The sequence below is a fragment of the Aplysia californica genome, unplaced genomic scaffold (genome assembly GCF_000002075.1).
Source record: "Aplysia californica isolate F4 #8 unplaced genomic scaffold, AplCal3.0 scaffold00220, whole genome shotgun sequence".
In the NCBI taxonomy this organism is placed as follows: Eukaryota; Metazoa; Mollusca; class Gastropoda; order Aplysiida; family Aplysiidae; genus Aplysia; species Aplysia californica.
Window position 1 is genome coordinate 1,063,495 of NW_004797490.1, and position 65,778 is coordinate 1,129,272.

The following is a 65,778-nucleotide window of genomic DNA, read 5'->3' on the forward strand; positions in this document are numbered from 1 at the left end:
CCATTTAACCAGGTTTTATAGTAGAAACATTTTAAAAAATTTGACAACTTAATTTTAAATTACTCTACACATTACTTGAACTGCTGCAAAATAAAAAGAGATGACACAGTTCCGTACTTGAGAGATCCAGTAATCCGTGCTCAGCTGTACAATCCAAGTTCATAATCAATAATAGACTCCACAGAACCAGACTTCCATGTTTACTTTCGGCAGGAATAATTATATATTCCCAAACCAACAGAACTAAGATTCAAGCCACACACTCTACAGCAAGTTTTTCTTTCATTAGAAAGAAAGCAGAATTTAAGTAGACAACATACAATAAGCAGAAAACGGCAACACTGTTTGACTAAAGAGCCAGAACTGCCTGGTAAAGACAAAGTATTTCTACCCCTACTACAATATATTCTGCCAGGAGGTATTAACAAATTTTTAAAATTTTGGTCAATGAAGAAGGAAAATCCTGAATTCCGGAAAAGTCCTGAAAATCCTACTCCATGCTTGGCAAATGCCAGAGGCATTAATCATTTCTTGAGTTCATGACAAGAGACAAAAATGGGTATTCACGGTAAAGCAGTGACTAAAAACCTCATCATCACCGGTATATAATACAGAGAATCGAACGTACAATTCACATGTTCTATTTTGAAGACATAAAATCGTCAGTTGTGCACCTACATGCATCAATCTGAACAGTACATTTAGTTTTACTAATTTACATTCATTCAACACTAATGCCCTCACTGTTTAACTGGTATCGATTCCCATCACTTTCAAAAGTAAAAATTTATTCAAGCCTGCATTTAACTGAGTTTTACATATTCTTATACAGCAGTCTCTGTCTAAATACATACTGTGTAAAAGCATCCCCTATTCTCCTTAACCCTCCAAATGTCGCAAACAAACAGTGTCATTTCATCATATTATTATTGTGTTGGAAAATGCTGGGGAACAGGCAAACCAAGCTAGTCAAGGACAAGAACCTACATATTTTCAGAAAGTACAATTTAAAGAGGAAGTGGGGCCCATTTCTGAAGGAGCTGAAATGTTTGGTGCTATAAAATGAGGGATAAATGAACGGAAATAGCTACCCAAATTGTAGGCAGCACTGGGAGGGTTAATGCAAGCTTCAATTGTCAAAATCTATCAACAATTCAGAAAAATAAAAACCTTGAAGAAGTTTAAATAGGCCTACTTATTTCTGTGAAACAGCAAGAAATAGTCTAAAGTTTAAAAAATGTGAGCTTTAAATCTGCTCACAGCTTAATGTTGCCATCACAGTCAACACTGCCCCTTTCCTCATCACATTCTTAATTTGTTATAATGACATTTTCACACCGTAAGTGACCATCCACATTTCCCCACACGTGAATCTAATTCATGTCTTTTTTCTGCAAGGCAAAGAGTCTAACCAATTATACCAGACACAAGTACTGTTGTCACAAGGTTTTAAAAAAAAACAAGACAAGAAAAGTCAAGTAAAAAATATAAATCCAGATGAGGCCTTTACAATTACATTTGAAATAACCAAGGAAAGTAATGACAATAAATTTTCTCCTAGTGTAAACAGGGTTCTGAAAATGTGTGACCTTGGGGCCTCCCAAGCACTATGTATTCATGCAATGACAACTGTATACAAACAATAAGAAAAGTGCATTAAAGCTAAAATACTTTTTTCCATATATATCATACCATTGTATGGTCACAAACGCTTTTTCTACTGATGTACACATAAATACTTTCAAGAAATTTGTCACACACATTGCCTGCCAACCATCCAACGTTTCAACTTTCACAACCACTGGTGCACATTTTATTCATCTTCCTTTTAATCTTTTTTGAGAATACGTAATTTATACTGTTATCATAGACTTACTATTTGTATTTATAGAATCTAGACCCAGTTTTCCTGTGCTGTGAGAGCAACAAAAAAACTGAAGAACCTTACGCGTCTCTTCTGTCCTAGGCCTAGAATCTAGACAGGGGGCTCTCGTGGCCTAGAGGTTAAGGTGTTGGCCTCTCATGCAAAGATTCCGGGTTCGAATCCAGGTAGCGACCAAAAAATTTTCTTCTCTAAAATTTCTCCTTTCACCTCCTTTCCTGCCCTCTAGTCTAGCAATGTTCTGTCGTCTGCTTTCGTCTCCTCTTTCTGCCCCCTCCCCCTCACCTCCTTTTGCCCCCTCTTCTGGACTCCTGACTCTTTATGGAGCCTTTCTACTGCTACTCCTTGGCTCATTCTTACTGCTGTCTTTCAGCCGAATCCCTGATCTTCTGGTAGGAAAGATCTACACCTAGCCTTCTCGGACAAGGGCGAAGAATCTAGGAGGTCCTGTGTGCAAGTTGCACACGTTAAAGATCCTTTGGTGGTCTAAAATCGATAAGAGTAAGCTTCAGCTGCCACCCGGGCAAAATTCAAAATTTCCTACCAACTGAAAAAGTTTAATGTGTCCCGCGCGCTCATTTGACCTTATGCAGTTGCGAGCGCCGTAACACACGTATGGAATTTTTAACCAAAAAATCTAGACTAGTTCTCTCTCGCCTTACACACGCCTTATTTGTTTTGTGAAGAAGACTTCGACTAGATCTAGATTTCTACTACTACATAATAGGGTAAGTTTAATTAATAGTAAGCAATCTAATTTTGTTGTTTTCTTGTTTGTTTGACGTGTTTGAATTCATTGATTGATACAAGCGATTTTGATTTCTAATCTAGTTCTAGATCTCTTCTTTGTTTACAGTCACACAGATTCACGAGTGAAGATTAACATAACAATGATCTAGATCTGGCAAAATTGAGGGCAAGCGAGGCAGGGGTAGGCCGAGAACAACATACTTAAGGAACCTAAACAAATGGGTAACAGGGAAAGATCAGGGAAACATAGTTTTTCTGAGAGCATCCGAGCAAAGGAATGAATGGAAAATCATGATCGCCGATGTCTGTCGCAGATCTGGCACTGGATGATGATGATATAGATCTATGTTACTTCTATCGTGGACTTGGACTCTCTTTCTTGCTAGGAGAAGTTAAAATTTAGATGTAGAATAGCTGGTAAAGTGTAGAATCGTGGCTTGCTTCTATTCGATCCAAGCATTTTGCTGCCTTTTGAACATAAATAGATCTATTGGAAGCAGTGTTGATTAAAATAGAAGCAAGGGGGCGCGCAGTGCCTTCCATAATCAGTCTTAGAAATCTAGCAAACTACAATATTCTAGATGGAAGAGGCTAGCTGTACTAAATGACGTCTAGACCACCAGGCTAGCCGTACTTATGCATGCAATAAGATTGTGAATTTTATAACTAGATCTATAATTTTTTTACTGAATAGCTTGTAGATGTAGAATTATTTTGATATCTATAACTTTAAACGGAAGTCATTAGACGCAGGAGTAGAAAAAGGGAGATGAAATGAAGGGCAAATTTTAATAGTCACTTGTAAATTTATGTAAGGAATCATAATATTTCTTTGAAATTTATACTTTGACATTATGCATTCAAAGATTCTTCAGTATTGTGAAGGTGTGCTCTGCTTGGGGGTCCTCAAACAGGTACCAGAAAAGAAGCTTGGAATCAGCAAACAGAAAAAATTACGTGACATTTCATGCTTTTCCCAAATATGAAGTCATATCAAAGCGGTGGACAGCTGCTTTAAGAAGGGAGAACTTTACCCCATTACGCACAACATACATTTGCAGCTCCCACTTCTTGCCCAGTGACTACAACAACAATGGATTTCGGCGTAAATCAAAATGACATAATGTACCATCTGTTTTTGCCTTTCCTCCTCATCTACAGAAAGTAGCAACCCAACATCGACTAATTAAACGACAAATGCTGAAAATCACTCCAAAACCAATGCCTGTAAATCCCTTAATAAATGATCAATCCTATTCCATCAGCCCTTCGAAAGAAGAACAACGAGTGAGCATGAAGAAAAAAATGTGAGTCAAGATTTTACCGTCTGAGAAAACAACCAGAAAATCTATCGCCTTCAATCAAAATAGCAGAAATTAACAAATCTTTTGAAGGCGGCGAAAGACAGAAATTTGATAGAAGAGAGTGCGTTTGAGTTAATTGAAAATACATTTGGTGGCATGTCTTTGGTGCTGTTTCAACATCTTCTGCAACAAAAAGACGTCAACAAACATTGTCGAACGTACAGCCAGGATAAGAAAGTTTGGAGCCACCCTCAATTTTCTGTCTCCAGCTGCTTATGAGTATGTTCACCAGACTCTAGGCCGGCCACACTGTGAAACATTGCTAAGATGGCAGGGTTCTGTTGATTGCAATCCACGTTTTTTAAGTCAAGTGCTTCACAGTGCTAGCAAGCAAGCAGAACAAAGAGGGGAGCGAATGTATTCCTTGGTGGTGGATGAGATGAGTCTAAGGACTGAAGTCATGTGGGACCGGTCTCTCCATCAATATACTGGCCATGTGGATTTCGGGGGTGGACCTATTGATAATACGGTTGCCTCTCATGCTCTCGTCTTCATGACCGTTTCATTAAATAGTCGATGGAAGACACCAATCGCATACTTTTTTACAGACCACATCAACAGCTCCCAGCTGTCCCTTTCCATCAAAGAAACCCAGATGAAAACAGCTGAGAAGAGCCTGATAGTCACAGCCATTGTGGCCGACAGGTTAAAAGCCAACATGAAAGCTGCAAGCTGTCTTGGTTTCAACCTTTCAGCAACCAAACCAACATGCCATACCAACCATTCCCATGAAGACTTCAATGAAGAAAAAATATGGTTCATATGTGATCCTCCCCATATGTCAAAGTTAACAAGGAATCTTCTGGTTGAAAGGGGGACAATCTATGTGTGGCAACACGATGGAATCTGCCCGCCAATTTCTTGGAAATACATACATCATCTCCATGCACGATCTACAGTCAAAAGACAGCCTATATCTGGCAAACAAGCTCGGATCTAAGCATGTGAACTACAACAATTTGAAGATAAGGGTAAATGTAGCAACCCAGAAGCTATCCTCGTCAGTAGCCACCGCCATCGGGATGATCTTCACCTTCCTGCATTTCAAGGCTCTGCACCAACGTGTGAGCTCATCCGGAACATTGATAGGCTCTTTGACCACCTCAATACAAAAAATCCATTTGCAAACGGACAGAAAGCACCATTGTCACTAGTAAACCAAGATCAATGGCACGGATTTTTTGCCAATGTGAAGAAGTACATTCTGACCTTGCTGGACTATAATGGGACACCACTGTATTCATCTCAGCGAGGCCAAGCCATCCTTGGCTTCATCATCAGCACCACTTCAACTATGGAACTGCTTGGCAGTGGAAAGCTTAATTAAGTACTTGCTGCCGCACAAACACTCCCAAGATCGCCTTGAAATGTTCTTCAATAAAATTTGTCGTCAAGGTGGCTGGAATAATAATCCTATCTATGGAAGAAAGATTCCGCTACTCGATGCAAATCCTCCTTCACCAAAATGAGGTGAAGGCACCATCATCAAGCAACACAATCCAGTTGCATGATACTCAAGAGCTCACAGTGGAAGCCCAACAGTGCCTCATCAACTCTTCTCAAGGAGCAGACACTAAGTTCATCATACAGGCAGAAAATCTGAATGCAGCGATGTTCACAGATAGCCAGTGGCAGATGTCATGTCTTGTGTATACAGCTAGTTTTATTTTATCTGTAGGAGACTTATGAGGCGACTCAAGTGTGTCAGTTGCCAAGCTGCACTCAAGGATGACATGGAGTTTGGACCCCCGACTTCGGTTTCTGCAAAGAAAAAATGGCAAACTGGTGACACCATCAAATAGAGTCGTGGAGGTATTGAAGTGCACAGAACATGCCTTTCGCACAGTCATGCCTGAACCATGCACTATGGAGAAGCTTCCTCACCAGAAGAAAGTGGACATTCATATCCAGCTACTTGTTGTAAATGCCCTTCAAGATAAAATAAACACTCTCTTTTCTTCAGATCATTTTGCCACTCATGAATTTGGAGTTGAAGACCACACTCTATGCAGCTGGTGAAAATAACTGCAAAGTCATACATCAACATGTGTTTGTGGAAAGCAGGAAGACAACACCATCAGCGAGTGATCTTGAAAGGAAGAGGCAGCAAGGGGATGAAACTGAATAAATACATCCTCTTCAGCGGCCTGTAATGAGTCTCTTGCAAGTGTCAGGTCAGGGAGGGCGGTCCTGCTACTGGGACAAGTCATCCTGGGTAATCCGGTACAACCTGTTGATTAGTGGATTATCAATGGATATAGCAGTACCTTAACCCTTAAAACCCTGAATTCTTTTTTTTCATACCTCCCTAGAATCCTGAATTAAAATTGAGATACTAGAAAAAATTAGGTTGGTTCATTATTTTGTTTACTGTGTTTTTAATTGTTGTTAGATTTTACTGAAGTTTGAAAATGTTATTTATATATGAATGCACAGTCTGAACAAAAGGGGAAAAGGTTAAAACACTGGTTTTTAGGACCAACTCTATGAGTTAAGTCTTGTGTGTGATCCCCGACACAATTTCAGTCAAAGTATCATTAGACCCAGCCGTAGATCTAGCCTCTGGTAGCTTTAGTGGTGATCTCCTGCCAATTCCACTATCGTCAAAATCATCATCGATGTTATGCGGAACATTGCAATCGTCTTCAACGGTCATATTTATCAATATATCCGACTGGGAGATCATTATTGGGGTCTGGTTTGGATCAAAAATGTCAAAAATTTTGCGGCCTGGAGGGCTAAGCAGCGAAAAGTGACTAATTTTTCTTAAAAACTCGCAAAATTTCCAAACTTTCGGTGTAGAACTGCTCTCATGACATTATCGGTACTTTCTGCTCGCGACAGAGTCATCTGGAGTTACATCCCCTGTTTCTAGCACTGGGAATTAAACGATAAAGTCGACCAGCGGTTACCAGCGGTATAGGAAAATAGGGCGTCAGCGGTTATCAGCGGTTACCAGCGGTATAGGGTTTTAAGGGTTAATGGTGAGTACAAAAAGGCTGTCTCTTTATTGCTGAATTTCCCTCTGACTGCCTTCCTTTTCTCCCCCCCACCCCCTTTGTCCTGCCCCTTTTTCAATCTCAGATTTTACCCCAGTTCGTACAGGTGGCATCTGTATTCTCTCTCTCTCTTTCTATTTCTCCTTATTACATTCTATAACCTTGACCAATCGAGAGAAAGAGAGAGAGAGAGTGAGAGAGAGAGATTCATATTCAAAGTGTTTATGCTCTACACCCGCTAGCGCAACCTGCTGGACCAATGGCTGCAATGTCCGTTAGGCGCCCACTGCATTCTTGTTTAGAACTGGGTCTAGATTCTATAATAGTAAGTCAGTAGCTGTTATAAACACTATCGCATACATATGTCAAGCAATAGCATTTAAATTAAAACTCTACTGATAGCAACGGATGTAAGCTATTTTACAATAGGAAACATGATGACCCACATCAAAAGTACAACCCAGTGTATTTTGCCTCTTCATTAAATCTGTTATAATACTTGTTGATACATAAAATGCATTGACATGTCTCTGATGTATTTCTGGTTGAAATGAAATTGTCCTAGTATCGAAAAAAATGACAGAAGCAAAATAAAACGACTTGCAAATGTCACGATGATTTAAATTCTTTGTGAAATGCCTCTGCAAGAACTTTTAGAGATTTGAACTCCTCTTGTATCTTGTCAGTTATGTGCTTCCTGATTTCTTTCTGGAAAAAAAAAAAGAAACAAAAAACTGATCAGTAGAGAAGTAATAGATGGTGGACAGTGTGGGAAAGAGAGAAGAGAAACAAAATATATCATTAAGAATGCAGGAAGAGAGAAAATACGAGCAATATGAGCAATCCTCCAACATAATTTCCATATTGTACATGAGAATATGGAGTGAGCAAGGCAAGCAAGGCAATTGAAGGGTATCCTTCACATACACTGGTCTCAACCAATTCAATCCCATAAGTTCTGGAGCATTGTCAAACTTAATCTATATTATAATTATAATTGTATCAATAATTCCCAAATACACAAAAATTTAACTTAAGGGTTATTCCATTCGTCATAGTGTAACTTTTCAACGATGACAGTTCAAAGTCAAAGCCATTTGTTCTGAACTTAAACCTGTAATTTAGAGAATTATTATCACTCCTTCCTTTAAAGTAACTCAGACACCTTTTCACCTATTTCAAAAAAATTGAACGAATAAAATTCAACCAAAGGGACATCAGATTTGTTAATAAAGAGAAAAGCAGTCTGTGTGTGCGAGGAATATTAATTTTTGAGGGAGTAATCGTGGTGATCCGCCCATTCTGATTTCAGGACATGGGCTGCAATGCCCCGACCATCACATTAAGTATCTCACCATGCTGAGACTGAGAATGTTGCGGGGGGCGAGGAGAGAAAAGGGTAAATGCTGTTGAGGAGGCCTGGTTCTAGCAGTGTGGGGCCACACCCCACACATTAAGAGTGGCCCTTGCACAGTTACAAGAAAGGTTTGGAGAATGCCTTATAAGCTGAAAGCTCACAAATAAATGACCATTGCATTCCCCCAACTTGCACCCCTTTGATTATTTCCTTTGGGGTTTTTTTGAGAGATCTATGGAAACAACGTACTTACTAAAACTCAAACAGTTAGAAACTCAATCCTGAACAGGAGGTCCAAATAATTAACCCAGAAATACGCTACAGGGTTATTTCAGATAAGCATATTCAACTTGTCTGAAGAGAAATGGTCAACACTTGGAGCATACAATTTAAACGATCACCAGCTTCCCTGAGTTTATTTGGCAATGTCAATTCAAACACGCAAATTGATTTTGTTCGTACTGTAAACAAATTTGACACCCCCTTCATTGACTTTTATTTGCTCAAAGTTTTGTTGAAACTGGTCCAAAGATGACTTAGTTATAGTCTGGTATTAATAGTGCATTCCTTTTCTCTTGAACTCGTTTTGCTTTTACTGTCGAAACAAACAGAATCAGTAACACATTGATAAAGATGGTAAATGGCTTGAAATAGTCTACTGGGTATTGGCTACTTTCTGATAGCTAAAATTCAGTTCCATTTATAGAAAATTGTGTTAAATCTTTGAAACTGAACAGTGAATCTTTTAGTTTTAGTGAGAGTTTTACGGTACTTGCACCACAGTAAGGTCATATAAGTGCCGAAGATTAGAAGTGTTACAAGAAGAGTAACAAACACAAAAAAGGAGGAGAGATAAGGATGACAGATGTTTGATAGGAAAGAAGAAGCAAAGCACACCAGAGAACCTGCCAACCACCTGCACACTGAATCTTTGAAACATGACACAATAAATCTTCACGATGAATTGCTCTCCTCACATAAAAAAAAATATACACATGAAAAAGAAAGGTCAAATATGACCCACAAAAATACTAATACTCATTGTCAAACAAAAGGTTATGTTTTACTTTAAAAAATGGTTACAAAAAAAAATGCATTAGAAAATAATGCAACCTATGCATTAAAGGTAAACCAAACAAGAAAAAAACTATACTATAAACAAAAGTTTCCCTTTTTGGATTAGTAATCATGGTAGACAAACGGTGTACAACATGACAAATGACTCACGGGCGTTTTCTTCATCGACCTGAGTCGTTCCAGATCTGATGAAAAGTCAAGAGGCTCTCCGATGAGAATGGTCACATGCTGAGGAAAACATCAGAAGTCTGATGGATGTCACATTATTAATGCACATGTTAATTCAGCAAAAGAGAATCTATTTAAAAGGAAGAAAGAAAAAAATTAGGGATATACTGAAAGAAGTCTGCATGGGGTGCTCACGAATAAAAACAATTAGGAAGATATAAATGCAATTTCTAGGATGCTTGAATCTATATTATAAAGACCTGGAACATCTTGCTGAAAAAAATAAAAAACAAAAGCAGCAGTAGTCGACCAAGAATAACATTCTAAGAGAATTTGGAAGAAATTGGGCGACAAGTGGAGACCAGGGTAACGTTTTTTTTAAAGAGCATCTAAGCAGAGAAACAAAAGGCAAACTATGACCATGGTTGTCTTTGCCTGAATCAGAACCGACACTTGATGATGATAAATTCTCAAACCACTAGCTGTCATTTTCTGCTAATCGACTCGCAAGACTGAATTTAAATTTGGTCTAAAAACACATTATTTAAATCAAATTTTACTGACTGTATTTTTCTTCTTCCAACAGCAGGTGTGATCAGAAGCCACAGTGGTTGCCTTTTTGTGTATGTGTTCTTCGTCAGATTACGAGTGTATATGTAGCCTATTTGAAAAAAATGTACGTTCAATATGGGCCAGTTTGCATGAAACATTGATTCAATTCCTATTTTATTGTGAAGCGCCAAGAGCCATCAGGTTGTATAGAAGTGATCTTTATTATCATTTATTATTAATATTATGAAAGACAGTTTCAATGAGAAGAACCAAACAAAAGACTTTTGGGGGCCCTTGACAGTAAAAATGCAACAGCACAAGCATGTATAATTACCTTCCTGATCTGAGGAATATATGGCCTGGAGTTGGGTAAAACTGAATCCATTCCTGAAAAAACAAGGAACATCTTTCTTACACCATGCACAAATGGTAAAACATTTGTAAATTCAACCAAAGTTACTTGTTGGGTACTGAATAAATTTTCTCCAAAGCAAATCAAATTTAGTGTGTACTGTAGGTAGCGTGACAATTATATCCATTGAATTTTTAAAGTATCTCATCACTTTGGTATCACTGGCGTCCATGTTGTAGTGATCCGGCGCTTCGCTGTTGAAAAACAGGAGACTGGAGTTCAACTCAAAAATGGTGAGAATTTTTATCAAGTATCTCGGCCTTTCTCCAGGGATGTTGTATCCCTCTCAGCCCGAAATGGCCCTGACAAGCATAGTCGGAAGCCCACCTCCTAAATGAACTAAATAGTGTCGATGGGGGCGTAAAAACAGCACACTAAATTCTTAAAACTTTGGTTTTGGTATATAATTCATCAGTAGCAGCATGTCAGTTCAAAACATTTGTAAAGCTATTGATTAAAATTTATACTACAACCAGATTATCTTTCGAGTGAATACATCTTACGAGAGAGCAAGAGAGCAAAAAAATACAGACACCTTAAGCTATCTTAAGCTTGCTATCAATACCATCATATAAATACAGCAGACTGTATCTTTCAACATCAGTAAGTATCAAACCATAGTAAATGTGCTTACCAACATGCCAAATAGGGAGTACGATTGGTGTTCTTTGGCAATCAGCTACTGCACGTCCCACCCCTGAAAAATACAGAACAAATGTAATCTTTTTTTAAAAGGAGGAGACATTTGGATAGCCTACCAGTTCAGTTGTCTTGAAATATAATGCTGTTCGGGAATCTGCATGCCCAACAGATCCTCTAACATCTTAAAATCAACAGTGCCCAAACTGTCAGCACAATCTTTTCTTAAATCATTGCTGAAAAATAGTAGGCTACAGCAAAAACCTGAATTCAGTGCTGGACAAAACATCACAGGAAAAGGAAAAGAACCCTTCCTGCCAAGGATTTCATCTGGATAGAAAACAAAACCCAAAGAAACCAACAAAGAATCTCCAAAACAAAGCAACAAAAAGAAATAACCTTACTAAAAATCTTGGAAGCACACCCTGAGGTTCAGACAAGAACACTTTTGCGAAACCACAACCAAGGCTACACAAGAGCTGCCCTAGACTACAACACAAGAGCTGTACTACACCACAATATCTCCATACAAAATGGACATGGTGACACTTATATGCCCACATTTAGACTTATTAACACAAACATGGACGAGACCTACTTGAGATTCCTTAAAACTATCTCAAAGAATACCCTAGAACAGCAATCACTCATCATAATAAACAGAATATTTTTAATGGTTATACTCACCCCATTTTAGCCGCAGGAACTCATTTGTCATGTTGATCTTCCCTGTACAATAGCAAAAATGGGAAATGCGTTGTGAGACTACAAATGAAACCATTCCACAGACACCAAAACAAAACATTCAAGAGCTCTGTAAAGTAATGCAAAAGCCCAAAGGTCATAAGCTTTATATCTCTAAACCTTCATCATTCTAAAAAAAAAAAAGTACCCACAAAAAATCGTTCCCCTCCTTCCTCCCTTTTCATCTTCTCTCTCTCTTCCTCCACCTCCCTCTCTCTCTCAAGTTATGTATATAACAAGAATGGCTGGAATGTAAAAAACTGAAATGTATATTTTTGGTGGTGCGCATGTGTTAATGTGTGCATGGGCGTATATCTGTGTGTGTTTTGTGCACATGTGTGTGTAATTTGTGCATTTGTGTGTGTGTGGGGGGAGTATGTGATTGCATTGAGCTCCATTTACCACAGACAGGAAAAAAATTAAAAGACAAAGCAAACAAAAAATGGTAAGCACTGCTTTGGGTTTTGTCAAAAAAATATTTTTATTATTAACACTTTCCCTACCACAAGCCGCATTTTGCGGCTCACGGATGCGGCTTGCGGACACGGCCTCGCTGGACCGAGAGCCGCAAAATACGGCTCGAGTGGCTCGCTATCTATTCCAATCCAGTAATGAAAAGATACAAAATTCTCGGCCGATCCACGTTTTCAAAATAATAGAATAGACTTCCTGTTAGCAGATACGAAAGACAATATTACACTGACAGACGATTTTTAGTGATTTCAGCGCTTTTTTTGTCCCCTTCGAAGCGTAAATATCAGGAAAAAAAGCACTCCCTTGACTTCAGTATATTTCTCATACTTTCACTTCTATATTAGGTACACATACATAACTTTCAGCATTTCTTCGCATTACTAGAGGCAACCTACCTGGGAAGTTTGAGTGATGCTGTTGTTGTACGTTTTTAGTTATGACCTTTCAAAGCTGGAAAATTGTTGATTTCATATGACACCTTCGATATTGCATTATAATCACTTTTAGAAACCCCAAAGTAATACAATTGGAATAAATCTTCAATATTGTATCGCCATCTAATAGATTATTTTTTAACCTTCAGTTTGATGGACCATAAGATATGGTTGGTGTGTGTTTAGTTGGATGTTTTCACATTTTCCTTTGGCGGGGTAGGGACGTAAAAATAGGTAAGAAAAAAGCCCTGGGCCAGTGGTGGATTTTGGCCTGGTAGGAAAAACATTCCTCCTGCCCAACTTTTTTACTCAGAGCCCTACTTTGCCTTCAACCCACTTTTTTTAAAAAGGCAACTGCATGAATACCCATAACCTTTATCTAATCTAGCATGAATACTGAGCTCTGTGAAGATGCCATACCAACATGGCTGTCGCGAACATATTGGGAAATCCTGTATGACTTCTATTGAATTGATACAGCCAACCAAGAGTTGCTTTATTACAAAGAAAGTTTTGTTAAAACAATTTTATGAACAGTTCAAGATATTAAGGAAAAAGAGGTGCAAATTAGCAATAAAAGAAAATGTTCTTAGATTAGTAAATAAAACATTTTCAGCTTACCTTCAGGGAATATATGACACCAATTCCCTAAGTCAAGTTGGTCAACCATGTAATCCATGCCTTTCTGATAGACACCGTCTCCCCTAACAATAGGGAAAACTTTTCCAAGAGAAAAGAAGGTGGAGAGCAGGTTGCTCCCTTTGAAACAAACATCTTCAGCTGCTGATGAATACCTCATCCTCTTAGTATTTGCTATTTGCCTGGCTTTAAGTGCGCCTGTGTAGAGGACAATGAAAAGTGTGAAGGGGAAAGTCACATATACAGCTGCCTATAACAGAAAAAAAAAAGGCTTAAAAGGATACTCAAGCTGGTACGGTTGTCTCTCATAACTTCAAACCCATTTACAAAAACTGAATTTGGAATTCAATCCCAAATGAAGGAGACACTAATTTTATCTGCAAGATTTTTTGCTTCACAGTGATGAGTGAAAGAGTCTTTATAAATGGTGTTTTTCAGCTGAATAAACTTTCAAAACTAAATAATTGTAGTCTATATTTAAATGCTGTTTGAAAGCGCACTCTGCTCAAAAGGAAACTTTCCCTCGACAACAGATTTGTGCCTTTGCAATTTATATTACAAATATTGGTCTGCCTGGTCTAAATGCATACTTTATTCCTAAAACCAGCAAAAACTGCCATAGAAAGGAGCAAAATAATTTAACAAAGGCGAAACCTACTAAAAACAGTTGAATGTTTGGTTTCACAGGCCTCCTAAGAAGACATTTTCTATTACTCCTTACTCGCAAACCCAAGCATAAGCACCCCTGAAATGCCAACTTATTAATATTTTTTCTATGCTTTCTGTTTGAGAAATAGTTCAGGCGGAGGTGACGGCCTTTTTGTTTCTCCACCCACTGGATTCACAACCCCACATTTGGGACTTTTCAGGGGTTACAGTTTGCTTTTATAGCTTATATCCATAACAATATTATTTGGTGCACTACCCTTGAAAGGCATAATGTATAAGCCCCCTGAGAAAGAAATGTTATCTAAAGTTTTGATATTGCTTCAAGGAACATTGATAAAATCTGGACAACCGCCCCACCTCCGCCCAGACTATTTCTCAAGCAGAAAGCATAGGATAAATAATAAGCTGGCATTTGAAAAAGAACACAGCCATGCATTCTATGCTTGGACTACTTTAAATTCAGAAAGCATTAAAACCAGTCAAACCTGCCAAGACAGAAAGATATATTTTCTTCCTTGTTATGTTTTAAAAAAAAATCAAATTTATGAAAAAACAAACACATTACATTTTTCACTACATAAACTTAGAAAAAAAAAATCTCAGCTGTTCACATTATATTTTCCAGTCTAGTTTCATGATTTCCACAATTAAATTTCCCCTCATATTTTATCATGTACATATTTATGACAAATTAACATAAAAATTCTCTCAAAAAAAGAGAAATGTGGTAAACAAAACAAAAAACACTTTAAAAAAAAAAAGACATACCCCACATGAGTGGATCATCAATGCAACTGCTATGATTGGAGACAGTCAAAAGTCCCCGGTTGTCTGGTGTTTTATCAAACATATCATGTAGAATTTCTCTGTTGTGAAATCTTGCTTTATTTAGCCATTCTGTAGAATAAGGAAGAGGACAAACAAAAATTAAAGTAGCCTACACACTGAAGGACTTTAATTATTTTGCATGCCAGCATTTCATCAGAAGAGAAGAAGTGCATGTACAATATTGCTGAACAAAAAATATAGAGTACAGAGGAATAAGATATGAAATAAACTTGATTTAACAAAAGCTTGTAATACAAGAGAAAGCCAAAAAATAAAACACCTGACAAAAATATAAAGACAATGTATTTTGTAGTCACATTCCACTACAACAAATAATCGTTTGTGATGTAGTGGTCTGCACATTATTTCAGTTGATGTAGGAATAAGTCATTCGTTGAGTCAAAACATGTAAAAAATTCTTATTACAGTCAGTGCAAGGAAAAGATCAGGTTCTGCACTTATGGTCTTGACTTGACTTTCCACTTCCGCTGGCTGCAATTTTCTACGGTGGAATCCTGTTATAACGAGAGAGAGGGGACCGGTGCGAAACATCCGTTATAGCAGGATTCTCGTTATAAGGGATCCAGTAATAAATTAGAGGGAAATAGTGCAGTAGGCCAAATCTATGAGTTTGGCTGTCTGTTCGTTTCTTTTTGTAATCTCCCCTGATGATGATTTGGTTCAACATGATCTCTAGGTCTTATTTGATCAAAAATCGAATAAGGTTTCTTTCTCTAGTGCTAGCAATGTGGATAGCTCGGCGTTCGCGATCAGAAATAAAGTTCTCTAGGCTAACTTATCCGCTGTGTTGTCCCCCACCCCACCACACCCTGTGGTGCGTTCCATCTGCTTGCGCACGCCACACATTCGCTCCATCCATCACAGTCACATCGTTGTGACCTCTTCATCCCCGCATCGGAGAAGTGAGAGGCGTGGTAGGCCTAGATAATCTGGACTAGGCTGGCCTATCACGCAATGCGTTCTGTTTGTCTGTGCATACCACATCCTCCCCACTCATTCGCTCCGCCTTCATTGTTGACACACGTGGGCTCTCCCATTCGAAAGATAACCAACAACTGGCGAAGTTTTGCAAGAATAAATGGCCTATGCGCTGTGCACAGCAACAGCAATATTCCGCTATAACCGACTCGCATGTTTGTCTGACTGCGCTATAGCAATATTTTATTTACAAAGATAAAGAAGGGGGGAAAAAAACAGGGTTTTAGAATAGTGTCTTTATAACAGACTTCTAGTTATTTCAGGACCCGTTATAAGTGGATTCCACTGTACTATCTTTTCCCAGTTTCTAAATTTGATGTCGGTTGAATTCAAGTAGGCTTAGCTCCTGCATGCATCTTTGCATGATTCATAGCATGTCTTCTTGATTGCATCACACTTGAACTGAACTTGTAAACTGGTATCTATCATATACTGGGTCGTACTTCTTAATTCTCCTGCTGGCCCACACAGTTTTTCCTGTAATGTTAATGGGACTGGCCACATTTCATGTCTTAGGGCTTATTTGGGCTGTGTGTCGTGCACTGTTGCAGGATGTGTGAAACTCAAAGTTTGGTCTGCGCGATCTTTGTAGATGCTGACCCTATTTCCTCCACATCTAGTTCTCCACAGAAGAAATCTTTTAGTACTCTTGTATCTTCTATAATTATGTGAATCTGTCCTAATTGTTTCTGATTCTGTGTAGCATGAGCAGTGTAATGTTGTGGGAACTCCTGACTTTCCAGTATCTCTGTGTTGGATATTTCGCCTTGCCATGTTGCTGCAAGATTCTCTCTAATCTTTCAAAGGCTTCTCATTTAAAAGCTGTTAATTTCTTTGTTCTGGTGTGTATATAGCATTTAGGTCTCGTATGTGTACAGCAATGTGCTCAGAAGGTATGCTTGGTACTCTTTCTTCATTGTAGTCTCAATATAGAATTTCCTGTTACTCACTTTATTTGAAAATTGCTCATGACTGGCAATTATTGAGCAGAAATATGCCAAGAGAAGAAATCTACAACTTCTAGGTCTCATTTCCAACTGTATTTATTGGTCCCCGGCAGATAAAAGACACAGATCAAACAGTGTCTCCCACAATCAGCAGTCTCACTTTCATCAATCATTGAGACCTCTCTCTCTTGCCCTTTTTAACTCCCAGTGGAGCACAGGCCATCAACAACATTTCTCCAGCAAGCCTGTCCTGTGCATCCTTTTCTTGCTGTTTTCATGATGTCCCCGCCTTTTCCATTTCCGCTTGTACCGCTCGCCTCCATGTCATCTTTGGTCTTTCTTTCTTACGTTTTCCTTGTGGATTCCACGTCAAAGCCTGTCTCATGATGCTTGTCGGGGGTCTCCTCAGGGTGTGCCCAATCCATTTCCATTTCTTCCCCTGTATGTCTTCCTTTACTGGCTTTGGCTTGTTCTTTCCCACAGTTGAGCATTTGTGACTCGATTGTACCACTTGATCCCCACTATCCTTCTTAGACATCCATTTATGAAGCTCTGCACTTTCCTTGCTGCTGATGCTGTGAGCCTCCATGTCTCTGAACCATACAGTAGAACAGTCTTCACGTCTTTAGTTTTAGTAGAAGTTTTACAGCACTCGCAACTGCATAAGGTCATATGAGCGCCAGAAGATTAGACGAGTTACAAGACAGTAACAAACACAAAAAAGGAGGAGGGGAGATGAGGACGATAGATGTTTGATAGAAAAGAAGGAGCAAACCACACCAGAGCACCCGTCAACCACCCGCTTCTTCACGTCTGAAGATCCTCAGCTTGGTGTTCAATCCCAGTTCCTTAGACATCTATATATATTCCTGAAGATGATGAATGCTCATAGAGACCTCATTAACCATAAATGGCCGCCCTTTGACTTCCGTTGAAGGCAGTTGAACCAATGATGAAAGGTTCATTGCCATTGCAAAAATGCCAATGCTCTGATTATATGGAAGCCTTGTGTCACCTACAGACTCCAAAGGAAAGGTGAGGTCAATATGTCATGAAGACAGTAACTTTCAGTAAGCTCAAGGAACTGCTAGAAATGGCCATTCATCACCACTCTCCACTGGGGCTTCACTCCTTGATTAGTTCCAAATCAAAGTTAAGGATTTTATCCACCCTTTCATGACAAAGAGTAGTGTTATTATAGTATTTTCCTGACAAAACAATTAGTTGTAAAGCAGTAGTAGAGTCCAAAAGCATGTAAATATATATATATATAGTTTTTCTAGTTATCAAAAGTAATTATGCTTTCAAATATGGGACCATCATCAATTTGCATTTACATTTCTGCTCTCTGAATCCCTGCAAAACATGATCCTTTCTCCAACATGTGAATTTCTCAAACTTTATATCTTCACAAAATAAAATTTGTAACACACATGATTCTGAACTCGGTTTACTAACGATAAAAGCACACTCAACAGATTCATTTGTTTAGTGCTAGAATTGAAGAAGGAAAAAAAAAAACAGAGGTTGTGATCAAATTGTCTCTCAATTTCTTCACATTTCATCGAAAAAGACTCTCAACCACTTACCAAGCCAAAATTTGCAAGTGAATCCAACGGTAGTAACAGCAAATCGAGTCGACAGTTTCCACAACCAAGGAACTCTGTAGCCTTTTTTCATAGGTGGCATTTGCCACGAGCCTTCTTTAAGCGGCATTTTACTTCCTCACAACCCCAGATGGTACCAAGCATTCATCACCTATAACAAAAAAGTACATTTTGCAATTAAAAATTTATGATTAAATCAGATATATCTGGTAGGTGGCAGAATCAAGAGTAAAAGTTTGTCACTGATGAATTATATGAACATAGTCTGTAGAACAGTAAAGTATCACAATGAGGACACATCCCTTTTCATTACAGTGTAACCGATAAAATCTGTTCTTTGTGATCATGCTAAAAATTGCTTGCGAAATATAACACAGCCATTTACCTGACAAAAGTTTTTACAAAACCTTCATTTGCTTTTGAAAAAAATAAAATTTGAGGCAAAAATAAGCAAGACATGTCACATTCTTTTGTTTTTAGTAAAAGAGTTTTACGGGACTAGCAACACAATATGGTCATATAAATGCCGAAGATAGGAGGTGTTACAAGAGAGTAACAAACAAAAAAGCACACTGCTTTAATATGAAATCTGCTCAACAAGAAGAAATTCTATGAGATTTATGTTATCTGTTATCAGAGTTTTACTAGATTCATGGCTGTTACTGTCATCTTCATAGGCTGGTTCTGATTTCACAAAAACAAGTGCCGCGACTGAAGGTGTGAGTGGAACATAATTAAGACTTTAGGGTTCTTGTTGACTTTAAGCTAGGAAAAGCTGTGGTAGGCCCTTAATAGTTTGTGCCAGCAGTCAGTCACTACATTGCTGTACGTTGACATAAAGCTTTTTTTCATTTAGGCGCCAATATTTTTTGTTTGCTAAATCGAAAGCCTGAATCTGATCAATTACCCTACTAGTGTGAAAAAAAATCAAAATGAAACTGACTAGTTTTTTAATTAATTAGAATTCAAATTTTAGAAGTGCACTATTTTTAAATGGCTACGCTGACAAAAAAACTCTTTTTCTCGAAACTGCTGTGAATTAAAAAAGGCGTGCTGTCAGCTAACGGCAGTACACAAGTTTAGTCCTACACAGGATGTTCGTCTTGTCCAGAGAATTTACAAAGTATGTTCCTTTGAAAGTGGCCAACAATCCCTGGTAAAAGAAAAGGCTCCTTTTAATAAAAGAAAGAATCCCAAGAAAAAACACAACACAACAAGGGCTGCCATGACATAAAAGGGGGAAAATCCCAAACCATCCACCCCATATTGGTGGAGCTGCAGTACCAATACTGTAAAGCAGAATCAGGAAATAACTTTTTAGTAGACTAATTAAAAACATGCTTTATTTAAGACTGTGATTATAAATTTGGTGTGGGCTGAAAGCCTCCCATACCCAAAATGTTGTTCCACCCTCTTTCTTCGTTCTGTCGGTCAAAAAGGAAATAAGTTTACTAACTCACTAACAGTCAAAAGTAATTGGACTCACATGGAATACTTTAGACAAAAACTCACACAAGTACAGTTCCTCAAAATAAGGCGCCTGTAGGATGAAAACAGCCATAGAATCATAGGATTTTTTCCCTTTAGAAATAATATTACGGGGTTGGGGGGGGGGGGGGGGATAATTGAGAAAAAAAAACCCATTGAGAGAGTCACATTTTGACATAGGCTAAAAGTGCTCCTGACAGGTTGGTGGACATACCCCCTTTCCTATCAGTTCAGCTCTTCATCTTCATTCTTCACAATACACTGTAATACATGACTGTCTCTGTTACAGACCTGCCACTCTATGAAAACTCAAAATCAGGATCTCAGGGGGAAAAAAATCGGGATCAACAGCAAATCATCAAGGTGACTGTCAAATTGACTTTTTCAAGGGATGTCTATAAATATATATAGGCCTATATGCCCTCTGTGTGTCTTTATGGTTTGTTTGCGTGAGTGTGTGTTTTATCAATATTCTTTTTTTAAATCCTGAAGCATCACATCCAAGACTACTTCTCTCTCTCTCTCTCCCCATATCTTTTTCTCCTCCCCCCCCCCCCCCCACCCCCTCTCTCTTCCTCTCACTGCCCACAAACAATATTGCACGCTTTCAACACAAGAGCGCCGGAGCGTTTGTTTACACTGGTATCACGGTGAACGCATACCGGGTGAGAATAGCCAAAAGGCCCGCCCTCTCAACCCGGGTGAGAGACCTACAAACTGCGCTATTCTAACCCCAGGTGAGAATCAAGCGGATAGCAGAGAACAACAACTAAACGCCATCGGCCAATATTTACAGTAACAGCCATCTTGTTTGACCTAGGAAGGGGGATGCCCGCCGCGTCATCTGATCATGATTCTAAAAATAGTGATGATTTTGCGTAGCGAATGATTTACACTGACAGTTTCCAAGCTTCCCTCTTTGGGTCTTTCCGAGCGGTTCCCCCTAGTATAGATCTATTGCTTTTGCATATCGCAGTATCCATTTGCAAACCTTGCAGTCTCGAATTAGATCTACTCTATTTGCAGCCAGCTCAGCGTCCTATTGAGTCCAATCCCTTGTAAGTGCTTAATCTCTTGTGCTTACAAAACTTAAAAAGAAACGAGGCTATTTAGGCTGGATTGAACTTTGGTGGACCCACCGTATTTACATCATGTATTAAATGCGCACTAGTCATAACAACAGTGGGGGCTTTCCCCCTTGCAACAATAATACAATAACAATTTTTAAAAACACACATAAATGCAAAACGATAACATAAGAGCGGACCATTGCACAGCGAGGCTCAAAAGTAGTTCCAGCTTCGTTCAGTGTTGGGCCCACCAAAGTTCAATCTTACCAGAAACGATCCGGATCTTTCATTTGCATTGAGTCGTTGAACTTTGTTTGAACTTGCTTTCGTACGTAGGCCTACTCTTAGTCCTCTTCTTTTTCTCAGTTTACGTAGTGTACAGCATCAGAATCAACCTGGGCAGAAGAAAGGTGCTCCACAATCATAGACAACCGAACCGAACAGTTCTGCAAGTTGCAAAGAAAATAATCCGAGTTGGAAGGCTGCTGTCATGCGGTCATGTTGCCACTATGACTGACAAAGTGGGAATCCCTTCTCAACGATGTCAAACAAGAAGGCTGTTACTATAAATATCAGCCAATGGCATTTAGTTGTCCTTCTCTAGCAATTTTTTTTTGGGGGGGGGGGGGTAATTTTTTTTTTATAGTAGAGGGTTTTACGGCGCTCACAACTGCATACGGTCATATGAGCCCCAAAGGGTGGGTGTCAACAGAGAAGTCCTTACAGGGAATCAGACATACTCTTCTCACCTTTCCAGCTTCAAAAGCAAAAGCTTCGACCATCAAGGCACCCCAGAAATAGCAGGTCACAAGAGTGACAAACATACAAAAGAAGTAGAGGAAAATGACAATAGATAGTAAGGCTTAGGAAAGAAAAAGCAGCAGTTCCATGTTCCAGATCAGGCACAGTTATGAGTGTGACATGATGCATCAGCCCATTTACAATTCTACTGTGCTTGAACGAGAAATGTCCCCCCTTTGGGAATGGCCTAAAGACACTACAGTCAGTGGCACTGCCCGGGGGGGTGTGGGGGGGTACGTTTTTTATGACGCTCGCAACTGCATATTAGGTCATATGAGCGTGCGGGGCACATTCAACATCTTTTCAATTGGTAGGAAATTTTGAATTTTGCCCGGGTGGCATTAACGGGGCAACTTGCATACAGGACCTCAAAGATTTTTCGCCTTTGTCCGAGAAGGCTAGGTGTAGATCTTTCCTACCAGAAGATCAAGGGTGTGGCTGAAAGACAGCATTAAGAAAGAGCCAAGGAGTAGCACTAGAAAGGCTGCAGAAAGAGTCAGGAGCCCAGAGGAGGGAGCAAAGGGGGTGAGGGGGTGGGAGGCAGAAAGTGGAAACGAAAGCAGACGACAGAACCTTGCAAGAGAGCACGAAAGGAGGTGATTTTAGAGAAGAAAATTTGGTACTACTTTTTATGAATGTGGGTCCCGTTTGGGAATACTAGTTTTGACCCCACCGACGATTACATCTGGTTCTAAATTATTACTTTTTGATTCGCATGCAGATATGGGGAGATGGCCTATATCAAACCTAATTGCAAAACATTAAATTGTGTCAAATTCAGGGGGGGGCATGCCCCCCCCCCCCCTGAAGCCCCCGCAGGTTTATATGCTAAGTCAGGGGGGCAAATTAAAACCCCCCTTGCCTTGTTTCAAAACAAGTGAAATTTTACTGCTCATTTTGTAGTCTAGATCTACTGATGTAACATCACGAATATTGAAATCAGTACCGATATCCAGTACTATGTGTGGACGGAACCCACATTCTTAAGTTGTACAGAAAATTTTCGGATGCTACCCGGATTCGAACCCGGGACCTTTGAATGAGAAGGGAACCCCTTAACATGCCGTACGCATAGCCACTTTGTTGGTGATCTTGTAGTTCCGTTCGTAAAAGTCCATGATCCATTTGTTTACATCCAGAGAAGAAATTCAGAAGTCTTGATGACCAAATAAATATAGGCAACACAAAGAACAGGGATGCAACTAACTGCAAAACATCAAATTGTCGTAAAATTCCCCCTGAACCCCCCCTCCCCCACTTCCATATATTTTTATTTTAGGTCAGGGGGGCAAACCCTGAAACCCCCTTACTACTCTTACTTAACGAACCAAACTACAAAATCGCCACTTCGTTTTTTTCTTTGTTTTTGTCTATCTGATCATCCAGACCGAAAGACAGTATTCCGTAATTAGGAAAAACAGGTCTTGTTTCACTCCGGGTGAATGCAGTTGCGAGCGCCGTAAAACTCTTACAAAAGAAAAACCGGGTGAGAATAGCCAACGCTGGCAAGTCTCACCGGGGGTGAGAGGTCGATCGTATTTTTATTCTCACCCCGGGTGCCCCGGGTGAGGATAGCCACCTAGAATCTAAGTGTAAGTAAAACTAAAAATGTGAGTTACGGGTGGGTAATAACGAGGCATCTCCAGTTTGATTTACCTTTAATGAACAGTAAAGCGAGGGGAGCGAGCAGCCAAATCCAGAGCCTTAATTAAAAGGCGTTAAATGTGTGTCATTGAACAATCAGAACATTTTATCACTTGTGACTTGTGAGTGTGTAGTCTCTGGAAGGCCTCCGACCGTTAAACGGAAGTTCAATGTCAAAACCGAAAGTGAATTTCTTTTGTTTCTTCTTTAGAGAAGAGCGTTAAAGTAAAAATAAACCATAGATGTAGAATTCTGTTAAATAAACTCATGTTTGTTCGCACTATAGGCTAACCAACAGCTGTAGAAGTGTAGGACAAGTATTTCATAAATCCTTGCTGAATGTCTGTCCTTATTCTCTTAAATAACTTTAACCAAATTCATTGTTTGAAGCAATGACGTCTAGCATGGATCATAATATATGGTACGGAATGGGGTTCGTGTATCAGGCATGGACCTACAGAATTCTACACTAAAAATTCTGTGGGACTATCAAGGAGGTTGGGCCAAACTCTCTTTTATCAATTATTATTTCTGGAGTAGGCATAAAGGACCTTTATAATGTCCTTAGGAGAAGGCTACTTTGAGTATACAAACCATCTAGATGAATAAAAGATGCTGCATATGTGCATAAATCATAAATTTGCTCTATAAGAGGTAGCTCTATGGTATAGAGTCTTCTAATACTGTACACAATTACAAGAGAAAAAGAACAAATATTATTAGCGATGGCGAGCAGCATTCAGAACGACAAAATGCCAACATACCCAAGCTCTGTCTATTCTCTCTAAAGTAGATTATCTACTAATTTCCCCATTATAAAAAGACGATTGAGCAAAATCAGCTGTTGTTATGTTGTTGTTGTTGTTGTTTGTTTGTTGTTATTATTGTTCTTTTTTGTGTTCTTTTCTTCCAATTGGTTTCAGTATGTGTTCAGAAGATTATTGTATTTTGTTTATTTCACTTTCAAAAGTGAAGAGGACATAATATCAGCAAAAGCAATGTAATTGAATTATACACTGTTATATAGATCTATTCATTAAAACATCTGATTTTGTTAATTTCAGTTTGAACTGTATATTTCATTGGCTGGCTGTCTTGAATTAGATTATTGGTTTGCGATTCCCGCCCGTCTGAATACGCAGTTAGAAGCTTGGTTCGTTGTTTATGTGTTATTATGTAGCAAGATCACGGAGGTAACAATAAGCCAATAAGCTCCTTGAGCAAGATCGAACATTTTTGCTGTACGGATCATTTTCATGGGGTATAAAATGTCCTTCTACACAGAAGAGCACTTCCTTAACGCATGCGCATTGGCCTGGGCCACGTAAAAGTATTGCAGTCAACAGATCCACCGTGAAAACGTTGAACCAGAAGTCGTTGGAACTTTTGAACTCATTTGTCCATTGGAGTTAATTTTCACAGTCACGATGGTGAGCGAGAATACTGCATGCTTCTGGTTTTGGATGTGGATTCCATTTATTACACATGAATCATAGAATAGCGGTGGAAATAGACTCTTGCCTTGGCGCCGGCTTGGCGAAATCGGAAATGTCACCAAATAATGGCAACTCCCATCCATCGTTTCATACATGATACACAACTCTATAATACAATGTTAGATCGCCGCCAAATTTTAATACTACGGTTGCACTGGAGACTGGTTTCGTTTTAGTTTTTGTCATTTAATTTTTAATAGATAAAAGATGGGGTGAGAAACAAAGTCTTCACTACCTAACAGTAAGTGCTACTCCATCCATGCTTACCTAAATCGTGTTGGCTGTGTTTTGTTGACAATCGTCACCTCGTCAGAAGTAAAAGCAGAAACGTCGGAGCCCCATGTCACCACCGTGCCAGTGTCCATAAAATACTTAGTTCTTAGTTTAGATTATTAGTCAATCACCCTCAAAGAAATAGCCATTTCATGACTGTGATGATAGGCCAAGCCCATGGCCCACTAGTCTTTGTCTTAGTAGAGTGGGTAAATCTAGATCTAGATCTAGATCTAGATTCTAGATTCTAGGTGACTGATCGTAGTTGTAGTATTCTCTCTCTTGTCTTTGTGACACTTTGTCTTCTAGCTCTTAGCAGTAAGTTACTGTCTTAGAACTCGTTTTCTTTTGTTTATATTGATTCTCATTCTTGCACCAGTCCCTGAAGCCTGGGGTGAGGATAAACAGGATATTATTCTCACCCGGGGTGAGAATAAAATTGATACTATTCTCACCCTGGGTGAGAATAACAGCCGCCTACAATTCTCACCTGTTTTTTTTTTCGTTTCTGCCCTTTTTATTTTGTTTCGGGCATCAAAGCAAAGATAGGGCCTAGTATAATAGTATCTTTGATCATACTCATAGGACCCCTGTCACTAAACTAAGCGCTCCAGGCGACGAAACTTGCCTCCCTCTCTCACTCCGCTGAGCACGTGAGGCGACTAAAATCGCCAACGGGCGGGCCAGCTCTCGAGCGCGGGAGGCGACTGTTGTCAATTTGGGGGAAAACCTTATCTTTTGAGCAAATAGTGTCACCTTTTGTTGCTATTTATTGGTTCTGTAATGGAAAATTTTTACTCTTGAATGGTTTAACCATTCAAAATTAAGAAAAAAATAAGCCTAGGGTTAAGGCACTGCGTGCCTTAAAAATAATTGTGGGTTCTGTTAGGGATAAAATGTTTTTTTTGTTGTAAACAAACTATTACTAACATTATTTCATTAAATAGCTTTCAGTTAAGGCTATTATTTTTAAGAACATACTACTGTGGCTAGTGAATTCCTTTCTGAATTTAGAATATACACTTGTCTAGGGTTTTGGTGAAGATATGCGTGCATGCTCTCAAGATTTTTAAAAATGAAACAATAACAATCCCCATGGGAGCCTAGAAAAATCGGCCAGCGTTGTGGGGCCGATCACGAACAGTCACTCTTACATTTCACAAATTATTTTTTCTATCATCCTATTTGCATACATGTAGGCCTACCTTTTCTCAACACCCAGGTAGGCCTAAGAATAAAAATCCATTGCATTCTCAGACCGGGTGAGAATAATATTCATTTTATTCTCTTCTCATCCGGGGTGAGAATAACAATATAATATTATTCTCACCCCTTTTCCTATCATTAGCTCATTCAAATAATGACAGTGCTGTCTTATTAGGCGGGGACTTCTGTGGTATGGGCTTGGGAGAAATTCCGTAATGAGCGACCATTATGAAATAGAGTATAGAATAGAGGGTTTGGTTTGGGAATAGGGTCAGGGTTAGGTCTCTTCTTTATTGTGTTTGTTGGGGTGGTCGCTCGTTATGGAAGTCCTTCTGTGGACTTGGCTAATCTAGATCTATGTTGTGTGTGTGTCTGATGTTAAATAGTCTAGCCTGTGGTCATTGAACATTCACTGTTAATTCCATTACTCCATTAGGTATTATTTTACTTTCACTGGGGTCTAATGCTCAGGTAATTCAAGTAATGCTCAAGTAATATAAGCCCTTTTCTTGATCATTTTTATCTGTTTTACATGAATATTGACTTTACATTCGTCACAAATTAAATTTTTGAAATATTTGATGGTTTTCATCTGAACTATATCAAACGAAAACAACCTAATTTAAGGTGATAACTTAATATGGATAGTATATATAATTTAAATGGAGTCAGTGAGTAATGGTTATAATGCTTACAAATTTTTACAAGACATTGGGGTAATGTTTTTTTTATCTTAGCAACTGTAGTAGTATCAATATCATGCTGTTTCAATTTCAGCCTCTGAGACTTGACATCAAACGCAAGTTGTCTGCCAGGTCTGACAGGGTGAAGAGTGTTGATTTGCATCCTTCAGAGCCATGGATGCTGGCAAGTTTGTACAATGGCAACATACACATTTGGAATTTTGAGTCTCAGGTAATTTTTGCTTTTATAATACAGTATAATCCACTTATGTCGACATGCTTTTGAAAGTGGATTTGATGTCGATATATAAAAATGATGATAATGAAAATATAAAGCCAAAGAGGAAGAAATATATGGAGGTCAGCTGTAAAAAGACAACACAACTTTTTTATGCTGGTTGCTTCTCTTGATTCTTACACAACACACGTGTTGGAGTTACGGTACCGAATACCGAGCAACGCGAGGCTCACACTACACACCAGCGCAAACTTTGTTGTAATAGCAGCCTTGTAAGGCTTGTTTATATCAGCTTGCTGGGGGAAATGGAAAGGCGAGGCACTGACTAACTGACCGTGGCACTTGCCAGCGACAGACTGAGAATGGGATGGGGAAGGGAACTGTGCGATCGGGAGTGGGGGTAGAGAGGTGATGCCCAGTGCGCGAGACGCTCACCTCTGGGGGAACTGTACTGTTTTGGAGACTACACTGTGTAGGCCCTACATAACCTACTAAGGCCTGGTGTGCCGAATAGGTTACTTGGCGGGTATGCGGACTTGATGAAGAACTAATGCATTGACTGTTAGCATGGCTTTTCCCCCCATTTATGTTCGTGGGCTTCGCCAGGTACCCAGGAAGCAGGTCGATAGAGCAGAGTGGGCCCAAAAAAAAGTTGATATAAGAGAAATTGTTTAGTGAAGGTATTGAAGGAAAAATTTCCTAATTGGAAAATATGTCGATATGTCAAAATGTTGATACATCGGCTGTCGATATAAGTGGAATATATTGTAATTTATTCTTATTTATGTGCTTTTATTTTTACTCTTGGAATTTCAGGAAAAAAAGAATATTATCTCTCTTCAACTTCATTTTATCTATTTTATAAACCTTATCATTTAAAACTGTCCCTTTACTGTTAGATTCTCCTTTAATTTCTGTTGTTCTTATGTAATGATTGATGTATCATTATTCTTTGCTTTTTTAGCATGAAAAGTATTTTTCGCATCATGTATAGATATGATTTCCGTGACGTTGATGCAATTTGTACCTGATGTATTTTTTAAAATAACATGCAGTGTGTGGTTTTCTGTCATCTGCATATATAATGCCCTCGGCCAAAAGCTAGTGATTGAGGGCAAACTTTTCTTCATCACGTGAATTTTGTGTTTTGATATTCAGCATTGTTTCTATTTCAGCAACTGATCAAGTCATTTGAAGTTTGTGACCTGCCTGTCAGAGCAGCAAAATTTGTTGCGAGAAAGAACTGGGTCTTATCGGGCTCTGTAAGTGTTGATTCACATATCTGATATTGTTTTGTGGACATTCATTGGATTTTATCATGTTGTTTTTCAAACTTCTATGTTCTGTAAAAAAATGGAGAAGAGGGGTGAAAGTCTCATTCATGATTCATTTCATGTAGGTATAAGTGAATTTCATGTTACTTTTATTTCTTAATGTGTGATTAAACTGAAGTTGCATATTTAACCCCCCCCCCAAAAAAAGTACGACTGTTTAATATAGTGTTTGGCTCAAATAATAATAACAGCCCAGAAGTACAACAAAAAAATGTATGTGAAAAGAAAACCTTTGTTTAATCTTTCTGCATTGTGAGGAAGTCATCGGTTCCTCTTTTGTCTGTGGTGAAGGGGTTGGAAAGGCAAGCTATATGAAGTTACGGAGGAAGAAAGTCACCTCAGGAGGTGTGGTTTTATAGACTTTGGCTTACGTTCATTTTTTTATTCTCAAAAGGTTTTTAATTTTTTTAATCGATTTATTTTGTATTTTGTTTTGCGCTATGGTATAACATTTTTTCCTCTTATTTTGTTTATTCTACAGGATGACATGCATGTCCGTGTGTTTAATTACAACACACTGGAGAGAGTCCACCAGTTTGAGGCACATTCTGATTATTTGCGCTCTATTGCTGTTCACCCCACTCAACCATTTATCCTCACCAGCAGTGGTGAGTATTTACAATTCATTTTTTTATGCTCATGATCATTGTTTACCTTTTATGCAAAAGAGAATTTAAAAAATCAAATAGATTTTTGTGCGTGTTAATGTCAGAAGGAAATTTTATTTTTTAAGTTGCTTTTTTGTTCCAGTGGCTTTTAATTTGATTCCTTTATGATCAAAATTTTAAAGAGTACTTTAAAATGAAATAATGACATGCTGCTGTTTGGTGGGGGGTGTCTGGGTCCACTCAATATATTTCCTTTGTTTTAATGCTTAAGTTTTATTTATAAACTTACTGCTGTGGAAGTTGGCACAGATATTTGAGATGTATCTACTTTGAAGAAAAGAAATCAGTAAATCAAAATATATTCTGGACAGCTTTTTACAATAAGTAACAATAAGATGGACATGAAGCGTTTGCACGTAGAAAGTTAAGCTGATGGCAGTACTATTAGATCATGAATTAAGAAGATATGATGCCCACTACTTTTGCTCATGCTGGCTTCCACCCATGCAATTTTAGACCATTATTTTCCCTGCACATACACCTAACTATAATATTAATTATCCCATGTTTTCATTAGCAGGGAAAGGAATATTTTCAAAGTGCAAGTTGTCAATGTTTAAGCTTCTCTCCATTTGGATAGAATGGTGGACCTTAGAATCTCCTTCATATGAATTTGGAATCGGGTTGGGTTGTTTTTTTCTGTAACCCTATCTCTTTTGAGTTGGCTTTATGTTGGATTATTTTGTTTTTCTTGTCACTGATCATTGAACAGTGTGTTGTGACTTAGTTCCCTGAACTGTTGCTTTGTCTCCCAATGTGGGTGGTTGGTGTGAGTGCTGTGGGTATCAAACATCTACTATCCTCCTCTCCTCCTTTTTTTGTGTTTGTTACCCTCTTATAACACCTGTGATCTTCAGCACTAATATGACCTAATGCAAGTGTTGCATGTGCCGTAAAACTCCTACTGAAACAAATGTCTCCCCAGATGACATGCTGATCAAGCTGTGGGACTGGGACAAAAAGTGGACCTGCACCCAAGTGTTTGAGGGACACACACACTACGTCATGCAGATCGTTATCAACCCAAAGGACAATAACCAGTTTGCCAGTGCCTCTCTTGACAGAACCATCAAGGTGAGAAGGAAACATGTCATTACACAACTTACTGCTGCTCACTGGCAAAATGTCACATAATATTTTCAATATATGTGTTAGGACATGACGGAATCAGGCGATCGTCAATTTTTTGGCGTATGGAGTTATTGGTATCACCTTAAAGGCTGTCTATTTGGGCTGCTTTCAATTACAGAAATATCCATATCTTGGATACCAGTTGAGATATTGGAAATTGAAGGAGGTGGGGATCGCATGGTTTCAGAGGTAAGATTAACGAGAAAATGGCTGCCAAAGTTTAGTTATTTCCATAGCTCGAGAGTCCATGAAAACTTAAAATTTACATCTTTTATGCCTTTATTCAACGTTTTTCAGTAAAAATACACACAGAAATGTGTTCTTTAATGGGCATAAAAGGTTTTCAGACAAAAAACAAAAATTCGATAAAATTCAGAAACCTGCGGAAAAATGCCAGTTTCTTCACTTTCATTATTTTGACGAGTGCCTGATTTCACCACGCTGCCTCACATTATATGTATTTTAATTTGTGTTCTGTTGTTGAAAGCGTCAATGGCAGCACGGTACCCCTCTCTCTTCTTTTTTTTTTTTTTGTGTTGTTTTTTTGTTTAAGGGAAGTAATAAATTCTGATTTTATTGATATTCCTCAAATGTTCATGTTGTGTGTGTGTGGTGGTGGTTGGAGGGCTGACAGATTACACTGACATTCCTGAAATTACGTATTGTCTTTGCTTATGTGTCTGTGTTTGTGTATGGTGGGTAAGAGGAGAGAGGTGTTAATATAATCAACCATGCTTATTTGACTGATGTACGAATCTTTCTATGTACTTCATGTGAAGTGAACCTTTTTATTTAGTTCGCTTCTATTCTGTAGTCTTTAGTGGGTGGTTGGCGGGTGCTCTGGTGTGGTTTGCTTTTTCTTTCCTATCAAACATCTGTCGTCCTTATCTCCCCTTCTTTTTTTTTAATGTTTGTTACTCTCTTGTAACACCTCTAATCTTCTGGCGCTCACAAACCGAATTCTTTAGTCTGTCTTAGTAAAGCATGAACGAGTGATGAGACAGAACAATAATTCTAAATAGGTGTTTCTATTTACATTTTACTTGGCTATGGCAAATTTTTACCAACGAGAGATAGTTTATTAACCCTCTAGTGCCCAGTATCACATATATGTCAAGCCTCTAGTGCCCAGTATCACATTTATGTCATATCACCTTTAATCTGATCTATGGGAGTCAAACATAAAATGACTAATTTGATAAAATGATCACTATATAAATCTTGACATGCTAGGTGTGGCAACTAGGGTCTCCAACCCCAAACTTCACACTGGAAGGTCATGAGAAAGGAGCCAACTGTGTAGACTACTACTGCTGGGGAGACAAGCCGTACCTCATCTCTGGAGCTGACGACAGACTTGTCAAGATCTGGGACTATCAGGTAAATCAAATTACTTACTGACAACGAAAAAGCATAAGTGAGTCTCTTTGTGGTGGCTTCATGTATTGTTCAGTATGAGGGTGAATAAGTCTTATGTAAGTTAACTCACTTCAGACGGGTCACACAAGCCCTGCGTGACCAACTTTGGAATTTTTTTTTCGCTCTACAAATCACGCACGGATCGCGAGACCCGCCTCGTACCCTTGTTTGGCCAAGCCTGAGCTACTTAGACTTCGTTTCGTATCTCTGGGGCCAGTAGTTTTTAAGTTATTGAAGGTGAAGGACAGTGACCCCAACTGGGGTTGAACAGACCGGAACTCGCGCTTTGTTTTTTTCTATACAGCTCATAGTAATCCAACAGTCGCGTCGTAGTAACGGTCGAAGAAGTCGCATGAACCAGAATCACATAATTTCGCCGTTTTCTATACTTCTGTACGTTTTACTAGTTTTAGTGTCTCAGAATATGATGTGTCTAATAGTTAGGATCCTGGATATGTACCTGAACACGGCCCGAGTCGTAGTTCTAGGGCTAGATCTAGCACTAGTACCGGTGTTGTTTTTCGCGCAACGAAATCACAACGCCGTGCCGTACATCTGTCTATGTATTTTCAGTGTATGGGTCTGAATCAATGCACAGACCAGCTTTTATATATTCACCAAACACTCGCACATGTATACAAATCAAACCAGAACACTTTGAACTTTTATTTTTGTTGTTGTAGTGAATTTCATTCCCCTTGTCACGTCTCTGGAAACTTTTTGGAAAATCAAATTCATGCCAATTTTTAAAAAATCATACAAATTAAAGTATTAAACTTAGACAACTGTGGTTTTTTGTATTAGATTAAGGTTGAATGTTACTTACTGTGTCAAAAAATAATTACAATAGGGTAATTCTGAGAGTTGTGGTGATTTATTGAAATACCCCAAAAACGCCAGTCTTCAACGCTTGTGACTGGTGAAAGGGCCCAGTCGCAAGTGAGTTAAAACATCAGGCTGTGGAGGTTAAGGAGAAGTCTCAAGCCTACAGTCGAGTTACATTAGACTTGGGAACTCAGAAAAGGGAGCCTTTTTTTTTTTTCTTTACTGGAACAAATAAACATGTGTGAAATCACATAAAGTTCAGTTATTGCAGTGGTCTCTGCATACTGTTCTAAGTGCTTAAAGTCTTGTTGGTTTTAGTCTCCAGAGAGCCAGGATGTTACATGGAGGGTTTGTACTGGTTTGTTGAATGTAATTGCAAATTTCCTAGAACTTTGCTAAGTAATGAAACATAAAAAATATCCTCTTCCAAAGTTTTTGCAATGTTTTTGTACTCGTAATAACCTCGTTTATGGGAGAAATTTTGGCTCTGTAAACACTTTTTAAAAATCATGATAGGCAACCATGTTTCTAAATAATTAATTTTAAAATTGTCTTTTCACTTCAGAACAAGATGTGTGTGCAGACATTGGAGGGACATGCCCAGAATGTTGCTACAGTGGCATTTCACCCCACTCTCCCCATTATCCTGACAGGATCAGAAGATGGTGAGTGGGTACCAACCAGTAGAGGAAAAAGGAGTAGAAGGTTCAGTGAGATTTTTTATGTGTTTGTATGCTGCATTATTGTTTGATGGACATGCAAGAAAGTAGACGTTAGGGACATTTTATGTAGACATGAAAAACATCTTTTGTTATTTCAGAAAAAAACAACTGTACTGCATAAAATTATTACCTCTAACTTAATTGAATTTTTAAGTTATTTTTGCTTAATACAGTAACCAAATAGCTACTTTTGGTGGAGAACTATTTTCATAACTGTATAATATACCTGGATACCTGTGTCATCTCTCACTCAGAGGTTGGCGTGTAATGACCTTTCATCTTTCACGGTCGTGAGCTGCCGTTGCACTTTCTGCCATATCCAGGCCAGTCCATGTCCTTATGTTGTCCATCCATGTTTTTCTTTGTCTTCCTCTGGCTCGCCTGCCCCACATCTTTCCCTCAAGCACCTCTTTCACAATGGTCTCGTGTTGTTTTAAGTGGCCATGGTATTGTATTTTTCTACATTTTATTTTGTTCAGCAGGGTTTGTTTTGTTTCTTCGGGCATTACATTTTGTTAGGTAGTACTCAGTAAGTTCCCCACCTTTTCCACGGTGGCTGGCCACAATCGTCTTTTGGGTTTTGACATGCCCTAGTGAGCCACACACCTTGCTATCGTACCTCGAGACCATTCAAATTTCTTGAGATACCTATCTCTACTCTCTGCCCCACTATAGACTTTGCTGCTAAGGAAGACCACCCCGATCTCCTGCAGCTGGTGAATACATTTTGTCAGGCCGCTCCCCCGGCGACCAGGCCAGCTTGGTAGAACCTGCCAGGGACAGAAGTCCCCGCTGGTGTAGCTCTCAGGATCCTGCTGTGTAACATAAGTCTTCCTTATTATTCTGTTTCTACAACGTCAATTTGGTCTTGATAGTAAAACATAACATTGAACATAATATGTTGCAAATTTTAATGTTTCAGGCACTGTGCGCATTTGGCATGCAAATACGTACAGGCTGGAGAGTACTCTCAACTATGGTCTGGAGCGTGTATGGACTGTGGCTTGTCAGAAGGGTTCCAATAATGTGGCTTTGGGATACGACGAGGGCAGCATCATTATCAAGGTGATCCCTCACCCCATCACCTTTTAACTCTTTGTGGTCACTTGCCGCAATAATGGGACGGTGAAAATTATCTGTCTCGGTCACTTGACGCAGTTCTGCGACAGGCCCGAGAAGCCAGTTGCAGTCACTCTCCTGGCTGGGTGACCAGATGGCGTAATTTGTACTGCTGGCTGTGTGACTGCGAAGTATTAAATTTACGGACTAGTCATTTTCTTTGCTTGTAAACAAAACCTTTTCTGTTGTGTGAAGAAGAGAACTACCTTTAGTTACCACTTAAGTAGTTACCACTTAAGTGTCTGCTTTGACCTAGTAGTTAAAAATTTTTAACTCCACAGGCTGGAACCCCTACCCCATGGGTTTATGTGTTTTGGGTACTTTCCAAAACTTGAAAAATCTAGAGAATTTCAGTTTTCATAGGTGTAAAAGCAGTTAAGATTGATCATAGATATTGCTCTGAATTGTTTTTGAGTCCCTAAAAATGAAAGTCCCTCTTTTCACCTGCATGTTCGAATGTTTCCTTATCTTTCTTTGTTTTATTTTGCTCTGCAGCTTGGTCGAGAGGAGCCTGCCATGTCTATGGACTCTTCTGGCAAAATCATTTGGGCCAAACACTCAGAGATTCAGCAAGCCAACATCAAGACCATGGGAGACCAAGAAATCAAGGACGGGGAACGCCTGTCCCTGGCTGTGAAGGACATGGGTAGTTGTGAGATTTACCCTCAGACAATTTCTCACAATCCCAATGGCAGGTGTGTGGCTGAAGCCCCTTGACAAGGATATTTGTGATCTGAGACAGCTTTATTACAATTTTTTTTTAAAGAGGAAAATCAATTGCTTGGGCTTCAGGTATCAACAGTATCCAATATTTTGAAAGCACAGACAAATAAATATTGCAATGAAAAAGTCTTGTTATAGCGGGGTGATGTGTAAGATGGTTTTTAAAGTTAATGGAATATAGTATATGGACCATTTTTCAAGTCATTGAAAGTAAGAGCTGCCTTCTGATTTCTGATGTTCGATAATCAATGGGTGCAAATTTTCTCATAACCTTTTTTCCTATATTTTTATAAGTATCAATTTTCATGTCAGGTGTCAATGTTTTAAACCCAACTTTCTGAAGTAGCAATTTTTTGGTGATTTACATTCATAATTAATTAGAAAAAGATAACGGTGATAGACATACTTTTGAAATTTTTTAAGTGTTCACGTTACGAAAACGTTCCTGCGGCTTTAATTTTTTATTTTTTATTTCAGATTTGTTGTGGTTTGTGGAGATGGTGAATACACTATTTACACTGCCATGGCCCTGAGGAACAAAGCCTTTGGTTCTGCACAAGAGTTTGTGTGGAGCAATGACTCCTCTGTCTATGCCATCAGGGAAGGCAGTACATCCGTCAAAATATTCAAGAACTTCAAAGAGCAAAAGTCTTTTAAGCCTGACTTTGGTGCCGAGGGTAAATTGTTTTTCATTCTGTCTTCTGTTCATTATTTATTTTCTTGAGGGAAAAAAAGATAGTTTCTTTTGTTTGAAAGAATTTAAGTAAAAGTAACTTTTAAAGGTCGAGTTGCTTGTGGAAATACATGAGTAGATTAAAGAGATGATTAGTATAACAGAGTTTATTGTGTGTAGTTGTTTCTGTCGTTATGATACAGAGCTTGTCGGTGGGTGGTTAGTGGGAGCTCTGGGGTGGTTTGCTCCTTCTTTCCTTTCAAACATATATCATCCTTATCTCTCCTCCTTCTTTTTTATGTACGTTACTCTCTTGTAACACATCTATTCTTCGGCACTTATATGACCATATTGTGTTGCAAGTGCTGCAAACTCTTACTAAAACTAAAAAAGAGCTTGTCAAACAATGGGCACGTGATTTCTTTATCATGAGTTTTTTTTAAACCCTAGTTTAGCAGCCTATTTTGTTTTGATTCATGGTCATACCACTGTGTTTTGCATATGATTAGAGCCAAGAATATCTTAAAAAAGGATTTTACCCACCCATGATGATACAAATTTGTTAGGTTTCGTTATCGTAACGAAAAGTTTACCCTCTCAAATAATCCTCTTTTCAGCTCTTTGAATCTGATATTCTGTGTTAATCAATTTCAGGAATCTATGGTGGAAATATGCTGGGTGTTAGGTCTGTTAGTGGCCTGGCCCTCTATGACTGGGAAACCACTGAGCTCGTGCGACGCATTGAGATCACTCCAAAACATGTGAGTTCTCCAGCTGTTATTATTACTTGAAATCACTGGTTTTCACTTTTAAACAGATTGTATCTAATATGAAGGTTTCTGGGAAGAGAATGTGTGTTACTATAATGCAGATTTGTTAGTCACCGTAAACATTCAGTTTTGCAGTCAAGTAATGTTGGAAGGAAGGATTGAAAGAATAAGCTGTTGGGCAAGGATAATGTATTTATTTTACATTTCAGAGACGCGTTTATTTCTTCTTCATGTTTGTTTGTTTCTCACTTTTAAGCATTGTTAGCGGTATAATATACTTTGGATTTTTAAATTTTATCCCAGTAATTGCTGGCCATCCTGTAAGAATTGTAAAGAACCTTACATTTGTATGCAGTTTTCTATTTAAGTCATATAGTTATGACAATCCACAGATTGTTGTGAGAATTTCATGTTTGTACCTGAGCAAACCTGGAGCATGTAGGGGAAAAAACTTTGTCTTTCCTTTGTCTAGATCTACTGGAGCGAGACAGGAGAACTTGTGTGTATAGCCACAGAGGATTCATTCTTTATCTTGAAGTACAACGCAGAGGCTGTGGAGAATGCCAAGGAATCCAAAGATGCTGTTACAGAAGATGGTGTTGAGGATGCCTTTGAGGTATGTAAAACAGAGAGAGAGATATTTTATTTTATTGCTGGGGGATTGTTTGTCATATGGAATAAGAGCTTGGTGTTTCTTCCAAGTACGTTGTTTTGTTTTTAATGTGGAATTTCCCATTGACATTTTTTGGAGGGAGTAAGTAGTTTCCCGTACTGTCAGTAAGCAGTCATGTGCTTGATGGGTCACATAAATCTATTATGATAATGCTAACACGTGGAAGTTAAAGGAACTGCTGCTTTTTTTTTCCTCATCCTTACTATAGTAATTTTTCCTCTACTTTTTTTGTATGTTTGTCACTCTCTTGTGAACTGCTATTTCAGGGGTGCCTTGATAAACGAACCAGACTTTTGTGCAGTTGAAGCTAGAGAGATGAGCAGAGTAAGCCTGAATGCCTGTTTTGACTTCTCTGTTGACATCCACCCCTTGGCGCTCATATGACCTTATGCAGTTGCAAGTGCCATGAAAACCTTAATAAAACATAATTGTGGTAGAAAATTTCAGGATACTGAGGTTTCTTGCTCTCTCCCTCTCCAGGTACTGACAGAAATTGAAGAGTCAGTGTCTACTGGTCTGTGGGTGGGTGACTGCTTCATCTACACCAACAATGTCAACCGTCTCAACTATTATGTGGGAGGAGAAATCGTCACCATTGCTCATCTGGACAGGTAAGTTTCCATGAGTGTGTTTCTATGTTGATTTTTTTCAGAAAAGGAACCGCATTTTGCTGGTTATGATTATGATGAGGGGAATTTTTTTTTTTTTTAGTATGACCTTCCAGCAAACCTGAAGACTTTTAGTGGCTGGATCAAGCTGAAACTAGACCATAAAATATACACTCTCTTGAACCTGCATAAGTAGTAGGACATTTGTGGATAAAAAGAATATACACAAAGAGTAAAGGGCCAGTACTTGATAGTCTTGAAATTTGGTTGGAAATTCTTTTGTCAAGGAAACTTTTCATTTTGAGTCTGTACTGTGTAGTTAATAGTTTCCGGAGTGAAATTTACTCTCTGTAATTTCTGTTCAATCTTACCATAGATTTAATTTGTTTTGTATCATAAAACCGAATAAGAATTGGTGGGGTTTTTTTAGTTTAAGATTTTCCTGTCGAATTAACATGGTCAAGCTCATTTAGGGTTTGATGACAATCTGCTTTCTTATCAACAAAATGTTGACGCTACTTCATCCATTTGGATCTTCTTTTGTATGTTTAACTCCTGGAGAGGAAACCATTACAGGTTTAGTAAATAAACCATTGTTGAAATGCAGGTTACCTGTTCATAAAGTTTTTCCCAATTCACTTTTAAGGAGAGAAAGCAGTTACCTGAATGGCCTTTCAGTTCAGGTTATACTCAATAAGTGTGAAGTCTTGGTTTTTTGTACTTGTTACATAAAATACTCTTTTCACTTCTAGTCTTGATTGTGCATTTTATTTCAGGGTTATGTACCTACTGGGCTACATCCCCAAGGACAACCGCCTGTACTTGGGTGACAAAGAGCTCAACATCATCAGTTTCTCACTGCTGGTCTCCGTGCTAGAGTACCAGACAGCTGTCATGAGGCGTGACTTTGACACAGCAGACAAGGTGTTGCCGACAGTCCCACGTGAACAGAGGACACGTGTTGCCCACTTCTTAGAAAAACAGGTACTGTGTTGTCTTGACTTTGAAAGGAAAAATGGTAACGTGCTTGTTCTCTTGTTCAAAAGACTAGTGATATGTACGGTCACCTCTGATAGGAAAGGGTAATGTGTTTAAAAAGCCAACACCTGCCTTAATTGTGCAGACTGATATTTTATACTGTTTAAATATGTCCTCAGTAAAAAAACTCTTGAAAAGTTAACCCAAAGAGTAAATAAAGTAAAGCACTGAAATTCAGTAAAGTGCCATAGTCATATTCAAATGCAACAAAGCTGCCTTATGCCATCTTTGGTCGACATTCTCTATTTGTAAGTCATTCTCCTTCTCCCATCTTCAGGGCTTCAAGTCCCAAGCCATGGCAGTCACCTGTGACCCGGAGCACAAGTTTGAGCTGTCCATCCAGCTGTGCGACTTGCGGTCAGCGTATGATCTGGCCAAAGAAAGCCAGTCTGAACAAAAGTGGAAGCAGCTGGCTGAGCTGGCCGTACGCCGCTGTGAGTTTGGCCTAGCCCAGGAGTGTCTACACCAGGCCCAGGACTATGGTGGTCTCTTGCTGCTGGCAAGTTCTGCGGGCAACAAAGACATGGTGGGCCGTCTTGGCGAGGCAGCTGGAAAGTCAGGACAGAACAATGTGGCTTTCCTGTCTAATTTTGTCCTCGGAAGGTAATGTTTTCAGAAACTTTTACAGAACCTGTTTTCTGAAATTTCTGAGTAACAAGTAGAGGAGCTTTGTGGATGTTTTTTCGACACAAGAAATTATGGCAGATTGAAGAACAAAATTTGATCAGGAAATCAAAACTGGCTGACAGTGGCACTTAGGATAGGATATTCTCAATAAATATATTGTTGGCTGGATTAAAACATTTTCAAAGACCAATAGCAGACTTTTAAAAAGGGTGAAAAACTGGAAGCAAGTTTGAATTTCTTTAACACATTACACCCTAACTCGCCCGGGATCGCCCGGGAATTCCCTTACGCGCTCCACCCTGACTCGCCCGGAACCGCCCGCGCCGACCCAGCGTCTTTAGAAACGAAAGTCTCGCCTTGACGAGACTCTGGGGCCGGGATTTTGATTTGCATAGTATAGCAAAAAGTTTCTTCTTTCGTTTGATACCGAAACGAAATTTTTCGGGCCAGTAGTGTTAGTATTAGAGCTGATCGAAGTGCGATCGCGTTACCGACACTTCGAAGGTGCCTCGACTTGTTGAAAAGCGACACAATTGAGTTCGAAAACAGAAATAACGATGGATTTGAGCAAAAACGAGCATGTGACAAATCAGATGGCTCAGATTTTGATGAAAACGTTGTAGGAAGAGTTTGGGGCGATTCCGATTGATCAGACGGAGAAATTATAGAATTTAGATCTAGGTCTAGGGCCCGACCGCGAGGCTGAGAGTGAGAGTGACGGGTCGGACACCCCAATTGAACTAAAGTTAGAACATTTCCAACAGTTTGCGCATACATAAAGTTATATTTTTCTGAAACTACATTCAGTTTTCTTTTTAACTTTTATTTTTTCAGGATTTTTGGAATTTGTTTAGTATTTTTAAAATGTGTTTTTTAAAGGCTAGTATTCATGGGAGGTGGGTTCTTTCCCCTTACTTAGGATCTAACAATGGACTTCCCGTCCAGGCCCTTAGGGTGTAATGTGTTAAGAACTTCTTTATGAATTGTAATCTAGAGGATATGGTATGGGAGAATATGAAAGATTTGCCTTACAATGCTTTTGTGATTTTTACTTTGAAGCTCAGGAAGTGATTTTTGCACTTACTTGTACAGCTAACAACGGCTTTTGACTTTAAGGTTGAATTCAAATACATAATCCATTTGAATAAGGTTTGCTAAAGGCAAAAATGTTGATACATTTTAGGTGTGAGGAATGTTTGGAGATTCTCATCAACACTGGCAGACTTCCAGAGGCAGCATTTTTTGCTAGAACCTACCTGCCATCGCAGATCTCAAGGTGAGTGACTCATCAAAATTGTCTTTTTTACATTTTAGCTTCAGTGATTTTCCCAGACAGTAGGTCTTGATTTTTAAAAATAACAACATATCCTTCATGACTTGTTATACACAGCCTGCGATACACCCAGACAAATTGGACAGTTTTTTGTTTTTTTTGATAAATCGAAATTAGTCTTCTTTTTTTTTCTTTCTTCTTTTCTATTTGCTCACAATTGAAACTAAGACCATACGTTCTGTTCTCATGTAAAAGAGCTGTATGTTCAATGGAAAGAGGAAAATGTTTATTTTCTCTTTCTTCAATGATGGTCTGTCAGTCATTCTCCATGTTTGAAAAGTGACGAGAATCTGAATAGAGGCTGTGCATTTGTATATGACCTTGTATATGGTTGCAAGTGCCGTAAAACTTTTACCCAACAAACACTAAAGGTGTTTTTAGAAAGATGTAAAATAATGTAGAGATTGCATGTCAGTACATGTAGTTCTCACTTGGATGCTGTGTTTTGTTTTTTCCCCCTCCATTAGAGTGGTTTCACTGTGGAAGGAGAATGTGGCAGCTGTTAGCCAAAAGTCTGCTGATTCCTTGGCCGACCCAACAGATTATGAGAACTTGTTTCCTGGCCTGAGGGATGGCTTCAAGACAGAGCAGTTCCTCAAACCTCAAAGGGAGAAGGTCTTGCCTGCTGCAGCGTACTCCAAGATTACTGTGAGTTGCTTTCTCCTTTTCATATTTCTTGATATTCTTTTGATGATTCTCCAATTTATGAGAGGGATGGGTTGTTCATTGAGGGATGAATGAGAAGAAGAAGAAGAGGATTTTGATCCGAGTGGTAGTGGTGTCTTGCGAATGGACGAAATTGTCCATAGTAAGGGAAGTGTCTGCCTTATGGAAAACAACCCGTGGCAGTCGTTGAGTTAAAAAATTACTGGACCTCTGCAATTATTGATAATATTGAATTGGGCGCAATGTACAAAGCTATGCTGCAATGTATTTTTTTTTTGCATGATTAAATAGTTTAGGTAGAAGTCATGTTAGACTGAACCTCCCACAGGTTATAAATAAGGTGGTCTTTTGAAAGAATTTTCTCCACATCGATCATGAAAGGCTGCCTTCATTTGTTTGGGTTTTTTTTATCGGTACTTTTATCTTACAAAAAGATCCTGTATCCCCTATCTCATGTGCTATACAGAGTAATGCAGAGCGCAACCCAGTTGAAGAAATGAAGCAAGCTGAGGAGAGTGGCAGCTTTGTCTATGCAGCTCCAATTGGGGATGACGAAGATGGGGAAGAGGAAGAGGACTTTGAGGATGTGGCTGAGAAGGTAAAGTGAAAGGCTCACGTTGAGTGTTTTCAGCTGTTCAATTTTTTTCTTTATAAAACTGTCCATGCTGAGCTTATCAAATTACAAGTCACTTCACATACAGAAGATTTGTTGGGTTTCATAATTTAAACAATCATAAAGCAGGTGGTTTATGTTGTTTATAATCATTTTGCCTGTGTTTGTTATCTTCCCTACGAGAATGGTTGATAGGTGTTCTGGTGTGGACTGCTGCTTCTTTCCTATCAAACATCATATCGTCCTTATCTCTCCTCCCTCTTTTTTGTGTTTGTTACTCTCTTGTAACGCATCTAATCTTCGGCACATATATGGCATAATTGTGTTGCAAGCGCTTACCAAAACCAATTAACAATCTTGCTTTAAGCTCCTGAACTGTGAGCGCTTACTATGTGAGAATGGGCTCTCAGTGCTGAACCCTCTCCTTGGTTTTTATGGGGACCAGAGTGCAAATTTGTTCTTGATTATAGAACCAGCATACAACTCATATGAACAGGGTTGGCTGTTTTTAAAAAAAATTAATGCATATTTCTAATGTGGTTTACAAGTTTTGGTGATGGTACCTGTAACTTAAAGTCATAACAATTCAGGGCTTTTCAGGAACAGGAAAACAACAAAGTGGGTGGTTGGCGGGTACTCTGGTGTGGTTTGCTCTTTCTTTCCTATCAAACATCTATCGTCCTTATCTCTCCGCCTCCTTTTTTTGTGTATGTTACTCTCTTGTAACACATCTATTCTTTCGGCACTTATATGACCTTATTGTGTTGCAAGTGCCGAAAAACTCCTACGAATACAAATACAACAAAGAATTTTTTAATGCAGCAAAAAATACTCAGGACATAGCAATGTAAAGTTGGGTTTATTCTAAAGATGTTGAACCGGTTTAAAACTCTGCTCCATATCTAGGTTGGTTCCTTCATTGCAAATGTTTGAAATTGTCAGAAAGTTTCAAGGCAAGAGTGCATGGTTTGATTACACCAGTGTAGGCTGGTGAGCTGAGGAAATTTTGTATTTTGCTAATAAAATTGGACATGTCATTCTTTTTGTGTCAGTACTATTGTAGTTGAGGCCATGCTGTGTTTGAAAAAATTTAGAATACACAGCATTTTGTTGGAATTCAAAAGTATTTTCCTGCTTCATGTAATAAAGAAAGAAAAGTTACATTCCTGACTTTTGTTTCTGTCTCTTTCCCTTTGTCAAGCCTGTTGTTAAGTCAGAAGAACCAGTTCAGTCGCCGGCTGCCCCCGCCCCTACCCCTGCTGCTCTGGCTCCTACCCCTGCTGCTCCAGCTCCTACCCCTGCTGCGCCAGTCAAACCTGCTGAGCCAGCACCAACACCAGCACAAGAGACTCCAGCAGCTGCCAAGCAGTCTGTGGAAGACTTGGAGAAGGAGCTTGAACTGGATCTTGAAAATGTCAATATTGAGGACCTTGAGGGTGCTGTAAGTGAAAGCTTTAATTTTTTTCTATAGATGTCTGTCCTTCTAGATAAATTTCTTTCCACTTTACTGATGTTTACGAAAATTAGAGATGTAAATATTAAAAGGAAGAAAAAAATTGGTAAGAGTTTCGAACACCGATATAACTATGGGGACAAGTCAGCTTGTGATGTGAAAAAGTGCTACGTCCATGAATAAATTTGTAAATATCGAACTTACAGAATAAGTTCAGCCTCCTCAAAATGACAAGTGTCATTCTGAAATACTTTACTACTGATGTGCAGCAATGCGCTACCAGAATACAATCATTAGGCTCCATCAATTTGAGTGTCAGTGCACAAAAATCTCAAAGGGCTCTGGAATATTGTTTGAAAGAATCACTGTGTTGACCTTACAGGCCCATACTGGAAGTTTTTTTTGTTGGTTGACTTACAAGTAAGCAAATTTTCTTTGAAGTAGTGTACTGGTACTTGGGGGGGAGGGTGTCTTTGTCCGCTTCAGTTTGAATACAAAGAGACTGTTGTCATGATTGTAATGACTTCTTTTTGTGCATGTATTTTAATGTTGGATCAAATCAAGGGGCTCAAAATCAGGGTTTCACCCAACCTTTTCTTTCCCTTTTCTTTTAGATCTATGTAAGGGCTGAACTAAGCATGAAAAGCTGGTACACTGACGTCAATGAAAAACAAATTAATTTGAGTACTAATTAAGGATGTTTTTTTTACTATTGATTAACAAATAAGTTGAGAGGAGTCTTGGAGCATAAGTTTTCCACCTTTTTGTGCCTTTTGTAGATGCTGTTCTTGATTAACTTGCTGTCGGCCAGTTTAAATGTATTAAGCTCAGCAAGCAAAATTACTTATGAGAGAGAAAAAAGTTATTTCATTTAACAATTGTACCTTTGTTATGCTTTTTTTTTTTTACTTTCTTCTACATTTAGAATTTCAATTTTAATAAGTTCTTTTTTTAGTACATGGCAACCGATACCACAGAGTAAGAACAATTTCAAAATTTTGGGCCCAGCACATCTGAAAAGCTGGCCAATGTCATTTACTGCTAGCTCTTTTCTGAAAACCATATCTGAGTTGATGGTAGGCGATTTCCATTGTAGATACGATTTCAAAATGCTACCTCTGTGATTAATTATTCTTTTGACTTTGTTCACCAGGACATGAACCTTGATGAAGATGACTTATTACAAGACTAGTATTCACCTGGGGCCACAGTGATTTATCTCTCACTGCATTGATCTTTGTCTCCTGCCATTCATCAATTACTGATTTTACAACTTGGTATCCTATCCTACATATGTATTAAATGGCTGACTTGTTTGAATGTAGCGATTGTGAGTTACTTCTTAGTTTTGTTTGTCATGGCAATGATTTGTTTCTATTTGTGATCACCACTGACCAATTCAGTTGAATGGGCAAGCAAGTCGTTGATGCGAAAGTGTCTTATATGTTGGTACGAATGCAATTTATAATCTGTTCATTTTCTTTGAATTCTATGTTAGGAGGTTGTTTTTTTTTAAGATGGTAGAATATTATCTTACCAACAGAGCAATACACTTCTGCGGCCTTGATGTTCCTATTGTATGGTGAGAACAGGGTAAAGTGTACGATTCCATAAAATTCTATGATGTTCTTGTCTATTGTCGGACAATGCATTATTTTATCATCTAAGATAATTTTTTAAGTTATTTGGCTCAAACAAGTGACATAATATTATTTATGTGAGGAAGAGAGAAATGCACTCTTTTAATTTATAAGAAAAGTCTTGCAAAATAAAAAGGTGCCGTTATTGAACAGAGGGTGAGTGGGATAAAATAAGTGTGAATGTGCTTTTTGTTGTTGCATTAAAAAAATGACAATTGTGATATATTGCTCTGGTGGTGTATTTGTTGTTAAAGTTTTTTTAGTAGGGCCTGCTGGTTCATTCTGCATGTTGGGGTCAACTGAAAAGTCCCATGCTCATGATGTAGTCTGTGACATTTCTTGGAGTGTGACACATTCATGCTTGTGTCTGGATGACTTTTTTTTTTTTTTTTTTTTGGTTGTACGTCATTGTCTGAAGTTGGTGAAAGTCTTCGTTTGAGTTTGAGTGTGTCCATGATTTCATCAAATTGATATAATCTGGACCTACTGTAAATATTAATGTACAGTTCATGATCTTAGTGATGTTCCCATCTTACCGTGTATTGGATTCATTCCAAGGGTTCGTTATTATTCTCAAACTATTCTCAAAAGTTAATAATATAATACATGTATGTTTGCGAAGAGATTTGGGAAAATGTGGGCAACTCTTTGTAAATGGATTCAAGCACTGTGAAAAATGTTCAGGATATTGTGGACCTCAGTCACTGCCATGTTGGTATCATTGGTTGGTATCCATTTAAGTTCAGGTGCTTCTGATTTTTTTTTCCTTTTTTTCGTCTGTAGACTCCCATACATAGGCCTACATGTAGAAGAAAAAGAACAAGTAAACATGTTACAGCAGTGAATAATGTCTGGACTTTTCAAAATATTATGTTTAATATCACTTACAAAGGTTTATTTTTAAATGAGATTTATTTTGTCACAAAAAGATCAGAAGTGCTTGTATTATATTGTCTACTGCTAAGGTGCAGCCGAATTGCCTAACAATATTGTTCATGGTGGACTCAGTATGCCAGGAGCTGGTTCTTACAACTCAGCATAGTGGAATACTGATAAAGGTACTTTACTTTCAATAAATATGAGGAAAGTATCCCTGGTTTATCTGTTTTTTTTTCTTTTACATGCTTGTTTGTTGTTGTTTCTTTGTTTGCCTGGAGCCGAGGGGAAGCTAAAAAAGTGGTTGATTTGACAAGTGCTGGTGACAGTTCTCTTTCTCTGTTTCTCTCTATTAACAAAGGTGTCTGTAGTGTGGTGGATAGACACTTTGCTTTTGCATGTAGGAGACCTGAGTTCAATTCTGTAGTGAGGAGAATTTTTATCGCGTACCTGTATTTGTCTTACTGCCGTGGTATTGTATCTCCCTCAGTAAAAACATAGACTACATTTTTTAAATATTTTCATTCTGTCTCAAGTAAAACTCAGTGATGGGCATTACCAGCTGGATAATAATATATGTAATTGTCATGATAGGGAGACATGATATTTGACCTAGCTTTGAGCTCTACCTTGACTTCCCATCTTCCTGCTATTGTATAAATCTTTACAGTTTACAGTTCTGTACGAGTCGTTTGTTGATTGATGGGTGCTGTGGTGTTGTTTGCTTCTTCTTTCCCTATCAAATGTCTACCATCCTTATCTCTCCTGTGGGTGGTTGGCGGGTGCTCTGGTGTGGTTTGCTCCTTCTTTCCTATCAAACATCTATCGTCCTTATCTCCCCCTTCTTTTTTATGTTTGTTACTCTCTTGTAACGCCTCTAAACTTCTGGCGCTCATATGACCGTATGCAGTTGCGAGCGCCGTAAAACCTCTACTAAAACTAAACTTATCTCTCCCCCTTCTTTTTCTTGTAATTTGTATGTAACTCTTCAGTATCACCTCGTGGGTGGTTGGTGGGTGCTCTGGTGTGGCTTGCTTCTTCTTTCCTATCAAACATATATCGTCCTTATCTCCCCTTCTTCTTTTTTATGTTTGTTACTCTCTTGTAACACCTCTAATCTTCTGGCGCTCATATGACCTTATTCAGTTGCGAGCTCCGTAAAACCTCTACTAAAACTTAACTACAGTAATACCTCAAACTTGGGCACTTGTACTTGTAAGAAATTGTGTTGCAGTTAAAGTGCCATAAAACTAGTACTAAAACTAAAGCCTGTTCTGTATGAATCACATTTTAAAAAATGGGCCAAGATTTGCTGATGGATAGGCATTTTGAAAATCAAAGGGTTTTTGTTTTTTTTTAGTTAATACCCCGTATTTATTCTTTACCTTTAATTTCTAAAGACATGTTGCTTCTAAACGTTTCCTTTTTTTATAAAGTATAAAGCTGCCTATTGCCTAGGCGGGACAAAGAAGAAACCTTGTAATTTGTAACTTAGTCTTCACATACTTGAGTAACACTGCTAGGGCCTGGGCTAGAAATCAAGATATTTGGTGCCACAGATACGCCCTCAACATGTCTATTCAACACATGCAACTCCTCCCTCCCCCAATAGAATATTGACAATCTCATAATTTTTGCACCTTGGTTTACCTCCCAGGTACTACACCTTTATCGTTCGAGCCCCAAAAAAATGAGTTTGTAAACAGCCTTGGTACACCTATAACAATGTACTGTACTTCTGAAGGTTTTGTGACCTGAAGTTGTGTAGTGTAAACAGCTTTGGTACAGAAATGATAAATGCATGGGACATGCACTTCCAAAGGGAAATGACCAACGTCTCCCCTCAAGCGCCTTGTGTGAGTGAGGTGAATAAATTGAACGCCGATGGCTAGAGGGCATGGCACGACTGGTAAGTCCTACTTCAGGCTCTCGGACTCGCAACCGTAAGGTCATGGGTTCGAATCCCGTCAAGGGTCCGACGTTGTGTCCTTGGGAAAGGCACTTTACACGAATTTTCCTCACTTCACCCAGGTGGGAATGGGTACCCGGCTACAGACAGCGAAAGATCTTGTCAGTTTGTTAGTGTTTGAGCGCTTAATCGGCTGCTCGCACTGTATGCTTCCCGGGAAGCTGAGAATGTTTCGGAGTGTTCTATGGTCTGCTGGGGTAATAATATAGTGTAAAGCGCATAGAGCCTGCTGCTGAGCGGGGATATGCGCTATACAAATGCTATATATTATTATTATTATTACTTCTTAACTTTCTCTCTCTAATGTTTATGTCTGTCTGTCTTACTTTTTCCCAACACCAAATGACCGTGTTGCCGGGCGGTCTGGTGTTGTCTTCTTCTTCTTTCCTTTCAAACATATATCATCCTTATAATCTCTCCTCCTTCTTTTTTAATGTTTGTTACTCTCTTGTAACACCTCTAATCTTCGGCACTTACATGACCTAATCGTGTTGCAAGTGCAAACCAAATGACCATTATTTGTCAATGTGCTTCTCTGTATTCAAAGAAACAGACAAACAAACTGAACCACCTCAACTCCCCAACCGGGTCTGAACCATCACCGTTTACACTTAAAATGCTGAAGCTGAAGAATACTTGCTCATCTGTCATCATTTTCATAATTTCAAAACACTTCAACGGCGTCTATGGTGTAATAGTTATGCATTTTGCTATCTCACGCAAGAGACCCGAGTTCGATTACTGAATGGGGAGACTTTTTATTGAGTAGGCCTATATTCGTCTTTTTGTTGAGATCAGCCTCGGTTGGCCCTGATATGGGGGGGGGGGGGGGGTTCAATAAGCCTTTGGTCTGGGTATGAACGAATCATGCTAGAGTAATGAAATTTCAATGAAACCATGCTCAAAAACGTTTGTTTTTCATTGCTGAAGCTGTGCCATGGAGCCAGTTGGATATCTCTCAGTTATCAAGTTTTTACTCTTGCAAGGAAAATCCCATGCGGACATTTTTCAGGAAATGGTTCAGGTTTATGGTTATAAATGTCCTCGTTATAATACTGTGACATATTGGGTAAGAAAATTCAAATCTAGATTCATGTTGGTGATGGATGAAGATCGTGAAGGGCGCCTATCCTTTGTGGTAACTGAAGAGAATATATCCATAGTGAAAAAACTGGTTCTACAAGACTGACGTATACACTATAACTGTTAATAATAGTGTTAAACAGCTCACAATTGAAACAATAATCAGTGTAGGGTTAATTGAAAAGATTCTCCATGACCTTCTTAACATCAACATGCATAAGTTGTTTGTGCGGTTGGTACCCTGACTTTTGACAAAAGTGAGCAAAAGAAGCAGAGGGCCGAGTCCTGCGAAACTCTCCTTCAAATTGAGTTCAATGACACAAATTTCTTAAAAAACATGGTGACTATGGGATGAAACAGGGATTTATCATTCTGATCCAGAACAAAAAATGTCCTCCATGCAAAGGAAAACCCCTTCTTCTCCCTCACCAAAGAAGGCAAAGGTAACACCGTCAAGTGAAAGGTCATACCGTCCTGTTTCTGGAATTGTGAAGGTATCAGTATTATCATGACTGACTACCTGGAAAATGGAAAAACATTCACAGGAAACTACTACTGGGGTTTGCTGATACAATTGGTCGATTGGTCGCTTTTAAGGACAAGCGGGCTAACCCATATTTTCGGGGTTTTCCAGAAATCTTGACCAACACCAAAAGTGGGCATTTCCCTACCTATAGGAGAACTGTGGTTTCACTGGTGAGTATATTTTGGTTATACAGAAAACTCTCCTTGTATTTTCAGAATCCAAAAACTTTAACTTTTATTTTCTTAAAACAACATTTCTCGGGAAAGCCCGTTGTGCTTAAAAGCGACCAATTGCAATCCGAATTGGTGAGAAAAAAGCGTGGAAAACTTCGTAATGGGATCCTCCTACTGCATGACAACACCCCTGCGTACAAGGCACAACAAGCAGTCCAGACAGCAGAGTAGTGCGGCTTTGAAATCCTGCCACACCCAGCTTATTCACCAGACCTAGCCCCCTCAGACTTTTTTTCTGTTTCCAAATCTTAAAAAATCACTCTAAGGACGTCGTTTCCATGACAACGAGGGCGCAATTTAAGCTGTGGAAGACTGGTTAGGGACCCATTCTGGGTCATTGTTTTCTCAAGGACTTTTGAAGGTCAAATAGAGGTGGCAAAAATGTGTTACTCTTCATGGTGGTTATGAGGAGAAATAAAAGTATACTCTTCAAAAAAAGAAGCCTGACACCCACTTTTAAAACTGAATTTTAAAAATAAAACGAACCTAATAAATAGAACAAAATAAGGCAAAGTTCTGGTAGATAACTATACACACGTGCAAAACTTTAATCCCGGTAAACAAACCGAATGTCCTGCACAAGCTTGTAAACAGAATGGCGTACATGAAAAGTCAGTACCTGGTATTGCGTTGATCACTGCTCGGCATCCGAATTGTGACTACCGTGACAGGAACTACGACTAACAGATGCAATTAAGTTTGCAATATCATGTGGCGGGATAGTTTGCCGCTCATGCTGGAGTGTCACAAGGAGCTCTGGAAGTGTCTGAGGTGGCGGATTCATCTGCCACACACGTCGATCCGACTCGTCCCAGAAGTTTGATTGGAGACAAATCCGGCCATGGTAGAGTCGGAAGGTTTTTGGCATGCAGGAAGTCTTCACATACCCGTGCAACATGCGGACGAGCGTTGTCCTGCTGCAAAATGCCAGCATTCGCGTTCAGGTATGCAACAATATGAGGCTGCAGGATCTCATCTCTGTACCTGTCACATGTCACTCTGTGCCGGCACCACTGGAGACGTTCTGCCACGTGGTGAGCGGTCAACACGTTACGTCGATAATCAAGCAAAGAGTCCTGCCTCCCTGAGACGACTGCGGAATGTCTTGTCAGAAATTCTCCCATGTCCAGGGATTTGAGCAACAGTAGACATTGCTATTGTGGTTTGATTTCGAAGGTGGCGCACACGGATATCGATCCTGGGCCGCAGTAGTGACCCTGTGTCGACCTGACCTAAGCCTGTCATTACCACTTTGGGTGTTGTTGTATCGTGTCCATAACGCAGCAATGATCTGTCTAGACACGCCAGAATACCTTGCCACGGCTTGCTGAGTCATCCCTATTTCCAATCGTCCGATTGCATTATTGCGTTCAGCATCAGTCAGCCTTGGCATTTTTCAGTTGTCTACTGTTGTGTTACATGGACTGTGTGAACCGTGGTTGTTGTGGCTTTTTGTACGCCAGTGGGAGATGTTACAGAATACTGAATTGATTGCAGTCCACCACTGAGCACGAGAAAGTGGTCAAGGCCGCCATTATGGATTCAGTAAAAACTCTTCTATGCGGGCGTTTTGATGTGCACTGCACGTGACTATTGGTGTTTGGGCGACAACACTTGATCCTTTATAAAACTCTGTCCCTAATATTTACAATTTTGTTTCCTAATCTAATATTCAAAATTTATCAAGTGTCAAGTTTCTTTTTTGAAGAGTATATGTGTGCCAAGATACAAAGCTCTATCTTGATTCCTTCATATTTAGTATTTAGACCAAAGATTTCTTGAACCCCCCTCGTAGTCTCGTAATACAAGGTCAAAGCCCACTTCCTACACGAGTTGTGTTGATGGGGGCATTAAAACACTAACATTTAATTTAATTTGAGGCATTTTGGTGAAATCAGTTGCTTTTACTTCTGAAACCAGGCAACTGAGATCCCACCTCCTTCAGTCACAAATATCTCGACTTCTATTAAAGATAGATGGATCAAGAGAAAGACAATAAATGAGCAAACTGTGATATAATACTGGTACCAATTTGAATAAATCCCCATGCCCAGATATTGATAAGTGCCTGATTCCACCGTGTCATGACACATAAACCTCCCCCCCCCCCCGAACCCCCCCCCCCCCCCAAAAAAAAAAACAACAACTTGCACTACTTCATGTCTAGATCTATCTTGGTTTTTTATAATGTTGGAATATTCAGTTCAAGACCTTTGCCATACACTTTTTAAAAAAATTCATAAACGATACAAGAAGACATATATAAGAGAGAGAGATATCATCACTGCAGTTTGCTATGCGCGTAGGGAACAAAATTTGAAAACTCCAGTCGGCAGTCATTTGACCTTGGCAAAATCTTAAAAACCAGCTCTCAAATTTTACTTGGCATCAATAATTATTCATGACAACTTAAATAAATTGTAAAAAATCAAGAGTCTAAAACGTGCACAAGACTAATAAAAAAAGTTTTTTTTCACAATTTCTCGAAAGTATCTGAATGCTCCATACACAGATTGCGAAATGCACTGACCATAAGTCTCCCAACCACTTCTTGACGTTTATATCTCTGTTGCCGGGACAAGCTAACCTGTATGGAGTAGATCTACTTGTACGGAATTGAAAGTTGTACGGGAGATTACAGTGGAATCCTGTAATAACGAGAGGGAGGGGACCGGTGCGAAATGTCCGTTATAGCAGGATTTTCGTTGTAAGGGATCCAGTAATAAATTCGAGGGAAATAGTAAAGTAGTAAAGTAGGCCTAATCTATGAGTTTGGTGTTCTGCTTATTCCTTTTTGTATTTCCCCTGATGATGATTTTGTTCAACACGATCTCTGGGTCAAACTTGATCAAAAATCGAATCAGGTTTCTTTCTCTAGCACTAGCAATGTTGACAGCTCTGCGTTGGCGATCAGAAAGAAGGGGCTCTGGCTCTAGGCTAACTCGCCCACTGTGTTGTCCCCCGCCCCACCCCACCCTGTGGTGCGTTGCGTCTGCTTGCGCACGTGACACATTCACTCCACCTATTAGAGCATTGTGACCTCTCCATCCCGCACCAGAGAAGTGAGAGGCATTCTAGTGGTAGGCCTAGGTAATCTAGACTAGGTTGGCCTATCCGATGCGTTCTGCTCGTCTGCCCATGCCACACCCTCCCCACTCATTCGCCCCGGCCTTCATTGTTGGTTCGCGTGGGCTCTCCCATTCTTTTTTTTCGCTGGATCACCAACAACTTTCTCAACTGGCGAGGTTTTATATGTTTAATTGGTCTGTGCGCTGTGCACAGCAGCAGCAATATCCCGTTATAACCGACCCGCGTGACTCTCTGATTGCGCAATAGCAGTATTTTATTCACAAAGATAAAGAAGGGAAAAAACGAGGTTTTAGAATAGTGTCTTTATAACAGACTTTTCATTATTTCAGGACTCGTTATAAGTGGACTCCACTCCACTGTAATTAATAAACTGACAAAAAGACACATGTACATACAAAACTGACACGTTCTTGTTACTCAAAGTTACTGTGAACTTTTTGAAATTATTCAGGTCAGCTGAAAGAAGACCCTTGCTTGGTCACACGCAATGACTGCGATTCTTATGGGTGTTTTCAATTCAAGTATCAGTAGTCTCCGCCTAAACGCACGCCATACAAAAGCACGCTCCGCTCAAACGCACGCTTTCGTCATCTGACGGGTTTTTTTACTATATAATTCAGACGTACAAACGCACGGTCACTCCCTATAAACGCACGCTCCGATCGGCGAAACACGCCGACAAGTTAAGCTTGGCAAGGGGTAATTTTCACTCCAACCTGCACAGTCTGCATAAGACAAGCCTAGAATTTACTAGAAAACCGGATATTTGGTGAGAGTGCCCCTCACGCTGTACAAAGAGAGTGATGGACAGCGTTTACACACCCTACTACTTTCCACTGACGCATAGGTCTCGCGGTCTAGGGCTGGTCGGATAAATGTTAATGTTGGGGCGTAAATGCTGTCATAAAACACTAGACAGGCATCTATAGGATTAAAGATTGGGGGGACTAAAATGTTTTTTTATTGGTCACTGGAAATGTATCTTTGAGAGAAGGTTTCTGCCTGGTGTTTGAGTTTGAGTGACTGCGTGTAATGTTTAGTTAGATCTAGGCCTGATGCGCGACATGCATAAATGCCGTAAAACACTAGACAGGCCTCTATAGGATTAAAGATTAGCCAAATAAGCCTAATAAGCTGCGCTCGAAGACCTTATAACGTACAGTAGTGTCCGCCTAAACGCACGCCATACAAAAGCACGCTCCGCTCAAACGCACGCTTTCATCATCTGACGGGGTTTTTACTATATAATTTAGACTTACAAACGCACGGTCACTCTCTCTAAACGCACGCTCCGTCAGCGAAACACGCCGACATGTTAAGTTTGACAAGGGGAATGATAAATAAGTATTAGATCTATTTTATTTGTACGTGTTATGTGTGATGATCCAGGTGTAGTTATCGATTGTTTAGACCAGGATAGAATTCGTTGTGGGAGAAAAAGGTTCACAGATTAAGGTTAAAGACTCATTGTCTAGGGTCGTGCTTTTTCGTTGGGTTCGAGGCTGCTTGTTTTATGGTTCGAACAGTATTGGTACAAAGTGATTTATTGATTTCAATGAAGGAAAGAATGGGATTACTTTCGCTTTCCACGAGTCCTCACTCAGTGAAGAAAGTTGTAAAAGTAAAAAGTTAACAAGACCAAAAACACCCAAACAACTGGGGGTAATTAAAATTTGTTTTAGTAAGAGTTTTATGGCACCGCAACACAATAAGGTCATATTGGTGCCAAAGATTTGATTAGAAGCATTACAAGAGAGTAGCAAACACAACAAAAAAAGGATGACAGATGTTTATTAAGAAAGAAGGAGCAAACCACACCAGAACATCCGCCAACTATCCACTCAATTGGGGAAAAAAGTAGATCTTTTAGGGTTTTTAAAGTTGTAGTAGAGATTTTACGGCGCTCGCAACACCATAAGGTCATATGAGCGCCAGAAGATGAGAGCTGTTACAACAGAGTAACAAACATAAAAAAGAAGAAGGGGAGATAAGTTCGATAGGAAAGAAGAAGCAAACTACATCAGAGCACCCGCCAACCACCCAAAGTAGATCTGCTAGAGCGATGTCCAAGTTTTAGTAAGGTTTAACAACGCTCCCAACTGCATGTTAGTCTAGTTTTAGTAGAGGTTTTACGGCGCTCGCAACTGCATAAGGTCATATGAGCGCCAGAGGATTAGAGGTGTTACAAGAGAGTAACAAACGTAAAAAAGAAGAAGGGGGGATAAGGACAATAGATGCTTGATAGGAAAGAAGGAGCAAACCACACTAGAGCGCCCGCCAACCACCCACTCCCAACTGCATGAGGTCATATGAGTGCCAAGGGGTGGATGTCAACAGAGAAGTCTACACAGGGAATCAGGCTTACACTGCTCACCTCTCTAGCCTCAACAGCACAAAGTCTGCTTCGACTATCAAGGCACCCCGGAAATAGCAGTTCACAAGAGAGTGACAAACATACAAAAGAAGTAGAGGGAAAATGACGATAGTAAGGATTAGGAAAGAAAAAGCAGCAGATGTTGAAGTGGAAGCACCCCCACAAAATAACTAACACAAATGAACCAAAATACACTGCTACATTCAACATTTATTGAACTGGTCAAAACTAAATAATACAGTAAGAGGACGTACAAGCCTTAAACACTCATATAAAGCGATGAACCAACATTTTCAACCCATTTTATGGGAACAAGCTAAACGACTAGTATTCACCAAAATAATTCCAGAGACGAACATGCCAATCTGTAGTAATCGCTATCAGTTACATGAACATTTGTAGCTATTTTTCGGCTTAAAAAGAAGAAGGGGAGGGGGGAGCAAGACCCACAAATCACAGCTCTATACTCCTTGAGCCCTATGCAGACATACGAGACCATGATTCTACTGACCCAATTGATCCAATACCCGTACTAGAAAGTCTGGGTCTTCCTACGATTCCCCCCTTTTCTATTATGTCAGAAGTTCAAAAATATTCTGGGCCTTTCAGACAACAAAAATGTCCACATAATTTTGGGATAAGAAAACTCCAAAGATGCGTTTTCTCAGATCTTAAAATTGATATTGTTTACACACTAGCTATGTACTTCAACACTCCGGTTTTCTTCTGAAACCACCCACTGGCCTCCCCAACACAAATATTCACTTCTGTATTTATGAAAGCTACTCTTAGAACAGAACCAAAGAATACTCTGGGTAAATGCTCTGGTTATGTCTCACAATCACATTTCACACGGAACATTTTCATGCCAATACCTAAACTTTGCACATAAATGACAGTAATGATAAGATCATCTGTTGCAGAAGAGGGCAGAACAAAATTTTTTGGAAACTGGTAATATAATGAGCATTTGGTCTGCAGATCACAAGAGAACAGACACAAGACAAACACCTTTATTGTCTTTTGTCTGAGGAGAAAAAAACTGAGTCAGATACCACTACCAATTTGCTGTAACTTTCTCATACAAGGTGTTTAGGAGACTTTTCAAATCATGACATTCATACATCCCGTTTCTCAGGCCATCAGGAAAACAGACCTAAAATTTAGCCCGCCCTATCCTTTTACAAGTGCACTTCTTAACTCATTCGCTACGCCGAGCCGTGGGGGGCGGCGCGGCTAAAGTGCCGTCAGTACGCTAAGCCGCCCCCGGCGGCTCGAGAACCGACGTCCAATTTTAGCTTGGTTTCTATTCGAATCCACATATCCATGTTAAAATAAAGGTCATAATATAAAGTTGACTTCCGGGTCAAGCGTTTCCACCGAAAATCGGAAGGTTTGATTCAGTTTTGAAACACGATTTCGAAGTTAATGCGACATTGTTTTATCACGAAGCCCAAATTATAGCCCAGACACCAGTTTTTAGTACTTTTACACAACAAATGTAAAATTATTTTTCTCTCTAAAGAAGTGTAGGACTCTTCTTTATAATATTGATACTACTGGACTCAAATTGCCAGTGCACTGTAATTGAGAAATCAATATTTTTGAGTGTTAGATCTAGATCTAGGCCTAGATCTAGATCTAAATAGTCAAAATATTTTTTTTCTCCCCAAAATCACTACTTTTTGGTGAATTTACTCAAAAAGTACCACCCAATACATGTATAGGTTTATTCCAAATGCAATTCTGAATAATTCCATATATAAGATACGAGTATTTCTTTCAATTAGGGTCCTTTTTTCAAAATTATTCTTTTTCGATATCGGAGGTTATGATCGAAATGTACAAATATTATGGAATGTATGTAAATAACTGCTCATTTTTCAATATTTTCCTGTTCTATATACATTTATGGTTATTTTGATGTATAATTTAACTTGGTGCAAACATATTTTTTGAGTTTCATCTGAGATTATACATTTTTTGTTTTCAAATTTTATCCGCAGCCAATCACAATTGTGTTGCATAATCGCCTCTGACAGGAACCAAAGTTGAAAAATACTCAAATAAACAATACAGATGTATTCTACAAACCATACTGAAAATGTTGGTATATAATATGTTGATATTTATTTGAATTTATGGCCCCCCAAGACCTGTGAACTGCGCACTAGTCATCATCTCATTTCGCCCTCCCGAAAAAAATTCGCCCACAAGCCGAAAATAATACGTAGCGAATGAGTTAAACGAGTAGGGTGTCCCAGAACTAAAGTTGTCCATTAAAAAACAACACAGGCTAAGAAGAAGCTGAAACAGCAATCACAGACATTCAAGCATAAAAAAAACTTGCTCAGCCTCTTCTCAACCACAACAAGCATGATACACAAAAAGTCCCAGCTTACTATACTAAGACATAATGTAGCATAGCGCTTCTTTGGAATGCTTAGATACACAAAAACACTGAAGAAATACACTGGTCATATCTCAACTTTCACATTTAATCAACTTGCAGGACCTGGGCTATTAGTAGTCAGCCGACCACCTTGGCCAGATTGTTAATAAAAAATATTTTTTTGCAATCCATGAACCAATGCAAATATAATTAATGCTTGAAATCAGCATTCGGCGCAAAGACTTCTGTCCTGATATAATATCTATCTACATTACACAGAGTTCAGTAAGTCAAGAGAGACACTTGGAAAAACACAATCACATTACGAACGTACGACATCACAAAACTGGGAGAAAGAAGGTATCGGCAGAATGTCTGTCCAGCAACATCTAATCAGCCCCTGGGGTGTGGACCGTGATGGTCTTGCCCTTGGGATCATCATATCTGTCCATGATGGACAGGTTGAGCAGCATCATGGTGCCACCCAGCAGTATGGTCAGCAGCAGGGCCACGGGGACAAGTCCCATCCAGATACCAGAGGTGAAGAAGCCCACACAGTCCACTGAATTGTAGAAGCGGTCGTTCTGGATATGGAATGGCTGGAACTGAGAAAAGAAACGAGGATTTCAATTAAGCTAGATCAGACAACGAGTCATTTCTCTTAGCTGAGACAGAACAGGAGCAAAAAATACGAAAGTCTGTACACACCAAGAAATAGTATAGACACTATACAGTGGAAACCATATATAACAGGCCCGGTAATAACAGGGATTTTTTAAATCCCCGTATTTTCCTACTCTTTGTCTCTATTAAAAGGTATCGGCAATAACAAGGCCTCATCGGAGCCCAACCGCTTATAGTAGGGAAAAAGGCTCGTTAACAACGTGTAAAAAGTGTGTGTGTGTGTGTGAGAAAGAGAGAGAGAGAGAGAGAGAGAGAGAGAGAGAGAGAGGAGAGTAACGCAGTGATGGAGCAAGCTTACGCAAGCCATGCCACAGCTAGCACACGCAACTTGTGAAGCGAGAGAGGGCTGCGGTGTGCTGCAGACCTCGATCTGGCCAGAAACCTAGCAACACGGACGCGTAATGTGTCACCAACGATGTCAATCGCAAGAGAAAATGCCTTTCAATTGACAAAAAAATACGAAACAATCCAGGCGGTTGACAAAAAGCAAGCTCCACTGGCAGAGATTTTTTGTCAGTTCAACATTCCACAAGGGTCGATTCACACCGTTATTAAGCACAGACAGAAGATAGTGGCAGCATACTGCAATGGGAAGTTTGCTCTGGATGGAAAGAAGATGAGACTACCCGATGCAGATGCTGTGGACCAAGCTCTACTGATGTGGTTTGAGGAGGCAGGGAGAAAGTTTGCGCAAAAACCCCTGTTCGTGGGTACCTGTGGCAAGGGCAACTACCCATGAATAAGTACAGCTGGATTAGTCCATAAATGTTTACTTTCCGGGCATTTCTGATTTAACAGGGATCGGATATAACAGGACATTTTCTCTACTCCCACCATCCCTGTTATATCAGGTTTCCACTGTACTTTCATCAGCTTTCGTATCGCACACAAAAAAGTGTATTGATTCTTTCTCATCCTTCGCAATTCTTCTGAGTGCAGGTCAAAGCATTAAAAGAATTTTGTTAATGATGCAAACACTACAAGAAGAGAGAACATTCATAATAAAATATTAACAAAAACAGTACAAACCAATTAATATTCTTTAAAAAAGAAAAAACATATACATATAGTTTCATAACTTCCAAAGGTCATTTTCTGTGGATTGGCCTACCATAGCTGATTTTTATGCCATACTTATTAAAAGTATATTCTGTTGATAAAAAAAATAATGGGTCAGATCAAAGGATAATTTCTTCTACTCCTACAAAGGTCTCCTTATGCTAATATCAGGAAATCCACACTCTTTGAAACTAATATTCGAGGAAGCGAAATTGTCAGAAGTGTAGATATATATGCATTTAGGTGAATATGATAATGGTAAAATACATTATTGTAAAACATATTTTTCTGCCGGTGATTGTAGTGCAGAGGTCAATAACCCATTCTGTTTCACGAAGTTTTGAATTCGAGTGGAGTTTAATTTTCTTTTCGTATTTAAAAAAATATTTTTTCTCAGCCTGTTGTCCAGACAAGGGACTTAACTCATGCTCTGCCTTCAAAACAATGTATACTGTATTTAGTAGTGAGACAATATGCTTCATCAACAGTAAAATCACGACAAGAGTTATCTAAGCCATCTTTTTTTCGTTCTGTTTTTATAGAAAATCCATACCTGGAAACCAGTGAATTTGACATAAGTTCCCTTGAAGTATGAATACTCATTGTCCAAGGCGTCAAGGAACAGTTTCATCGATGTGCAGTGGAATGAGTACAGGATGGGCACTTTAAAGTCCAGAGCTGTATTGATGAGGCTCCCATTACGAATTTCTGTTTTGTTCTCTGCATCAACATTCTCAGTATCTACCAACCTCAGTACAACCTTCAAGATGTTCCAACGGTCTTTTTGATCGATCACCTCCATTCTGTGAAAGAAAACAAAAGTGTCAAGAATATATTTCTTCACTAAGCATAATCAACGTTGTCAGAAGACAGTGCATCAACAGGTAGCGTAAAGTCGCAAAACTGTTTTGTTTCTTACAAATTTGAACTTTATTATCTAGTTATTTCACAAAGTTAGCTGTCCACACTTGTGAAGGAAAAAAAAAAGACAAAAACTTTCAAAAATTTAGTGAACAACAAACTGAACTCTTTTCAACATTTCTTTTATGAACTGCTATATTTCTATAGTTACCTTGGAAGACCAAAACTGTTTTCATGTGCTTATTTTAATTTCTAACAGTCGTTATTTGTAGCAGACACTACTTTAACTTAATGTCATAAATTTGATACGACTGATGATCTTGTAATATGTACCATCAATTAATCAGGTGCACAACAGTCAGAGCAGGAACTGATGTCCCTGATGTAATATAATGGTAAGGCTCTTCATTTTAAAAGCAAAGGATGTAAGTTGGATTCCAGGAAAGATATTGAGTGCTCCGTGTAAGACTCCATCGTATGTCACTTTTTAAAGTGGCATTTGATGGAGTCTTACACTAAGCAGTCAATATATTTAATACAACATCCCTGTCGTGTCATTAGGGTGTATACTTTAAAGCCCATGTTGTCTCTAACATACAAGGTCTTGGCAAAATACCTTCTCAATGATTTTAGGGTGTGTCAAAGGGAAGGAAACAGAAATTAATAAAACGCTTTTACAAATGTGCAGAACAGCAGCAGAAAAATCTTCTCCATAAAAAAAACAACAACAATACGAGGGGGGTTCAAAAAGTCTGGTCTAAATATGAAGGAATAAAGATAGAGCTTTGTAACTTGGCACACATACTTTCATTTCTCTACATAGTCACCATGCAGAGTAACACATTTCTGCCACCTCTCTTTGAACTTCAAAAGTCCTTAAGAAAACCCTAACCAGTTTTCCACAGCTTCAATGGCGTCCTCGTTGTCATGGAAACGACATCTTTTCGGTGATTTTTTATGATTAGGAAACAGAAAAAAGCCTGAAGGCGACAGGTCTGGTGAATAAGCTGGGTGTGACAGGATTTCAAAGCTGCACTGTCTGTTGTGTCCTGTGCGCAAGGGCGTTGTCATGCAGTAGGAGGACCCCTTTACTGAGTTATAAACATTTTTCTCACCAATTCGGACCAGTTTTATCACCAAACCCGAATAGTAGTCCCCTGTGACTGTTTTTCCATTTTCCAGGTAGTCAGTCATGAGGACACCTTCACAATCCCAGAAACACGACAGCATGACCTTTCCACTTGACAGTGTTTTACCTTTGCCCTCTTTGGTGAGGAAGAAGATGGGGTTTTCCATTGAAAGGAGGACATTTTTTGTTTTGAATCAAAATGATAAATCATGTTCAATCCATAGTCAGCATTTCAAAAAAGAAATTTGTGTCATTGGACTCAAGTCGAAGGAGAGTTTTGCAGCTTTTTAAGCTCACTTGTCAAAAGGCTGGGTACCCACCACGCAGACACCTTATTCATGTTAAGATGGTTACGAAGAATCATTTCAATTGACCCTACACTGATTCCCGTTTCACTTGATAGCTGTTTAACAGTTATATGTCGGTCTTATAAACCAGTTTCTTCACCATGGATACATTCACTTCAGTTACCACAAAGGATGGGCGCCCTTCATGATCTTCATCTATCACCGAAATGAATCCAGATTTGAATGTTATTACCCAGTACGTAACAATATTATAACAAGGACATTTGTCACCATAAACTTGGACCATTTCCTGAAAAATGCTCGTAGGGGAATTTCCTTGCAAGTGTAAAAACTTGATAACTGAGCGATATTCAACAGGCTCCATGGCACAGCTTCAGCAAAGAAAAACCAAAAGTTTTTGTGTATGGTTTCGTTGAACATGCCGATTTTATCTCACCAGCCGTCAGGCTCTACGGTGAAACTTGAGAACCGCGGTACCGGCCGCTGGTCAGTTCGCTGGTTACCCCCGCGAAAGTCAAACGTGTTTTTCTAGCTCCGCTAGCGCTACGTTTATCCACTATTGTGTACGAATTCTATGTTCTCTCATGGATATAATTCTCGGTCATTGGATCTTACCAGTTTCCAAGTTCACTGAGGTCGTAAGTTTTTACAAACTTTTTAATTAATTTATCAATATCCCCAATATTTCAAAATACCACTCTTTGTCATCAGCATAAAACCATCAGCAACACTGGACCTACGGTTTTAAAACTTTCAGTACCCAATACGACAGAATTACTTTGAGTTGACAATGGCATCTGGTGGTGAACTCTCTACTAAGTTTCTTTCAGATATGGAAGATGAGTTAGTACATGTTGCTGAAAGCGCTCAGCGCAAGGTCGATATAAATGACACCGTCCTGGAAGCCTTACAGGCCAATACAAAAATCATGGAAGATATGAGGAAAAAATTAAAAGCTTTAAAGCGAAAGAAGCGTAGCCGATCGCTGTCTTCCTCCGAAAGTTCCACCAGCCGCTCACCTTCCCCGCCCTAAAAAGAAGGCGAGGCCTACGGCAAACGCCAGTGACAGCTCCTCGGACACGGATGAGTGGGAAAGCCATGTGCGAACAATCGCCGATGCTGGGAAGGTCTCCTCGGGGAAACCTGATCCTTTCGAGGCCGCCGAAAAAGAATTCGGTAAGGACGAAGAAGATGGGGAAACTTTATCCCATCAACTGGCGAGTTTCATTGAGAAAAGGTTTTGCGGCGGGGCAACGGACAAGAAGATAAAATCGAAAGCGGAGTCTTACAAGCGTCCTGGGAACTGTCAAGTGCTTACAGCACCAATGACAAACCCGGAGATTTGGAGAACACTCCGGTCTCACGCTAAGCGGACGGATGTGAAAATGAATGTGGCCAAGGCTACAACCGCTATCGCACGATGTGCTGATAATATTGTGAGCAACTGTGTGGGGGAGGGCAAGAAAATGTGGAATAACCTCACGGACGCAATGGTCTTACTAGGCCACACTCACAAATCGCTGTCTCAACAACGCAGAGATTTGCAGCGCTACGCGTTTCCTGTTGACCTCAGGGCACTCTGCGATTCCACTACGTCATCCAGTACTACTGCCAATGACTGGCTATATGGAGACGACATTAAAACAAGCCTCAAAGAGGCAAGAGAACAGAGGCGCCTCACATCATCCCTCCGGGAAGGCCAAAAACCATATTACCACAACCAGGGTAATTTTTAAGGCCGTGCGCGAGGGGACAAGACGAAGCAGGCCCCTCGCTTCCAGTACAAGAAAAAGAAGTACCAGTACCACCAGGCTTAAAGCCACAAACGGTTGGTTCCCTTTTCTCCGATTTGGGGGCAGTTAAAATGTATTTAGAAAAGAAAAAAGAAAAATTTCAAGGGGGACTGATACAGTTTTTTGTCAGAGCATGGGAACAAATCACTAGTGATCCGGTTAATTTGCAAATGGTTCAGGGAACTCGCGTTGAGCTTGCCATGACACCTGACGTGAAAGGCCAAACAAAAAATCAGGTCCCAGGAGATCAGATTCCAAAAATGGATCAAGAGATAAATAAATTACACTCCATGCTGGTATTGGAGGAAACAGTGACTAGCCAACATGACTTTGTTTCAGGCATATTTGGCAGAGAGAAAAAAGATGGCTCATTGCGATTAATTCTGAATTTTAAAAAGCTGAATGCATATGTCGAGTACAGGAAATTCAAAATGGAAACGTTTAGAAACGCATTAACAATCATAACACCGTCATGTTTCATGGCAAGCATTGACATTCACCACGTTTACTTTAGTGTCCCAATTCCGCCCCAGAACCGCAAACTTTTAAAGTTCAAATGGAAAGGCAAACTGCTACCCTAATGGTTTATCTCAGGCACCACGAAACTTCACAAAGCTGACAAAACCCATCTATGGGCCCTTACATAAAACGGGCCACATCTCCACTGGATTTCTCAATGACTCCCTGCTCATAGGCAAAACAAAAGAAGCTTGCTTCTACAATGTACGAGACACAACAGCTCTTTTTGACAAGCTGGGGTTTGTTGCTCACCCCGAAAAATCTGTCTTTGAACCAAAACAAACAATGACATACTTAGGGTTTATAATTTCATCAATAGCTATGACTGTAACTTTGACAGAAGAGAGGAAGACAAAAATCCTACAATGTTGTCATGATGTCTGCAAGCAGCCATCTATCGCAGTAAGGGAGCTTGCTTGCCTTATAGGTCAGTTGGTTGCAGCATTCCCTGGCGTAATGCATGGGCCATTATACTATAGATCCCTTGAACATGACAAAAAGAGGGCATTGAGAAAAAACAAGGGGAATTGGGAAGCCTCTGTATCTCTCTCCCAAGAGTCTAGAGATGAAATCCAGTGGTGGATAACCTCCTTGCCTAATGCCTTTGGTGCAGTAACACATGGTAATCCAACAATGGTTATCACAAGTGATGCTAGTTCTTCTAGCTGGGGAGCTGTTTGCGATGGTGTGACTGCCAGTGGACACTGGAAGGCCAGTGAAAAAGTAACATTTCATATTAACGAATTAGAACCCATGGCATCTTTCCTGGCTTTACAATCCTCTGCAAAAAATGAACGAAATTTGCATGTGAAGTTGTTACTCGACAACACAACCGCACTCCAGTGCATAAATATAATGGGCTCCCAAAAGTCACATAAACTGAATGCACTGACTAAGGACCTCTGGTCATGGTGCACTGTAAGAGGTATTTGGATTAGCGCTGCTTATATACCAGGGCATCTGAACTCTGAAGCAGATAGAGAGTCAAGGAAAACTAACATGGACTGTGAATGGATGTTGAACCCAGAGCTTTTGACACATGCATTAAATTTGCTGAGCTTTACACCAACCATTGACCTCTTTGCTTCGAGAATAAACAGGCAGGTCGAATGCTATGTCTCATACAAACTTGACCCAGAGGCCTTTGCCATTGATGTCTTTACTTTAAATTGGCTAGTCTTGGACTTCATTGCATACCTGCCAACATTGCCTGGGCCAAAATCTGTAGTTGGATGCAAATTTTTGTCCAAAAATCTGCAGTTGACCTAAAAAATCTGTAGTAGGCTACATTACCTCTTGTCGCATACTTAATTTGGGACCCTTATTAATATTTTATTTCGACCCACATCAAATATGCATGATTGTGTTTGCGACTTCAAACAAATGTAGAAAATGACAAAGAAAAAA

The 65,778-nt window shown here is 39.4% G+C and overlaps 3 protein-coding genes across 4 annotated transcripts; 1 reads left to right on the forward strand and 2 right to left on the reverse strand.

Annotated features, from left to right (window-relative positions):
- Nucleotides 1–6,363: 6,363 nt before the first annotated feature.
- LOC101859019 (tafazzin) lies at nucleotides 6,364–23,710 on the reverse strand. Of its 2 annotated transcripts, none has more exons than XM_005099633.3 (9): nucleotides 23,557–23,710; nucleotides 18,524–18,692; nucleotides 14,929–15,057; nucleotides 13,474–13,689; nucleotides 11,888–11,929; nucleotides 11,196–11,258; nucleotides 10,484–10,536; nucleotides 9,580–9,657; nucleotides 6,364–7,703 (listed from the first exon to the last, which is right to left on the reverse strand). In XM_005099633.3, the coding sequence occupies exons 2-9, from the start codon at nucleotides 18,648–18,650 to the stop codon at nucleotides 7,605–7,607; spliced, it is 807 nt and encodes a 268-aa protein (XP_005099690.1). In that variant the 5' UTR covers nucleotides 18,651–18,692; nucleotides 23,557–23,710; the 3' UTR covers nucleotides 6,364–7,604. The 2 variants fall into 2 exon arrangements, with proteins under 2 accessions (XP_005099690.1, XP_035825995.1); XM_035970102.1 differs by lacking the exon at nucleotides 23,557–23,710 and adding an exon at nucleotides 21,367–21,572.
- A 1,133-nt stretch (nucleotides 23,711–24,843) lies between these two features.
- LOC101859412 (coatomer subunit beta') lies at nucleotides 24,844–46,565 on the forward strand. Its single transcript, XM_005099635.3, has 20 exons — nucleotides 24,844–24,974; nucleotides 27,297–27,434; nucleotides 28,616–28,702; nucleotides 29,256–29,382; nucleotides 30,368–30,516; nucleotides 31,807–31,953; nucleotides 33,383–33,482; nucleotides 34,462–34,604; nucleotides 35,154–35,353; nucleotides 35,859–36,058; nucleotides 36,709–36,815; nucleotides 37,297–37,440; nucleotides 37,978–38,108; nucleotides 38,882–39,089; nucleotides 39,421–39,746; nucleotides 40,954–41,046; nucleotides 41,571–41,751; nucleotides 42,236–42,367; nucleotides 43,584–43,823; nucleotides 44,989–46,565. Exons 1-20 carry the CDS (start codon nucleotides 24,972–24,974, stop codon nucleotides 45,025–45,027), a joined length of 2,895 nt encoding a protein of 964 aa, XP_005099692.1. The 5' UTR covers nucleotides 24,844–24,971; the 3' UTR covers nucleotides 45,028–46,565.
- Nucleotides 46,566–58,059: 11,494 nt separating this feature from the next.
- LOC101859643 (V-type proton ATPase subunit S1) lies at nucleotides 58,060–60,564 on the reverse strand (the record flags this gene model as incomplete). Its single annotated transcript, XM_005099636.3, is given in 2 exon segments — nucleotides 58,060–58,623; nucleotides 60,315–60,564. Coding segments are annotated over 2 exon segments (466 nt in total), but the record flags the coding sequence as incomplete, so codon positions are not given.
- Nucleotides 60,565–65,778: the final 5,214 nt, after the last annotated feature.

Excerpts from the sequence above, each read along its gene's own strand:
- LOC101859019 (XM_005099633.3), bottom strand. The coding sequence starts at position 18,650 with ATGCCGCTTAAAGAAGGCTCGTGGCAAATGCCACCTATGAAAAAAGGC. Across the intron at positions 15,058-18,523 it reads CACTTGCAAATTTTGGCTTG|AATGGCTAAATAAAGCAAGA; the intron begins GTAAGTGGTTGA and ends CTTATTCTACAG. Across the intron at positions 7,704-9,579 it reads GGTCGATGAAGAAAACGCCC|AAAGAAATCAGGAAGCACAT; the intron begins GTGAGTCATTTG and ends TTTTTTTTCCAG.
- LOC101859412 (XM_005099635.3), top strand. Across the intron at positions 39,090-39,420 it reads CCCACTTCTTAGAAAAACAG|GGCTTCAAGTCCCAAGCCAT; the intron begins GTACTGTGTTGT and ends TCCCATCTTCAG. Across the intron at positions 41,047-41,570 it reads CTGCCATCGCAGATCTCAAG|AGTGGTTTCACTGTGGAAGG; the intron begins GTGAGTGACTCA and ends CCCCTCCATTAG.